Source organism: Eschrichtius robustus, chromosome 6 (assembly GCF_028021215.1).
Source record: "Eschrichtius robustus isolate mEscRob2 chromosome 6, mEscRob2.pri, whole genome shotgun sequence".
In the NCBI taxonomy this organism is placed as follows: domain Eukaryota; kingdom Metazoa; phylum Chordata; class Mammalia; order Artiodactyla; family Eschrichtiidae; genus Eschrichtius; species Eschrichtius robustus.
This window is the reverse complement of record NC_090829.1, coordinates 20,051,147-20,103,725: the sequence shown is the minus strand read 5'-3', so window position 1 is coordinate 20,103,725 and position 52,579 is coordinate 20,051,147. Positions and strand designations below refer to the sequence as shown.

The following is a 52,579-nucleotide window of genomic DNA, read 5'->3' as shown; positions in this document are numbered from 1 at the left end:
CATTCATGCGAGTCCTAAGTCAGTGAAAATTCACCACTGAGGTTCTGATAATTTGTTAGGCACAAATATGCCGCTTGTTTATGGATTTAAACAATTAAATCCAATCAAGAAAGAGTAGTTCTTGCTTCTACATGTGTTTACCTCTTCCTAATACTATCCAGTCATGCAGTTACATTGCACACAAGAATGTGTGTGTGTGTGTGTGTGTGTGTGTGTGTATATGTATGTATGTATTTTTTTTAAATGGCTGCTCTGATTTAAGTTACAAAATATACATATGTACACATTTAAAAAATAAAGATGTTGTTGTTCATCATCAACTTCTGGGCTGGCCATCTGGAGTCAGCTCATACCTGTAAGATAGTTGGGTTTGGACTTGTGTTAGTATTGAGAGTGTGCTGTGGCAACATCAGGACAGGTGGCCTAATCTACCCTACCTGGGCCTCTGTGGGACCAGCAGAACTCATCTCAGTAGGTTGGCTGGCCAGGGTTAAGACGAGAGCTTACAGAGGTCCTTTAGGTAAGTGAAATCTGTAGGCAGTAAAGCCTTAATAAGTAAAGGTGATAATGTCTCCTTGATAAACAAAGGAGCTGATATGTACTGAAAAGGGAAGAACTTTGGAGAGAGAATATGGGCAACTGTCTGAGACAATGTCTTGAGTAGCAGATTTAATGTGATAAAATGAAAGGGCTCACTTACCACTGTGAGAAGCCCTTATTCAGATCTTCTTTTGATAAGTCAATCAGTACCTAAACAAACACAAACAATCAGTTCCCTTCCCCAAAACTGCATTAAATGGAAACATATTGGGATAAATGAAATTGATCATAAAAAGGGCCTCCTTGAGTTTTGAGCAGGAGCTCTTTTTCCTTTGGCTTTCAATATGGAACCTTTCCAGAAGGACAGTACTGACACTGACCGCAGTGTCCTGGGAAAAGGTGAATTGCTGTTTGCAGTTGTACCTCAGAAATTTATTTATGAATGTGTTAGAGAGAACAGCTTGCCTTTACTCATGAACTGATCCAGAATTTTAAGCAAGACACCATAGTTTCCTCAGTAGTAAAAATGGGGATATCATCACGTACTTCACAGAAGTGGGCTTTTAAAAATGAGTATAAGAGGTGTTTATTAAAATACAACAACTACAGAGTGTACAAATATCATTCTTTTTTGTCTCTCCTTGGCATCTTCCTGAGGATTATATTTCCTTTACTTCTAACTTTAAGTAAAATCCCATTCACCACAAAAATCTTGACATAATGAGACCAAGCTTCACACAATGCTGTATTTATCAAAACAATACTTAATACCATAGTAGAAGTTCAAATACTTGTGTAGTGATGAACTTGGATATTCAAGTTTGTTAAAATAGGGTTTATTATATTAATTTATATACTTCAGTTTCAAGAGTATTTTTTAAAAAGACACAAAACAAAAAGCCTTCTGCAAGGGTGTGTTCCACCAGTGAACTCCAGTTAGCTACCAGGAGGGAAAGAATACCAAAAGTCCCTTTTGTACTTACTTTTCCTAGCTCCTTCCTTCTGTGTGAGCCAAGTGGCCTACTGTTTTTCACTGCGACGTCTAGTGACCTCTTCTTTACTTCATCCAAGGGAACAAAAAATTCAAATCTTTAAGGAGCAAAAAGTTAGGAAATGAGATTTATATATTTTAATCATTTTCACTGAAAAATCTCAAGTGTTCATCCATTTTCCTACCTTTAAAACAGAAGATATAGACTATTGAGAAGAGCATCTAGAACAGTACTGGGTTACAGCAGATACTCAATGCATCATTGTTATAGATAATCACTGTCCTGTGTTATATTCACAAACCCTGGAAGTGTCAAGAGGCTGTTTGCTTCTCTGAGAAGTTCCTTGAACTGTCGTGCTTTGGGGTTTGCTTCCTTCCTTCTCTGACTCTACTCTGGTTGTCACTCTTTCGGCTGCCCCTTCTCTCTCTGAACAGTGCCAGCTAAGGGCTAGGATGCTGAATAATTAGGTTTGCTGGAATTGCATGGAAAACAGTGGCCTTTTCCCACTTACGCCTGTGGAGTAAGGCAGAGGAATCTTAGTATACAAGCTTTGTCGTGGACTCATAAGATGCCTCTGGACTCCTTACTTGTCTGGTTTTTAAAAAAAAAAAAAATCTTCAAATTTTTTTAATTGAGTGAAAGATTCTTTAGATTCTATAGTGCTTCACACTTTTGAAAAGTTTGACACACATGATTCAATATAATCCCATAATATCTTTTAATTTTTTAAATTGAGATATAAGTGAAATGGCATTATTAGTTTCATGTTTACCATAATGATGTGATTTGGATATGTTGTGAAATGATCAGTCTAATTAACATCCATCACCATACATAGTTACAAAAAAAATTTTTTCTTGTGATGAGAACTTTAAAGATCCACTCTCCTAGCTACTTTCAAGTATGTAATACAGTATTATTAACTATAGTCACCATGCTGTACATTATAACCCCATGAATATTAATTTTATAAGTGGAAATTTGTACCTTTTGACCCATCATCTATTTCACACACACCCCAACCGCCACCTCTGGCAACCACCAATATGTTCTCTATATCCATAAGCTCGGGTTTTTTTGTTTGGTTGGTTTTTGGCACTTTTAGATTCCACATATAAGTGAGATCATAAGTAATTATCTTTTTCTGCCTTATTTAACTTAGCATAATGCCCTCAAGGTCTATCCATGTTGTTTCAAATGGCAAGATTTCATTCTTTTTCATGACTGAATAATATTCTATGGTATATATATATATATATATATATATATATATATATATATATATACCACATTTTAAAAAATCCATTCATCCATCAGTGGACATTTAGGTTGTTTCCATGTCTTGGCTATTGTAAATAATGCCACAGTGAACATGGGGGTACATATATCATTTTGAATTAGTGTTGTTTTATTTTGATAAATACCCAGAAATGGAATTGCTGGATTGTATGGTAGTTCTATATTTGATTTTTTGAGGAACCTCCATGTTGTTTTCCATAGCAGCTGCCCCAATTTATGTTCCCACCAGCTGTGCCCAAGGGTTCCCTTTTCTCCACATCCTCACCAACACTTGTTATTTCTTTTTGATAATAGCCATTCTGACAGGTGTGAGGTGATATTTCATCATGGTTTTGATTTGCATTTCCCTGATGATTAATGATGTTGAGCATCTTTTCATGTACCTACTGACCATCTGTATGTCTTCTTTGGAAAAATGTCTATTCAGAGCCTCTGCCCATTTTTTAATCAGATGGTTTGATTTTTTTGCTGTTGAGTTCTATGAGTTCTTTATAGATTTTGGATATTAACCACTTTTCCAATATATTATCTGAAAGTATGTTCTCCCATTCGGTAGGTTGTCTTTTCATTTTGTTGATGGTTTCCTTTGCTGTGCAGAAGCCTGTTAGTTTAATGTAGTCTCATGTAGTCTCACTTGTTTATTTTTGCTTTAGTCGCCTTTGGTTTTGGTGTCAAATCCAAAAAACCATTGCCAAGACTGATGTCAATGAGCTTAACCCACCTATGTTCACTTCTAAGAGTTGCAGAGTTTCAGCTCTTACTTTCAAGTCTTTAGTCCATTTTGAGTTAATTTTTGTGTCTAGTGTAAGATAGTGGTTGAATTTTATTCTGTTGCATGTGGCTGTCCAATTTTCCTAACACCACTTATTGAAGAGACTGTGCTTTCCCCCATTATACATTCTTGGCTCCTTTGCCATAAGTTAATCAGCTATACATGTGTGGACAAACGCAATCTACAGATTCAGTGCAATCAAAATTCCAATGGCATTTGTCACAGAAATAGAACAAACAATCCTAAGATTTGCGTGGCACCACAAAAGAGCCAAAGTAATCTTGAGAAAGATGAACAAAGCTGGAGGCATCATGCTCCCTGATGCCTCCAGGCATCAAACTATATTACAAAGTTATAATAATCAAAACAGTATGGTTCTGGCATAAAAAGAGACAGATCAATGGGACCGAATAGACAGCTCAGAAATAATAATGTTTAACATTATTAATTCTTCCAATTCATGAGCATGATACATCGTTCCATCTGTTTGTGTTGTCTTCGATTTGTTTCATCAGCGTCTTATAGTTTTCAGAGTACAGGTCTCTTACCTCCTTAGTTAGATTTACTCCTAGATATTTTATTCCTTTTGATGCAATTGTAAATGGATTTTCTTAATTTCTCTGATAGTTTGTTGTCAGCGTATAGAAATGCAACAGATTTCTGTATATTAATTTTGTATCCTGCAATGTTACTGAATTCATTTGTTAGTTCTAATAGGCTTTTGGTGACATCTTCAGGATTTTCTTTATAAAGCATCACGTCATCTTTAAACAGTGACAGTTTTACTTCTCCCTTTGGATTCCTTTTTTTTTTTTTTTTTCCTTGTCTGATTGCTGTGGCTAGTACTTCCAATAATATGTTTAAACCTGGTAAGAGTGGGCATCCTTGTCTGAGGGTAGTGCTTGTCTTGTAAAATGAGTTTTGCAAGTGTTTCCTTTTCTGTATTTTGGAAGAGTTTGGGGATGACTGGTGTTAATTCTTCTTTGAATATTTGGTGGAATTCACTAGTGAAGCTGTGTGGCCCTGGACCTGTTTGTTGGGAGATTTTTGATTACTGATTCAAACTTCTTACTAGTAATCAGTCTGTTCAGATTTTCTGTTTCTTCATTATTCAGTCTTGGTAGGTTGTATCTTTCTAGGAATTTATCCTTTTCTTCTAGGTTATCTAATTTGTTGGCGTATAACTATTCATAGTAGTCTCTTACCCTTTGTATTTCTGTGGTATCGATTTTTACAGTTCCTCTTTTCTCTTTTATATCCTCTTTTTTTCTTGGCGAGTCTAGCTAAAGGTTTATCAATTTTGTTTATCTTTTCAAAGAACCAGCTCTAAGTTTCATTGATTTTTTTTTTTCTATTGTCTTTTTAGTCTCTATTTCCACTCTATTTGAACTTTATTTCCTTCCTTCTGCTGACTTTGGACTTTATTCTTCTTTTTCTTATTCCTTGAGGCGTAAAGTTAGGTTGTTTATTTGAGATTTTTCTTATTTCTTACTTATTTTTCTTGTTTATGATATATGCATTTATTGCTATGAAATTCCTTCTTAGAACTGCTTTTGCTGCATCCCATAAATTTTATGTTACATTTCCATTTTCTTTGTCTGAAGGTATTTTTTGATTTCTTGATATAATTTCAATCTCCTTAAATTTATTAAGACTTGTGGCAGCCTATTATATGATCTATCCTGGAGAATGTTCTATATGCACTTGAGAAGAATGTGTATTCTGCTGCTTTTGGATGGACTGTTCTTTGTATATGTTAAGTTCATCTGGTATAACATGTCATATACAGCTTATGTTTCCTTATTGAATTTGTCTGGATGATTTATCCTTTGATGAAAGTAGGGTATTAAAGTACCCTACTATTATTATTTTATTGCTATCTATGTCTCCCTTTAGGTCTGTGAATATTTGCTTTATGTATTTAGGTGCTCTTAGGTTGGGTACATAAATATTTACAAATACTATATCCTCTTGTTGGACTGACCCCTTTATCATTATGTAATGCCCTTGTCTTTTATTACAGTCTTTGTTTTAAAGTCTGTTTTGTCTAATGTAAGTATAGCAACACCTTGGCTTTCTTTCAGTTTTTATTTGCATGGAATATCTTTTTCCATCCTTCACTTTCTGTCTGTGTGCATCTTTAGATCTGAAGTGAGTCTCTTGTAGGCAGCATATAGATGGGTCTTGTTTTTTTTTTAATCCACTTAGCCACTCTCTTTTGATTGGAGAATTTAGTCCATTTCCATTTAAAGTAATTATTGATAGGTATGTACTTATTGCTATTTTATTAATTTTTTACTGGCTGTTTTGTAGATCCTCTGTTCCTTTTTTCTTCTCTTGCTCTCTTCCTTTGTGGTTTGATGACTTTAGTGGTATGCTTAGATTCCTTTTTCTTTATCATTTGTGTACCTACTATAGGTTTTTGCTTTGTGCTTACCATTAGGCTTACATATGACAACTTACAACAGTCTATTTTAAGTTGATAACTTAAGTGTGAATGCATTTTAGGGGCTTCCCTGGTGGCGCAGTGGTTAAGAACCCTCTTGCCAATGCAGGGGACACAGGTTTGAGCCCTGGTCCAGGAAGATCCCACATGCTGCAGAGCAACTAAGCCCATGCGCCACAACTACTAAACCCACGCACCTAGAGCCTGTGCTCCACAACAAGAGAAGCTTAAAGAAATCACTCGTAAGCTGGTTTAGTGATGGTGAACTCCTTTAGCTTTTGCTTGTCTGGAAAGCTCTCCTTCAATTCTGAATGATAACTTTCCCTGGTAGAGTATTTTTGGTTGGAAGTGTTTTCCTTTCAGCACTTTGAATATTGTGCCACTCCATTCTGGCCTGCAAAGTTTCTGCTAATAGTCTTATAGGGGGGCTCCCTGTAATGTAACTACTTGTTTTTCTCTTGCTGTTTTTAAGATTCTCTCCTTGTCTTTAACTTTAGAGATTTTAATTATAATGTATGTGGTATGAGTCATGTACTCAACAAGAGACCTCTGAACTCCTTACTTCTAGGTTTACATTTAAGAGGGAGGTTGCCAAGTCTGCCTCGTAGATAATCCAGGCATATCTTGCAGTTACAATTTTGAGAGAGAATTACTAACAGATTAGGTTTGTCACAAAAATCAACCTCCTGTGTTCCCACACGGCAATTTTGACATCCTTTTACAATTGTGTCAGAGCTCTCTGAAGGCAACATCTTTCACCTGTGTGGCTGTAGAATATAGGATGGTGCCTGGTTTGTAGAGTGTTCAATAAATACTGAATGAATGTATTCTCTCTCCCCCACACTCTTTCATGATATCGATGAACTCAAAATGTAGCTTTTGAAGGAATATATTAGTCATTAGACATGGCCCAAAAAGGACTCAGTACAACTCTTTTCAAAATGAGTAGTTATTGACCAAGATAAGAGGAAACCAACATTATTAGATGTATCTTCCTAGGCTGGCTAGCAATGTCTTCTCTTAGGATCCCACAGCAAAAAGAAGCAATGATGAGATTCTGACTTCCACACCTTGTGATCAACTTGAAATCAAGAATTAGAATATTACGGTTAAGACTTGCCACCACAGACCCATCACAAGCAAGAAATGTGATTAGACTCTGTCTGCTGGTTTGTCCCCAAGGACATGGGTGGACACGTGAAGGGAGGGTATCTGTTCTACCTGCCACCTGTGCTTTGTTGCGGGTGGGAAGACAGGCCAAAGAGCTTGGAGCTTTGGAGGAAATTTTAGGTCCTTAGGTTCAAGGTATGTTTACTTTTGATTGAAAGAAAACATATTTGACCAGATTCAAATCCTTTTACTGCCAAAGAGGCTTCATTTAAAGAGAAAGAGTATGGAACATTTCATAATCAGGAGCACTTTAGTACCTATGGACAAGAAAAGTGGGTAGCTGTTTTGCTAAACTTCCCTGGCAGTCCTTTTCTCTCACTAAAGTATAGAAGCTTTATGAAAGCATAGACTGTGTAGTCCTGTTCAACCCCAGCCCTTCCCAGCATCTGGCAGCTGCCAGGTACATGGGAGGTGCTCAGCAAATACTCGAGCGGCTGAGGCACTCTAGGCAGGCCACCTGGGCCACTTACGTCTCATCAAACAGGGGATCCAGGGTCTTCCGCTTCACTGAGGTCTTCTTACGACTCACCCACCTCCTTTCTGGCAACAAGTAGACACGGACGTAGGGATCAGCTCCACTGCTGGAACAGGGCATCAGGTTTCTGATTTGGTTTCAAAGACATTAAAGAAAAAAGACCCCTGGTTTTGAAATACTGAAAATACTCATTTAGAGAAAGCTGTACTATCCATACAGCTTTAGATGGCCTTGAGGATAAAAATGCCCTGCAGTCTAGACCAAAAAAAGCAAAAGTCTGCAGAATTCAGAGGACATCAGATGCATGGTTTTGTAAACATGCATTTTGTAAAGTTGGGTGTAGAGCCAAGTACCATTCCATCTGAAGGAAGTTGAAGATTCTCACTTGAGAAAATGTCCTGGCTCCAAACCACCCCAGACAATTTTGCAGTGGTTGTGTCTGAGCAAAGCCCTTGGCTCTGGAGCCCATCAGCACCATTGAGGATCTGTTACAGCATGCACAGCATGCAGGCCTTCAAACCTCATTCCTTCCAAATGTCTACCTTGTCTACCTTGGGGCCGCCTGCCCCTGCCACTGCTCCAAGTGCCCCCACTCTGATTTTGGTCACCTGATGCTCCCAAATAACCTTTCCTGGCCCTAGCATCCCTTTACCTGCAGCCGTTGATTAGCACGCTGAGACAGTGCTGCAGACACACATAGCGCACCGTGAGCTGGATCTCACCCAGCCCCTGATGCCTGAGATCCTCGTCTCTGTAAAGAAAGGCCTTGTCATTTCTCTTGCCATTACAAGTGCTGGCCTCTCCCCGCACCCCCAAGAAGCATGTAAGTTAATAAAATAATTCTCAGTAAGGTTCCTTTTAGTTGGAAGTCAGTTCTATCCAGCATTCATGTAAAATTATCCTACTTCACAGTAGGAAAAGCATGGCACAGTAGGAAGAACCCTGGAGAGCAGCATCTGCTTTTATACTATGATTTCTTGTGGAACCTTGGGTGAGTTATTCGACCTTTATGATAGTAAGTTCTATCTTGTAGGGTTATTGTGAAGATCAAATTAAATAACATGCTAAGCCCGGAGTCAACATTTAATAAATGTAAGCCACTGATTATATAATTCCACATTCTAAGCTTTCCATACCATCCCAGTATAAATAACTCTTTAGAATTCAGTGTATGTTTCTGCTGTAAGGAACCTTAACAACTGAAGTCCAACATCTATTTTATAGTTGGTGTGTAGCTAGAGCCACATGAGGCTTTTTGGCATGTGCACACGTGCTTTCTCTCTCCCCAGCCTGTGTTCTTTCTATCTCACCATGCTGCCTCTCATGAAGCCATTTTGTGAAAAACCAGAACTTGCACAGAAAAGTAAGTTCATATCTACTTTTCCATCCAGGGAGGTATTTTTCATGCAGGTTATTTTAGAAAAGATTAAGCAGAGAGGTGCATACTCAGTGTTGAGGCTGACATCTGTCAGGTCAAAGCAGGAAGAGGCCAGGGAGTTGAGCGAGGACATGCTGGAAGCCAGCCTCTTGGGTGGCCATGCGAATAGGGAGGCAGGGCATTTCATGGGTCTGGGTGACTTGACGGGCCCCGGACAGTGGGGGCCTGGGACAGCCAGGAAGATGGTGGACACACTCTTCTTCTCCCCCATGGGTGCACAGAACCCTCTGGCTCTGTCCTTGCCTTTGGGCTCTGGGCCCATCTCTTGAAGTGTGGGCTTGGTGGCACTGGTGGTGGCTGTGGTGCTTTTGGAGGCTTGCTTGATATCAGAAGCAGGGTCTGGAGGGCATGGCAAATCTGCAGGGCCCTCTCCCTGCGGTGGGGCTCTGGGGCCCTGGTTGGTGGCAGCCTTCTTAATGAGCAGAGGGCCTTTCTTCAGGGCTTCAGGTCCTGTGTATGGGCTTCCCAGCTCTCGTTCTTCCAAGTGCAGGAACTGTAAGCAGATGACAGGGTGGTTTATGGGCTGGGCACACCACTACCACTCTCTCCCCCTCTGCTCTCACCTTAACCTCTGGGAAGTGGTTCCTTTTTTCTGGAAGGAACAGTTTTCTCAAAACTCAGTTCCTTCCTGACTCCCCAAATCCAATGGATTTTTACCCCCAGACCGTATCTTTTTACCCCTAGACCATATCTTCCTTAACCTCTCTGCCCCTGGCTCACTCTGACCAGACCTTCTGTCTTTTCCCTTCCTCCTGCCTCACCAGTCTTCATGAAGACTTGGTTCTGATCCCCTTTTCTCTATCCACTGGTACTGGATGCTGGAGACCTGGCCAATTCTCACAGCATGCACTTCCCCTCGGCGCAGAGGACTCCCAGATCTACACCTCCAGTCTTGCCCTCACCTTAACCTTCATATAGATCACCAGCTGCCTTCTGGATATGGTCATTTCTAGCTGTCACCTTATTTACCATTGCTTTCCCTAAAATGTGTTTCCTATCCAGACACACCCCTGTGCTCGTAGCACCAGAGTTTCAAACCTCAGCCATTGTGTCTCTCCTTCCCCTTTTCCCATCAGTCATTAAGACTCTTCCTAGGAACCTCCATTTCCAGCAATAAGGCGATCAAAATATTCTGAAAAACCTCTTGTTAGGAATGCTCAATAAAAATGAAACAAACATACTTTTAAATGCATAGCCAAATTCACAAGAAAGTAAGGAAAATCCTTAGGTTAAAAAAAAAGAGAGAGAAAACTGAAAAATAAAGGTTAACTTTCCCGGGGTCATTTATCAACCATGGACTCCAAGGGGTTTGGAGAAGAGAACTAGGGTCAGAGTAGGACCCATGAAGGTGGGATATCTTTAGTGAAAAAGTAGTCTAGGATAAATAAACATTTCACCCACCAGCAAAGATTGATGACAAGAATATATCTATCTCAGCCTGTACTCTGGTTGGGGGAAATAGTCTTTCATGAGAATCTGGCACCTTATAGCCTGTCTCCTTTAAATTTTGGGTTCATATTTATACCACCCATGGGGTTTTGAAACCGAAAGTTTGAAAATTAACATAAAAGTGGACTCAGGTGTGTAATGTTCCTGAGGTGCTTGGTTGCAGCCAAAGCAGAACTTCCTTGGATGTGAACAACCTCAATCCAGGTCACAAAGGTAACACTGAACATATGTCTGCAACCCAAGTTACCAAACGTAGAAATGAATCACCATGAAAAAGCATCAGCAGACATAACAGACATCAAAATTTAACTACCAAGATCTTCAGATAATAGAATTAACATACATTTTAAGTATTTTCAAATGATTAAAGATGGGATAGAATCATGAGAAGATAATAAAACACAAAAAAGAAAAGACATTGTAGATATGGAAAAGATAAAGTGAAGGATGAAGAATAGCCTTTGAAACAAAAACTGGGAACAGGTTAAACAGCAGCTTAGGCATAGCCAAAGAAAGAATTAGTGGTCTGGAAGACAGGTCTGAGGAAATTAGAATGTAGCGCCCAGAGATAAAGAGATGGAAAATATGAAGGTGAGATCAGGTTAAGCCATGGAGACGATGATAAGGTCCAACATAATAGAAGGAATTGTAGAAGGAGGGATTAAAAGATTAGGAGAGGCAATATTTGAAGAGAAAATGGCTGACAATATTCTGAAATTGATAAAAAATATGAATCCATCTCCTAGCTTCTTCCCAACACAGTGCAGATACTTAGTGCTGGGGCAGACCACCCCCTGCCTACCCTGGGGGAAAAGGGGAGAGGTTTACCCGAAGCACCAGCCTCATGGAGATAAGGCTGTCCAGGCCTGAGTGGTCCAGCTGGAAGCGCTGCTCGAGGGTAAGGTCTGCACAGGGGAGAATCTGGCACAGGGGGAACTCCAGCACTCCTAGGGCACGTTCTTGGTCATCATCAAGCACCTGGGCAGTGGGCCAGTCACAAAACAAGAGGATAACCAAGTCCCACCCTCACCAGCCTACTCTCTGGGCTCCAGCCAAGACTGAGTTCACTTCAGTAAGTATGTTCTGTGTTTCTTTTGGCCTCTGGTCCTGTTCTGAAAACTGGAAATGGGACCAGGCCTGGTCCCTGCCTTCAGTCAGGGCAAGAGAGTGACTCAGGGTAGAGGCAACTATGATCTGTATGAGGCAAGCCTGTCAAATGCCGGGGCCATCAGGGCTTTAGGGACTGATGAGCTGTGCTGCTCTATGATGGGACTTCCAGACAGGGCTGAGGGTCCCCAAAGACCCCAGTTCTACTACTTGTTGGTCATGAGATCTTGGACAAGTCATCATTTGAGCCTCTATTTGCTCAGGTGTAAAGAAGATCTCTCTCTTCCACAGATCTTTTTTTAAAGAAGTACATCATCATTAATGTCCTGAGTAGATTCCAACCCAGGCCACGCTGGGTGCTAGGTAACAACTGGAGAGACTCTGGCAGGGAGCACCAAGGGACCTGAGGGTTTGTCCTTCCACAACCTCCTACCCAGTGACCTTGGTCACCAGGCTCACGAATATGTGGGCCCCCAGTATCCTCTCCTGACTTTACTGCCGGGGGAGCCTGCTCAAGCCCCCTACCCCTCCTAGCTTAGATGCCTCTTAGCTCTGTTCCAAGAGCCCAACTTCAAGCAAACCTTCAGATGCAGCTGTTCAGTGGCCACGTTGTGCACAAAGAAGGAGAACACCTGGCTCCACACAGGGTCCTTGCTGTGGGGACAGGTCTGGGGACAGGAGAGGGAGAGATCACTGAAGGGTCAAGTTGGGCAGGGCAGGATACCAGCACCCTCTGCTCTCATTCTGGCCCCCTGGTGCCATTGGGAGCCTTCTCTGTGTCCGCCCAGGGATAGACCCAAGCACACTACAGCTCGTGGGAGGCACTAGGGCAGGGCAGTCAGGCTCAAAGGCAAGGAGAGTTTGCCAGGAAATCTCACAGGGGCTGAAATCCTACCAGCATTAGAGCTCACTTCCAGGGGGACTTTTGCTGCTGGGGGTGGGGGAAAGGACATAGGCGTAGAGCCGTGCCTAAGCTTGAACTCTAGTTCTTCTGCTTTCTAGCCCTTAGGTGAGTCCCTGATCTCTGCCTCCAGATTCTTGAACTGTGAAACTATCTTGTGAGGTTATTTTGAAGACAGAGTAATATAAAGTGCCTATCGTGTGCCGGCACCTACTAGGCATGCAGTGTAAGCGAATTCCCTTTTGCTCCTCTCCCTGAAGTGTTGGGGCACCTGCCCATTTCCTTAGTCCTCGGCTACACGCCAAGCTGTCTTACCTTGCTCAGGTGTGTCTTCTTGCTTACAGATAGCTTGACATAGGAAGAAGGGTCTCTGCTGACTTTATTCTGTGAGGGGACAAATCCACAAAATGGAGGTGGCACCCACAGTGCCAACTTGAGACCCTGCCTCTCAACCCTCAGGAGCATTGGTGGGACCTGAGGCCACCCAACCACTTCCCTTTGAGAGAAGGCTCCCCTGGTGCTCCCAGGAGCCCCGGGCTACCATCACTGTGCCAGCACCTAGACAGGGTTGACCCCAGGGGGAGCTTCCGAGTTAAAGATGGGAGGCCTGGCTGGGCACAGGCCCTTGTTCCCTAGAGCTGTGGAGACAGACAGGGTGCAGTTGAGTTCCGGCTCCCCCTTAGCTGTGTGACACAAGCACTTAGCTTTCGGGTCCTATTTTTAAAATAGCAATAAAAATGGACACACGGCCACCATGGGGCTCAAGCATAGCAGATGTGGGGATGAGCTGCCTAGCCCGGTGCCCGGCTCACTGTAGGCTCATTGAACGGCGGCACTCATTGGCCCCGGGCTGTGTGTGCACGGCGTCGCCCAGCAGACGTGGGGCTGTGGTTACTCTGGGGAAAAGGAGCTGTGACTTGCTTTCACACCCACACTTACCCTGGCAAATCTGGAGAGCTTTTTGGCTCGATATTCACCATTTAGGTAGTCAAAAGGGTTTCTCTGCAGCACGAGAAGAACAGGGTGAATGAGCAACACGTGGACATTTGAAAGTGACGGGCACAAGGCAGGGTGTGTGTGACACTCTGGCTGTGTCACCACTCACCGGCAGGTTGCAGGCGCTCTCCAAGAAGACCACGAGAATGGCAGTGGAAAAACTACCATGGTCCTACAAGCAGACACAGACCCTCACTAGGTGCCCCCAGCAGCAGGAGACACAGACTGGTTTAGGAGAAGCCTCTTCATGCCTGAAGAGCCAGCCCTTGCCCTCCAGACTGGCCATACCTTCCCTCACAACCTAGCTCTTTGCTGAGGCTGAAAATACAACTGCAGCATGACAGACTCAAGTCAGAACCGGTGGACTTCCCTATGAACTGGGCTGACGGGCACTAACAGAGCGTTTAAGGATCCCATCCGCCCTGTGTGGAGATGAGGGCTGAGGGACGTGCTCCCCAGAAGGTGGGGCTGGCTGGAGGACTCTGTGGGCAAGATCTGTGGCTTCAGCTCGCTAGCCCCCTCCCTGCCTTCCCACACAGCTCTCACATGGACCAGAACTGCCGCAAGTTCCCCCCTCCACCCTTCTGCCAGGGAGCCCGACAGCCCGCACTCACCTCCATCACAGCTTCCGGGTCTGTGATCAGTGAAAGCCACTCCAGCCTCAGGTGCAGCTGCCCGCTCCTTGTGTCCTTCAGGGCAAACCACTGCAGGGGGAGGGGGAGGAGGGCTTGGGGAAGGGGCCAGTGGGACGCTACTGACTCTCTTCAGGCAGCTCAGTTCTGGGACCCAGCAGGGCCCTAATAGGGGCTTCAGGGAAGAGGTGAACCAGCCCAGACAGGGTAGGCTCTGGACTAGGAGAGGTGGTTATGGAAGGACAGAAGTATTACACTTCGGGATGGAAATGATGCTGTCCACAAGGAGGGGTTTGCAGGCACCAACTCTACCTCATCCACCACTCTGTTGGTCATGACGTCCCCGAGGCAGATCTGCAGGCTGGAATACACAGGGAGCGGAAAGTCAGCTCAGCCCAGAGGCAGGACAAGCAGCGGGCGTGGAGGCCCACTCTGAAATCTATTTTGAAATATCTGAGTGGGACCCTCAAGACAGAGGACCTTATTCATCCCAAGAATGAATGGGAGACCACTTGGAGCTCAAGCAAAGGAAGGACTGTCTGACCATCGGGGCTGCTCCCACTGGGCATGCTGCCCGGGCAGGCAGGCGGCTCTGCTCCCAGAGGGGAATAAGCAGACACTGCTGGACACACTGGCTCTGGATTGCTCAATGAGGGTGCTATTGGCATTTGGGCTGGGATGAGTCTTCACTGTGCAGAACTGCCCATGCATTGCAGGAATTTAGCCTCCCTGTCCTGTGTCCTCTAAATGCCAGTGGCACCACCTCCCGCAGTCATTGTAATAACCCAAAATGCCCCTCCATTTCCAAAACTGGCCCAGATGCCCTCCGGGGCTACGTATAGTTGGCATGTGTGTGAGAGGCGGTAATACATTCACGGCGTGCCTTCCGCCTCGCCCGACCCAAGCCCAACTGGAGGGTCCTGAGAGCCAGAGGGGAAATTAATTCCATGTATCTGTTAGAAATGTGCTTGAGCTCAAAACACACTTGAAATCAGTTACCTAAAACACGAACCACAAGACACACTTCTAATCTGCAACATTACAAAAATCACAACTCCTTTCTCACAACTCCTTTCATTAAGAGGAAAAATTAAAAATGATAAGTAACGTGGTGAGCTATTTCTCAGGTGGTCAGATTGTTCCCCTCCCATTTTGTTTTGTTTCTATTTTTTAAAATCACCTGTTCACGGAAACAAGCTAAAAAATTTAGGAGTAAGAAGATTTGGGTAAAACTCTCTTTTCTGCTGCCTCCTAACCCCGGCCTCTAAGATGAGCAGCGGTGTGGCATCCACACAAGCACATGCGAACACACATACATGTCCATCCTCCCTGGAAAGATGTATCAACTGCTCAGGTCACTCCCAACTGCTTCCCTTACTTCCCTAGATAGAAATGAATATCCTCGAGGTCAACATACATAGATCCTACTCATCATTTTTAAAAGCTGCGGGATATTCTGTAGTTTGGCAGTGACAAATTTGTTGAAACACTCAGGCAATGTCCTCTGACTCTGGACATTCACGTTTCCAGCTTTTTTGGTTTGTCACCACAGATCGGTCTGCAATAAACATTTCAGGTATAATGCTTTTATAGGAGATTCCTGGAATTGGGATGGCTGGACCAAAACACATGTAAATTTAGAGTTTTGATAGCCAGCCCCCACGCCGGTCATTTCAATCCTCTCACAGCCCTGAGGCTCTGTGTTCCTATGAACTGGAAGGAGAGAGAGGTGCCTTGACCTGCAGGCCACAACGGCTGATGAAGCAGACCTCAAGCATGACCCCAGGGGAGCCAAGTTCCAGCTCAGAGTGAACAGACGGTTCCCGGGTACCGGGGGCCTGGCCATCCATGCCAGCCTTGGCCCTGCCCACTGCTCCAAACGGGGACTCTGGGTGCATTATGAGGAGCACAGAAAGCAGAGCCCACGGTACACAAACGTCGGGGCCCTCCCTATACCCCAGAGGGCTGGGGCTCAGGGCTGGGCACTCGGGAGGCATCTGGGGGGAGGTTTGTGGCAGCGGTGCAAAATGATGGGACTGGTTGCCTGGTACAGTCACCACGTCAGAGTGCAGCGAGGGTTGCAGGGCCCTGGGCGGTGGAAGCAGGGGTACCTGTGCCTCAAGGCCTAGAGCCCTGCGCCCCCAGGCGCAGCTCGGCCCTCCTCCTCACCTGCCCAAGAAGTCATCCTTGTCAGGATCCTCATCGTACAGGTCCACCTCCAGGTCCTGCCCAGGGACTTCATACACTGTGAACTGGAAGGAAAGAGAGGTGCCTTGACCTGCAGGCCACAACGCCTGATGAAGCAGACCTCAAGCATGACCCCAGGGGAGCCAAGTTCCAGCTCTGCCACCTGCCAGCTAGAAGCCCCGGGCAGGTTCCTGCCCTTCTCAGTGCCTGGAGAACCCCACCTGTAAGAAGGGAGTGATGCCCTCTCTTGCAGGGTGCGGAGGATTAGAGGCAGCTTGTGCAAGCCTGTGGGCAGGGTGGGTGCTCGGGATGCTGGCTGCTGTGTTTTCTGCCCGGGGCTTGCAGCTTCCGAACTGCAACACTCAAACAGCCTGTGGGCCTGCCCTTCACACGATAAGGATTGTGGTTGAACTTAAGGCAGAACTTCAGGCTCCCGGTGTCTGGCTCTGGGAGGGGAGGCTGAGAGGACTGGGGCAGAACTGCCCCTGAGCTTCTTTGATTTGATTTGAAAACTTCCAACAAAGCCAGCTCTGGTTGGGAAGGGACGTAGGAATCTGTCTATAGGCTGGCCCTCCATCAGGGGCCAGAGCGGCCCACCTCTGGAAGCCTGTCCCCAAGGGCCACGCCTGTGGCCCAGTGTTGCCCGTGGGGGTGTGAGGACCATGAAGGCAGGGCCCTCCCTTGTTTGGGACAGAATCACCCAGAGTGGAGCCCTGGAGGGCATGGAGAGCAGCCGGGAGCCGCTAAGGAGACCCTCACCTCAAACACCTCGTTCCAGGTGGGGTTCAGGTTCTTATGGATGGTCCTGCTCTGGAAATGCTGCAGGCCGATTCTCACCTTGGCGTAGGGGTCTGACTTGCCTTGGTGTCCTAGGAAGTTGTCCTTCTGGGCCAGCTTTTCTGCCTCCAGCAAGTGGACTCTGATGACTCCCTGGAAGATGCCCCAGCCCGGGCTTCACAGCTGTTTCTAAGGCCCTCAAAGCCCCCGACATCGGAGCCCCAGCCCCACCTTACCCTCCCCGTGTCTGGACAGGGAGACAGAAGCCAGAGACGACAGCCTCTTGGCCAGGGCCACGCAGCAAGGGACGGCAGGGCCCAGGGCTGTGTCCACTGCATCACGATGCCCGGCCACATCCCCGGCCCTCCCGCCCCTCCGTGCCTCCAGCCTGCCCCGTGAAGGGCCCGTTCCACTGCGGCCACTTCCTCGTCCTGTGCCAACTGCCACGCCACCCGAGCGGCTTTCCTCCTGCGTTCCAGCCCCTCTCTAGCCTACACGTAGACTCAGGCCCGGGGTCATTTCTTCCCACTACCCAGGTGTACACACCCCTGTGGCCGCTGCCTGCTGCTGGCAGGGGGTCCCTGGGCTCGTAAAGGCCCCAGCACTGAGTCACCCCACTCCCAACGCCCTAGGCTATGTCACAAGTCAGAACAGAGCACAAGAACCAGGAAAAACACAGCTCAGGGGGCCAGTAGGCCTCTGGCCTAGAACTATTTCTTTTAAATATCAGTAAATACATATGCATTTGCCCTTTGACCCAGCAATCCCACGTCTAGAAATCTATCCTAAAGACGTACTGGCAAACATATGAAAAGATATGGACAAGGCTCTTCATGACAGCGCTATTGGAAATATCAGAAGACCAGACACAGCTCAGCCGTCCATCAGTAGAGAACTGGTGGAATAGATGCGGTACATTCACGTGGTGGAGTACCACGTACCACACTATCATGGGGTGACCCTCATGACACATGCATGATAACAGCAAGGTGAGGAGAGCTGTGGCCTGCTGCCACCCATCCAAGAAAGGGGGACTATGCGTGTAATCAGATGCGTACCCACAGCCGTCAACGCGTGTATGTGCTCATATCAGAAAACAATGAAAAATACTGGAGGAGGAGGGACTAGGTGGTAGAAGCTAGACTCCTTAAAGTACAATTTGTTTTTCACACTGGCCTTTAGAAGTGTGCAAATATTTTACATGATTGTAAAAGGAAGTTAAGGTAAAAATTAAACTCTAGAAACAGAAAATGGAAGGAAACAAATCAATGTAAATATTCATGGCCAGTTGTTGTCACAGACACACAGAGAGGAACTATTCCAAGTGAGTTTAAATTGTAGCCACTTGACAGTACATCTCTAGTGGGATATGCCCTAAGGACAGAATGTCTGCAGTAGCTATGAGGTAGGTGACGGTGCTGTACTGAGACTGCTAAACACGCAGTGTGGGGTAAGGGCCATGCGTCACCCCTGCGTGGCCTGAGTAGCCTGATGCCTCACACCTGGCTCTGATGGTAAAAATAGGCACTCTCCCGTCTCCTGAGGCCCTGACTCCCAGCCCCACGGCCAGGCACCTTCTGCGGGGAGGCCGTGTGGCTGTCCTCCTGAGGGCAGCCCTGAGGGCCGGCCCCCTCCTCAGGGGCCTCCTGAGCTCCCAGGACGGTTGGGGTCAGTGGGGCTGGGCACCCAAGGAAGCCCCACGTCCTGGCTCCTTCCCAGAAGACGTAAGCATTCTTCCTGCCACCAAAGGATGGAATGGGAGCCTCCTGTCCCTGAAGGGAGAATGGGAGGCTCCTAGAGTTTCCCAGGAGTGAGTGTGACTGCCCACAGTCCCCAACACAGGCCACATAGGGGGACCAGGATCCAGGAAGGAATGCTCCCTGGGCTTTTTCCCTCCCAAGACGGGTGACTTTGGGCAAGTCATTCAACCTTCCTGAGACTCAGTCTTCGCGCCATAAAATAGGATGCCAGGCCCTCACAGGGCGGAAATGAGCATCGCCATCTGAGGGTGCATCTCCCTGGCCCGTCTGTCCCTCAGCTCTGGGCCCAGTGCTCTGCGGCCAGTGCGGGTACTCACGCAGGGCAGAGGGAAGCGCAGGTTGGTCAGGTCCAGCCCCTTCTTCACGGGCACAGTCACACGGTTGGGCAGCACCAGGTGGGCAGCGATGAGGTCCTCCAGCAGGCTGTCTGACATCTCACTGGGGACAGTGGGCACGCACAGCTGTGGAGGGTGGCACCACCTCCCCCAGGCCACCTGCCCGTCTGCCCATCCCTGGAGCTGGAACCAGGAGCAGAGCTTGGGGGCAGGTGGGCCCATCTCGGGACAGAGCAGCCCTGACCCCAGCCTGCCTGGATGGGGGGTAAGGGGGAGGATGTAGGGTGTACATTTTGACCACCCCTGAGCCCCCCCACCCCAATCCTGCTTTGTTCTCTGAGGCATCACAGTATTGTAGCCAAGAGCGAGGACATGGATCCTGGGTTAGAATCTTGGCTCCATCAACCACAAGCTGCGTGACCTTGGAAAGTCGCTGATGTCTCCAGACCTTAGTTTCCTCATCTCTAAAATGGGGATAATTATGCCTACTTCCTGGGGTTGTTATGAGGATGAGTTAATACGTGTAAAGTGCTGAGAACAGTGCTTAGTGCCCAGTAAATGCCAGGTATGTGTTCACTGTTGTAGCCCTTCTACTCTCTGACATCACCTTGAAATCCTCCTTCTTTATTGCCTGACTCTATCTCGCCAGTAGAGGGAGACAGGGGCAGTGCCCAGAACAGGGCTGGCACGCAGTAGGTGCTCAGGAAATATCTTCTAAGTGAAAGAATGCATGACTGGATTCTCTGTGCCCAGGGGGTGAAGATCAGTGGGAATGTCCCCAGTGAGGGAGTGAGTGATCCTCCCCGCAGGTGGGGACAGCTGCTGGGCCTGGCGAGCCAGCCAGGGGCTACCCTGGATGGTCCACTGTCCCTCCCTCCTGGGAGGTGTGTCCACACGGGGCTGGAGCCCTTCCCTGCTTCTCTCAGGGGCCTGAGGCTCTGAGCGCAGCACCACACCAGCCCCAGGAAGGTGGGTTGCCCAGACCAGCTCCTCCTCACTGGCCTCTGCTGTGACAGCTGCCCCCTCCCATGCCAGTGTCTGTGTCTGGGCGGAAGCCACTTGGGCTTCTCACACACACTTGGGGAGAGAGTGGATGTGAACAAGGAGGACACTCGTGTGTATCCACACCCACTGTGCCAGCACTGCACATACCTGACTGTTCTCTCAGGGGCCTCAAGACAGAGGAACCAGGCTCCCCATTTACTGAGGAAGAGCCCAGAGAGGTGAAGTAACTTGTCCAAAGGCACACAGTGGCTGAGGGGGGGCCAGGAGCCTGGTCTGGCTGGCCTGGTTCCAGAGCCTGCGCTCGCCCCTCATTAGCCCACGTGGCCTCCTCTAGGACATCTCACCTGATGGCGTCACTCCAAATACACCAACGCTATCCCTCTGGAGGGGGCAGCTGCCAACCCCTCTCCTCGTGCAGAGAGGGAGAGGGAGGGCACAGCCACGGTGTGGCTCCCGTCACTGGCTGCACGGCCCGGAGGGCCCCACCTCGGGCTGGCCTGGCGGTTCGCACAGGCACTTACTTGATTCCTGGCGCATCCAGCAGGTTGGTCAGGCCTGTCCAGTTGATCTGCAGGTGCTGCAGGGGCAGAGGGAGGCCGTTAGGCTGGAAGGAACCAGAAGCCCAGGCTGAGAACCCTCTGCCAAGGGCCCCACCCCCGCCCCCGCCCCCACGGAGAATTCAGCCAACGGGGGGGGGGGGCGCCCTCTGCGGGGGGGCGAGGCGGGTGAGGCCGCCTCCCAGTCCTGCTCGGGACCAGGGCTGTCAGGCGGGCTGCTTCCGCCGGGACCACAGGAGCGGCCCGAGGGCACGGCCACAGGCCAGCCTGGCATCCGAGGGCTCTGAGTTACAGCCTCCTCTCTGTGACCTCAGCCACTTCTCCAGGCTGTTTCCTGGGCTCGGGGGAAGCAGAGTCGAGCACCTCAGGCCGCCTTAGGGAGCACATGACATGAGGGGTCCAGGTGGGCTTCGGCAGCGTCTGTTCTTGGGCTCAAACCCAGTGTCTGGACCCAGTGGGCGAGCGCCGGCCCACAGGGAGCGGCAAGCCCGCCTCGTCCTGGGACTCACCGGCTTTTGAAGGAAGAACATGGTCACAGCTCCCACGAAGGGCTTGTCCACCAGGAGGGGCTCCAGGATGACCCGCAGCGTGCCCTGCAGCTGGACAGCACAGAGGGCCGGGAGGGACCTCAGCCGCCCTTCTTTCCGCACCTGCTCTGCTCATTCATGCCCGAGCCATCCCCAGATGTCAGGGCCACCTGCCATCACAGCAGGGACCACACTCGGGGAAAAGAAGCCAGCGTGCAGCTGCCACCCCTTTGCCGGTTCCCAAGGGCCACAAGCTGGCCCCCACTGCCTTGCTGCCGGGGGGTTGTAGCCTTGACCATGGCCGGGACCCAGGAGTGCTTTCCAGCTCCAGCTCAGCTCCTCTACTCCTACCATAAAATAGCTCTATCTCCTCCATCCACCTCAGTTTCTCAGCACCGGCTCTGCATCGCTTCATAAAGAGAGCCTCTCACTTCCCAGGGCAGTCGAAGCCTCTCTGGCAGGGGGATTTGATGAACAGAGGCAGGCGTGGGGCTGTCCTGAGCAGCGGGGTGGTGAAGCCCAGCCACCACTTCCTGGCCCTGTGATCTCGGGCCTGGAGTCCCTTGATTGGTACCAGCCTCTGTGCTTGGTGTCAACACCCCCACTGCAGCCTCCTCCAGCATAAGCCCGCTTCCCCTGCCCTGACCCCCAACCTGGAGGCAGTCACGCCGGGCTCCACCCACCTGGATCCCGTTCACACCAGCCTGTATCTTCTGCAGCTCCACGCTGATCTCACAGTCCCCGATGTAGCTGAAAGTGGGGAGGGAGAAGGAAGGTGGAGAGGAGGGGCAGGTCCACGACTCAAGAGAGGTTGGGAGACTCGCCCAGTGCAGCCCAGCCCAAGCCCAGGAGCACGAGGGCTCACCAGATCTGCAGGTCCAGGACCACCTGTCTCCGGTTGCACTGGTTAGTGTGCACCTTGATGCCGTTGATCCTGGGGTACTGGAAGAGATGCCAGAGGACTGGGTCAGCAGGGGTCTTGCAGGCGGGGGGGCAGGGGGCGGGGTGCTGCTGGCTCCCTGCCCAGAGCTGCGCTTCGTCCACAACAACCAACGTGACCACTGCACTCCCGGGATGAGGCATGAAAGCAGAAATCCACCCTGCAGTCCCTGCCCATCCTTGGCACCCTGATACCTCCCTCTCCAAACAAACAAAAATTTTTCATAATAAAATGTTGGAGAAAAAAATTCAATCAACCACACTAGAGGAAAGATTCTATTATCCTTCTATTCTCTCCATGGAAAGTGATGCTTACAAATGCATTGTCACATGAAAAGGTTATCAAAGAGTATGGAGCCAAAAATACAGGAAAAAAAGTATTACAGGGATATGTTGAACAGTTCATGTAAATGATTATGTAACTTTTCCCAGAGTTTGTGATACGTGTGATATGTCAGCTTTTTTAAAAGGACAACTTGTTGTGATTTATTTTCTCATACGTTCTCATATTTATTCAACATTCATTTTTGTCCTGGTTTTACACTTCAAGTTTAAAATTCTTTTTCTTTAAGAGGGTCCCCAGAATTGTAGAAGCTTCAGGCCACACAGCACCTGGCTTGATGTAGAAGACCCAGAAAAACCAGCAGAAGCCTCGGGAGGAGGAAGGGGCCTGTCACTGACCTGCCCCAGCCTGAAGTCTGCTCCTGGGCTGGGGGCTGGTTTGCAGGCACCTGTGGAAGCTCAGCCAGCCCCAAGATCCCCATCTGCAGAGACCAGCCCTGGAGAAGGCTGCCTAGCTGGAGGCCCCGCCGCAGAGAGGTGGGATAACCACTGTGAGCACCTCCTCTGTGCCAGGCAGGGCGGCCCTGGCTCAGGGCTCACAGTGAGTGTGGGGCACCAGGCTGGTCAGGTGCCCCACGTGGAGCACTGCTCACCCACCCACGCAGAGTGGCCCTGACGCCAGGCCTGTTAGTCACGCTTCACAACCACCCTTAGAAGTGAGTCCTTTCCTTTTACAGATGAGGAAACTGGAGCTCAGAGAGGTTAAGTCACTGGCCCAAGGTCATCACAGCAGTGAGCAGAGTTGGGCATGGACGTGGGAATCAGAGGAAGCAGGAAACACTCATGGGCGTGAAGGGAGTGGGTGTAGTGAGCGCACTGAGCCTGGCCAAGCCCAGGAAGGTCACGTGAGGAAGTCCTCTGTGATGCCCCCCCCCCCTTCCTCCACAGTGGAGAGGAGAGGGATGGGAGAGCTAAGAAGGGTGGGAGGAGCCAGGACACGAAGGGCTTTGAATCCAGGACCAGGAGCCAGCTATTTCTCCTGCAGGGCTGGGGCATCTGGTCAACTTGCAGGTCCCCCCCCAGCCCCGCCAGGTTTTCGTGACAGGGTGAAAATCATCTCTCAGGATCAGCCACTCCTAGTGAGATGGGAGATGGATGGGCCCCTGGCTGGACAGCTGGTGTTTGTCAAGCGGAGTAAATTTGAAGCTTTGTTTTTCCCCAGACACTCCAAGGACAAAGTTAGTGGCAAGAGCTGAGTTCTGCTGAAGTAAAGAGATAAGATGACTAGTCCTGAGGTCAAGGAAAACTTCTCTGTCTGCACATGCGCAGGAAGGCTCCTTGGGGGTCAAAAAGGGAGGGGGAGCCCCCCCATAATAAGTGTGGACATGCACCCACAGTCCTCTGCGGTGGAATCCATCTTAGCAAAAAGTTGCGCACGCATCTTGGGGAGGGTCCTAGGACCAGTCAGATGTGGGAAAAGAAATGAGACCATTGGCCAAATGTAAACAAAGACCAGGAAGAACTGCCCTACATAAAAAGATTTAACCGCCTCTTTACCGCACTCCTCCTCATTAGGGAGGATGCCCACCCCCTTTCTCTCTGGGTGTGTATTTCTGCCTTGATTCTGCCTTAAACAAACAATTTCTCCGTGTGCTCTCTCACATGTTATGCTGTGTCTCTGATAATAAACTTTGTACCTGTTTTTACAATTTTTGCCTCCTTGAAACATTCTTGCTTTCAAATGGGGGCAAGAGTGAGGGCCACTGCTTCTAGCCTCTAGCCCCCAGTGGTCTAGCGGTTAGGATTCCTGGTTTTCATCCAGGCTCCCCAGGTCCAATTCCTGGCCAGGGAACTAAGATCTCGCTTCAGGACCGCTCACTGCGGTCTCTCTGAGATCACTAGGCCTGCCTGCTTCTGCCACCAGCAAGGGACCACTGTCCCACAGGCATCACCACCCAACAAGCAGCCTGGCCAGGCAGGCTCTGCTATAAACACAGCGGTCCGCAAGCTTCCTGATCCTTTGTCTGCTGAGTTCTTCAAACGCCAACTCAGACACCACCCCTCCCAGAAGTCCTCCCTGACTACCACACTCCCACGTCCCTCCACTCCTGAAGCCACGCGTTCCTCCACGTCGTGCATGCATTGCCATGTCGGTGTCCATCACCCACCAGTTTATACGTCTGTCTCCACGACAGGACAGGGACCTTCCTGAAGGCAGGGGCACAGCCACACCATCTCTTTCTACACTGCCTTGCACATAGCCGTGCTCAGGAAGTCATACGTGAGTGAAACAGGGAAAGAACAAATGAGCCAACAGATGCTGGGACAAGCGAGTCCTGGCAGAGTCTGAGTGGCTTCAGCCAGAACCTCCAGTGCTCAGGTAAGGCTGATCCGCCCCCACTCGGGAGGCTAGGGGGGCACACACCCTGGGGCTGGCAGACAGCTCTCATCAGGCTGGCCTGCCCTCTACATCTGCTTGTTCTGGAGCTGACCAGATGCCAGTGCCTCTGATTTACGGGGTGATGGAGCTCACAGCGGCTCTGCCTGGGGTATGCATATTCTGATGATCAAAATAAGATTTTTACATCAGTGGGGCACTGAGAGGCAGAAAGAGTGGGGCAAGAGGCTGGAATAGGAAATGCAGCCTAGAATAGGGACATGACATTAGGTGTGTTCAACACACACACTTTTATCCTGGGTCACCAAGTATCGTCACAGAACTAGCCTGGGCTTATAACACGGATAGCCAGCATCAACCAATTGGTAGAGAATCAGTCACTGCTTTGAGGCACTGACTATCCCACTCCACGATGGTGAGTTCTCCCCAGCTGATGCTGAGTTTAGGAAGCGTGACTCGTACGTCTTTGTGTCAGGCTGGCTTCCACCACATGGCATGTTCTCCAAATTTTGCTTAAGAAGAGTGGAATTATTTCCCACCTCTCCTTTTCCTTTTCTCTGAGCCAGGCTTCCCCAGAACCTGTAGAGATGGTGGTGATGGGACTAGGGGCTGAGGGGTTTATCCTGAGGCCGAGAGGCTGGGAAATACAGGTGGGGAATGGGTCCCCTGTGAGTGACCCCTGGCAGGGGCTGGGGAAGAGCCTGCATCGTAGGTCCGGCTGCCCTGCCTGAGACAGCTCTGACCTTCTGTCCGAAGTAGAGCTTGGTGAAGGTGAAGGTCCTCAGGTGCACGTTCTTCTCCTGGATCTTGGGCTCGAGTTTCTCCCGGAACTTGTTTTCCATGATCACGCTTAGGTAGGGCCAGATCTGGGAGATGATCTGGGAGGACAGGAAGAGGCCTTTGGTGGTCAGGTCTGTGCCCCCTGCCCCAGACCCATGGCTGCCCAGGGGTGGCCCTTATGCTGCAGCACCCATCTGCCTGCCTGACCCCCTATCCCATCTACCCACCTATCCGTCCATCTGTCCATCAGACATCAGATAACTACAGCCGTGGTTCTCACTCTTACAGATAGATCCCAAGATTTGCTGCCGTTTTGCAGCCCACCATGAAATAGTCACTCACTAAACTTAATATGATGAGGCCCTTTAGTTCTGCGCTAAAACATAAGCTACCTGAACAACACTGTGGTGTAAACAAGAAGTAGCAGGTGCCAGAGGTTTAAGAAGAAAAGAAAAGAAAAGAAAAAAAGCCACAGAAGAGAAATTTAAATTGTTTCCTGTGGATTTAATTTTTTTTCTAGCAATTGGGAAAGCCTGCCTGTAGCTGATTTCTGCAGCAGGATGACTCACGGTGCTGGGAACCAAGTGTAGGACCTGGGGAGAGGGAAGGTGGTGGAGAGATGGAACCTGGCGGCAGAAGATGGTGAACAGAGAGTGGTAAGGAGCGGGGAGGGGGAGTGGGTGGCGGGAGAGCAGCCCATATGTTCTGTTTGGGGCAAAGGCCTCTTCCATCTCTGTGACTTGGGCCTTAGTTTAAAGAGGCAGCTCCCCCTTTACAAACCCTAATCAGAGGAGCCTAAAGGAAGTGCAGTTTCAGGGTTTAACGCCCCTATCCCTCTCAGGCCTCGATGAGCCAGGCATTGTGGTGTTTTAATTACCTCATTAATACTCACAACAACCCCATGAGGCAGGGACCATCATTATTCCCATCGCATAAAGGAGGGAACCAGCTCTGAGACATTAGGCAACATGCTCGAGGTTGCACAGCCAGTGCTGCCAGATCCGGGCTGGGAACCAGGCGAAACCCTGGTTCCCTAATCACCAGGGTGCTTGGGTGATTAGGAGCTGCTGTCAAATCCCGAATCACTGCCTTCCTCTCCCCAGGATGCGCTGATCTCGGCCTGGTGGGCCACTGGAGGCCTGCATTTTGCTCTGTGCTTCTCTGTACTTTTAAGTTTTCTGCTGTGGCCAGGCATTAATTTCACAATAAAAAATATTTTCTTTTTAGAAAAGAAAGTCATTGGTGATGAGAAGAACCCGGAGGGTGGGAAGAGCAAGCGACAGGCAGAAGGCCCCCACCCCAGCGACTAAGGGCCACCTCTGCTCCTCCCCGGGCGGGGCTCCCACCAGGACCGCCTCGTCCACGCGCTGCCCGCCCCGTCCAGGCTTCGGGTGACTCAGCCAGGGCTGCGGGGGAGGACGAAGCCTGGAGTGAGGCCGCTGCCCCCAGGCCCTGGCCTTACCTTGTTGGCCCACTCGACCCGCTCCACATCCGGGAAGTGGATCTAGGGAACAGAAGCCCCGAGGGGAAGTTAGACTTGAGACCGGCCCGCCCTGCGGGACCAGCTGGGTTCCCACTCCCCAGCACAGAGCTGCACCGACCTACCCTGGGAACTGGAAGCCGGCCCGCCCTCAGGAGGGGTGCAGCAGGCGGCCAGGCGGGGGGCAGCCAGCCCGAAGGCGCCCACGTGCGCCCTGACACTGACCTGGCCTCAGCCGCCAGCTCCTGGCTCAGAAAGCACAGAGGGGCAGTTCTGCGGCTACCCTCCGCCCTCCCCTCGCCCCTAGCCCGCCTTCCCAGTGGAAGTGCAGAACCCCAACCCGGGCCTTCCCCAGGGTGACGCCCGAGTTTGCTTCTTGCAGATTCTGTCCCCCTTACTCTCTTTAATGACACAAGTAATCATAGCCCCTGTAGAAAAAATTAGAAAATACAGCTAAACGAAAGGGAAAATATTTTATGAGAGAATGCCGCCCGGTGATAACTGTCATTACCAGGTTGATGCGTTTCCTTCCAGTCTTTTCCAGAAACAAGTATGTGTAGTTTTCACAGAAATTGAGGTCACAGTGCTTTTCTGCAGGCTGCTTTTTTTCACTTAATATATTGTGATTGTGCTGACTCCAGAGGTAACTGGTGCCAATATAAAAGGCCAAAAAGGGCACCGTGTTGTTTCCAGGGGCAACTGGGGAGTGGACGTGCCCCTCCTCGGCTCTCAGGGGCCCCCCCAAGCCCCACCCCACCCCCCCACCCCCGTCCCCGGCAGGGAGGCCCCTGGGCCAGATCCTATGGTCACAGCACAGCTCCCTCCAGGGCCTGCTGGGTGAGTCCCGCCACATCCCTTGGGCGGTGGGGGGCGGGGGGAGGTGGGGGAGGTCCCTGAGGGGAATTGACAATCCTGTCGCCTAACCGTCGCGTAACCTGATTCTGAGGGTGCTGAACCCCTCCCCACAAGTCTCAGTCTCGGAATATGTCTACTGAGTGCACTACCCAGCCCCGACGAGGGCCCCCTGCACCACCACCAGGGTTTCTGGGATGGACAGAGTAAGAGTGTATGGGTGCCTGGCACAGAGCACGGGTCAGTAAAACGGAAGGGGCGGCCATCACTGTCACCCTGCCGCAAGTCCCCGGAGGAAGACGAGGCCGACTCCGGATCAGATTTCACGGTGGGCCTGGGACCTCCGAAGGTGGAGAAAGGGCCTGCCCTTCCCACCTGGGGGCTCGGAAGGCGCGCTGTCCAGGGACTGAGTAAACGCGTCCATGCAGTTCACACACCTGGTGCAGCCCTGCCAAGTGCCAGGCCCTGAGCTAGTTCCGGGGATGCCCCGAGGGCCCAAACGCAGACCTAGGCCTAGGCCGCTCGCCCAGGAGGAGACGGAGAGAGATTTCATTCTCTCAGGAGCAGTTTTTAACAGCCTTGACAGTTCAGAGGAGCTCAGCGTTTCTGAGACTCCTGGGACATCACGCCATTCTCCCAGCCTCAGTTTCCCCACCTCTGGGCAGTGGCCCATACCAACTTGGAGAAGCGTCTAATATTCCCAGGTGCTGCCAGAAAATTACTGCCTGGTTCCCAGAAGGGGAGCCAGCCCAGCCCAGGAACAGAAGGGAATCGTGGGGGGAGTAGGGGGGCAGGAGCCAGGGTCAGCCCGGCCAGCTCACCACACATGCCGTGCAGCCACCCTGGGTCAGGTCGCATGCTGGGAACCAGCCAAGTGTAGCGTGAGACCCTTCCATTGCTCCGTTACACTCACTGCCCAGCACTAAAGTAAAAGCTCCTGCACGTGGGTCTGAAACAGACCTCTTTCTTCCCCGTTGATTGCTCCATTCACCGCCCTCTTAGACGTCCCTTCTTCCAAGCAGCCTTTCCAGATCGCTCAGGCTGGGGCTAGGTGTCCCTAGCGTGTGTTGCTGCTTCTCCATCACAGCTTTCAACACACCTATTAGAGCCGCTGGGGCTTCCACCTGCCTCCTTACCAGACCCCAAGCTCTGGTGGCTGACTCAGCCGTGCTTCCTGTTAGCGCCTGTCCCTGGCGTATGAATGTCTTAATAACTATTTGTGGAATGAATGAATGCAGGAATGAACGAATGCAAGGTTCTTGTCCTCAAGGAGCTCTCAGGCTGGTGAAGGAAGCATGCAATTAACAGGCTATTCCAGTACAGGATCAGCACCAAGGCAGGGGGAGGGGGACCCCCACAAAGGGGAGAGTTTGGTTACAGTGGGGCTGTCACTGGTGCCTCCGCTCCTCTTGTGCCCAAGCCTACTGGCTGGACCCCTCACACCCTTCCTTCCGTCCTAACACTGCACTTCCCATCCCGTCCCCGCACACCCTATGTGCATACCCCTTCCAACATTCTGCACCCCCGTCCAGGTGATTCTCACCCCTGGAAGCTGAGAAGCTCTGATCTGCTGAACCCTGGAAAGGTGATCCAGCTTGGTGGGTCCAACCTTTGCCCACACTTGGGATCTAGTCAGACGAAGATTCCTGCACTGCCTCACGTCTACTGAATCAGGGTGTACCTGGGCGAGGCCTTCCAATTTATTTTTAACAAGTTCCTGGTGTGATCCTGAAGTTCAGTCAGGGTTGATGTGAGGTACCAATGACCTGCCCAACCCTGCATTAGAGTGACCCACACTCACCCTGACATTGAGGACAGCAATGGAATGCCCAGGGCCCACTCTGAGGACGGTGTCATGGTCTCTCCTGGCCACCCATGCCTGTATTTGAGGCTCCTGTCTAAGAGATTCCCCCAGAGAGTGAGTCTGAACCCCTGACCAGAGCAGCGATTCAGACAAAGAAAATAAGAGACCATCAAGACACCTTATTCTGCCTCAGGCACCTGTAGGGCCTCCCTGGGTCCGAATCTCAGCCATGTCATCCCTCCCCAGGGAGCCAACACAAGAGCCGGGCCACCTCCTTTGTGACTGCCCCTGAGTAAGCTCTGGACCAGGGAAGGAAATGAGACAGGCTGCCATTCACGGAGCAACTGCTCACACCCAGTGCTTCCTCAATTCCATGAAGACAGATGAGTCTGTTCGCCCATTATAATCCGGACCTTTCCCTACTCCAAATTCTCAGAGTTATTCTATGTTTTTATCTACTGGCTTTGTGTTTTAGCTTTTGCATTTAAAATCTGTCTGGAATTTTTTTATAGCAGGTGAGATAGGCGTATAATTTCTCTCCACACTCTCACTAAGGCAATTTTTTTTTTAACATCTTTATCGGAGTATAATTGCTTTACAATTTTGTGTTAGTTTCTGCTGTATAACAAAGTGAATCAGCTATATGTATACATATATCCCCATATCCCCTCCCTCTTGCGTCTCCCTCCCACCCTCCCTATCCCACCCCTCTAGGTGGTCACAAAGGACCGAGCTGATCTCCCTGTGCTATGCGGCTGCTTCCCACTAGCTATTTTACATTTGGTACTGTATATATGTCCATGCCACTCTCTCACTTTGTCCCAGCTTACCCTTCCCCCTCCCCATGGCCTCAAGTCCATTCTCTATGTCTGCGTCTTTATTCCTGTCCTGCCCCTAGGTTCTTCAGAACCTTTTTTTTTTTTTTTAGATTCCATATATATATGTGTTAGCATACGGTATTTGTTTTTCTCTTTCTGACTTACTTCACTCTGTATGACAGACTCTAGGTCCATCCACCTCACTACAAATAACTCAATTTCGTTTCTTTTTATGGCTGAGTAATATTCCATTGTATATATGTGCCACATCTTCTTTATCCATTCATCTGTCGATGGACACTTAGGTTGCTTCCATGTCCTGGCTATTGTAAACAGAGCTGCAATGAACATTGTGGTACATGACTCTTTTTGAATTTTGATTTTCTCAGGGTATATGCCCAGTAGTGGGATTGCTGGGTCGTATGGTAGTTCTATTTTCACTAAGGCAATTTTATAATGACATACAAAAAAGGAAGGAAGGGAGGGAGGGAGGGAGGAAAAGATAGAAGCCCATGTTTCCTCCTAACTAGTGAAGCTACTTCCCTCACACAACAGCTTCCCATGTGTACTTTGGTGTGTTTCAGGACTTGGCATTGACCTCCATGGTCTGTTTGCCTGTTTCTGCATCAGTACCACACTGTTTTAATCTCTATGGCTTCACAATATGATCTGGGTAGGGTGATTCCCCTCTTTTTGCTTTTTCAAACTGATTTAGATAATAGTAGGTATTTATACTTCCATATGAATTTTAGAATCATCTTGTCAGTCTGTCTCCCCGCCAAAATCCTCCTGAGATTTTGATTGTTGTATTCCTGAATATATAGATTAATTTGTGGGAGGACTGATCTCTTTACTACATTTTGCATCCATGAACAGAATATTTCCCTTTATTTATTCACATTTGATTGTATTCACATTTAGGATCATAACCTTTTTTCTACCAAAGTCCTGTACATTTTTTGTTAGATTACTTTGTGGGTTTTATAGTTATTAAAAATGGTATTTCATTTTCTGGGCAATTTTTGTTGAAATTTGTTACTAGTTCTAATTGTTTGTTAATTCTCATAGGTAACTTACATACATTTATAATCTCCAAATAATAACAGTTTTTTCTTTCCGCTCCCCATCCTTATCCTTACTTGTTTCTCTTGGCCAGTCCTCTGGTACTATGCAGGCACACTGGTGATAGCAAGCTGCTCTGTCTGGTGCCTGACCACAAAAGAAAGTTTCTCCATTAAGCACAAATTTTGCTATAGATTTTGGAGGACAGCCTCTATCAGACTGAGGAAGTTCTTTTCAATTCCTAAATTTCCAAGAGCTCTCATAAATGGGTATTGAACTATATTCAATACTTTCTCATATCTATTGAGATAATCATGTTATTTTTTTTTCCTTTCATCCATTAATGTGGTCAACTTAACTGATATTTCTTTCTAAAACAGAACCGTCTCTAGTTCCTGGGATAAACCCTACTTGAAATATTTAGCTGGCCTGATATTTCATTTAGGCTTTATACACTAATGATCCAAAGTGATACCTACAGCTTTTGTTCTTGTACAATTCCTATCTGGTTTTGGTATAAAGATTTTATGATAAATTGTAAAATGAGTGGGACAGCTATCCTTATCCTCCTATTTTCTGAAACAACTTGTAAATATAGGAATTATCTGATCGATGGAATTTAGTCTATCTTACCTCTGAAACCATCTTAGCCTGAGACTTTTGGGGGTGGTAAATTACCATGTCTCTCTTTAGAGGTTAATGGTGTATTCAAGGTCTACTGATCTTAGTCTGGTAATCTTGGCATTTGTATTTTTCTAGAAATGTATCTAGCTCATCCAGGTTTCCAAATGTCTTGATATATAGTCATTTACAATATTTTATTATTTTAATCTGTTATATCTGTAGTTATTTCTACCTTTTTTCATTCTATATTTTATTTTCATCTTTTTCTATTTTTTTCATGATCAAGCTTGACAAAGTTTTGCCTATTATATTAATCTTTTGAGAGAATGAACTTCAGTTGTTAATAATTTTCTTTCCCCTTTACCTTTATTTGAAAATTTTTTTGTTCATTTTTATCCCTATATTTATCATTTCCTTCCTTCCTTCTTATTTCTTTGATCTAAATCTGTTGTTCTTTTATGTTCTTAGGGTCAACTCTATGAGTTTTAGAGTTGAATCATTTATTTTCAGTTTTTCTTGTTTCATGATAAATTCAAAGTTATAAATTCCCTTACAATTTTTAACAGTTTTTCCATCATTATTCAGCTCTCAGTTTTTGTAATTTCCATTATGACTTCCTCTTAAACAATGATTTTTTACAATAGTAATATTTTAAAATATCTAGATGCACGAGATATCTATACCTATTTTTGTTTCCTAATTTAATTTCTTTATGATCTGAACAATCTGTAGGATGGCAATTCACTGGAATATAGTGATAATTCCTTGGTGGCCTGGTACATGATTAATTTCTATGGTTGTTCCATGTATGATCAAGTTATTAATCATTTCCTTTTAATAGTCTTTCTCCTTGCTTACTTTTTGTCTACTTGATTTTCCATGTTCAAAGAGGAATATATGAAAAATTTCAAGCCAAACTGCTGATTTATCTACTTCTCTATGCAGTTCTATTAGCTGTTGGTTTGTATTTCAGGTTTATATTATGCAGTACATATATGGCCATGATGATTATTTCTTAATTATGGCTCCTTTAATGAGCATATAACATCTTTCTTTGTCTTAAAGATATATCCGAGTTACAGTCTATCTTGTCTAAGATGAAAATTGCTACTACAGCTATCTTTTGCTTCAAAGTTACCCAGTTGTATTTTTTTCATCCTACTTTCAGCCTTTTTGAGTTCATGTTATCTCATGTTGTTTAATACTCATCTTAATCCCTTATTAGACCCATTTTCCAGATAAGGAAACTAAGGCTGAGAGGTTACTTAGAATCACCAGCTGTGGAGTGCTACAGCTGTGACCCAGATCTAGGTCTGTCTGTGCTTTTCCACTCCACCACTCACTCCTCTTAAGAAAACATTACATACCACTGTTTTCCTCTCTTACAGAAAGTCTAATTGGACAGAGGACTGCCCTCATGGGACCTGAGCCTTCACCAGCACGCCATGCTTTCTAGCTAAGGGTTCCACAGACACTTTCATTTGATCCTCCTCATGCTGTATAAAGTGAACAGCAAAGATGCAATTATCCCCGTTTTACATATGAGGAGAGGCTCAGAGACTAGCACTTGCCAAGATCAATCAGGCGACCAGAACTCAGATTTTCTCACCTGAGCCCAGCCTTCAAATCTTTTTCTCATCTGTTTCCCCTCCCTAAGCTTAAGCCATCTGAAATGTCAACATTTGAAGTCCATTTCTCAGTGTTTTTCTAACCTATCCCTTTTGCATTTAAAATTCCATCGCTTTAAACCTCAGTTTTCTCAACCACAAGATGGGTACAATACTACCAACTTCACAGAGTTCCTGAGAAAACTAAATAAAACAATGCACGTAAGGTGCTCAGTACCCTTCCTGACTCAGAGTAAATGCTCCAGAAATGGTGATTCTTGATGGAAGTTGTACAGACGTCAGAGGTACTAACACTGACACTTCTGACCTCAGGTACATGCCAAGAACAAGATCACGTGGGCTGTGTGTCCATTTCTGACCCAAAGCCCGGCAAATCCCCTGGGTCTCCTAGTGCCTGCTGCTCTGCACTTTGGGAGACCACTGAGAAGGCGGAACGGAAGATGAGAAGAGGATAACACAGCGAAAGTGGTTGAGGTGGAGGGGGAAGGACCCCGTAGATTCTTGTTTCTCTGGCCTCCGCTGATTGGCTGAGAGATCTGTGCCCCCAGATAATGAGCCACAGATAGGCTGGGCCCAATGCCCGTGAGGCACCACGGGAAACTCTGCCCAATGCAGGAGCTCCACAGTGAGGTGGGGCAAAGCGGCCCAGTCAGAGCCTCTGTCTGTGGCTTTCCCTTGCCAGGTAAACAAAGGGAAGGCAGAAAAAGAAGCCACATGGCTCACTCTCAGACTGAGTCCTAAAGTCACTTTTGTACCAATTCCCATGAGGCTGGGGGTAGCCGGGTGTCTTTGGGACCAGCTAGGAAGAGAGACGCTCACACCACCAGGCAGTGCAAAGGGCTAGACTCTGAGTTTGAGCGATTCTCAAACTTTTCTGTATAAAAACACCACCTGGAGAGCTGGTGAAAATGTGGATTCCTGGTTGGGGCCTGGAAACTTGCATCTTTCACAAGCTCGCCAGCTCGTCCTGATCCTGGCAGTGGAGGATGTGGAAGCACGAGCACACAGGGCCCCCCAGGCCAGAGGACCTGTTCCAGCCCTGGAACTAGGTGGCTTTTCTGCTCCCTGGGGTTCCTGACCAGGGCTAGAGAGTCACAGCCTGTGTTTCCAGCTGTCACTCCTAGGAGAACATCAAATTCCTACCAGCAGCCTATGGCCCTCAATTCTTTGACAAATCTTTTGGACCACAAAGAGCAAAGGGAGGCAAAAGCTAACAGGTGAAAAACACAATATCACAATTCTGCCTAGCTTGAGGCAATGCCCTTGCCCCTAGGTGTCCTCACTCCCTTCCTGCAGCCTCAGGTTTCTCCGGACTGAGAGGAATGAAGCTGCTCATTCCTGTGATGCCCATAGCATCTACAATCACGGAGATAATGGACAAAAATCTACTTCTAAATGGAGACAGAGCTCTTGAAGTTTCGTCTCCATAGAAACATGAACACTCTTCTGACTGACGTAGTACAGGTATGAGCATTTCCCCAAAGCAGGCCTGGAAAATTCGAAAGTTGTCGGGCCGTGGTCAAATCACCAGGATCTCAGATGCTTGCTATTCCTCCTGCAGGAGCCCTCGGGGAAGTTTCAACAAGCAGGGGCCTCAGCCCGCATCTAAGGCCTCCCTAAACTAACACAGTCATGCTGCTTTTAGTGCCCTTGGGTCAAAGCCTTCCAGGCAAAGTGGGCTAATAATTTAATGACGGCGTTTTTAGACATTGTCAAGAGAGTGGTGGTAATGACAGCTTAGAGAGGAGAGAAAGACTGGAAATCAAACCGAGTCTAAGAATTCCAGACTAGCAGAGACCACCAAAATGGCCCACATCGGTGCTTCCCTTTAGGTGGTCACGTGCTTTATTTCTTTAACTCTTTAGGAAAAATGATCCCACAGCAGTTGAGGAAATGGAGCCAGAGTGACAGCTGCATCCCTTTGGGGGGTGGGGTCCACAGATGGGCTGGGGTGTGAGAGGCCTGGACAGGAGCTTCTGGCCACCAGACCCTCTCAGCAGGCAGGGGGATTGGAGAGCTTCACTTACAGAGCTTGCCTGTCACTAGGTGAATCCTGCTCGCTCCCTCGCACAGGGACGGTGGCTCCTCCCGTGGAAGCAGGTGTGTACGGACACAGAGAGACACACAGACATACAGAGGTGGGTGCACACACACATGCAGACAGACACAACAAGATATACACAGACACACAAAGACACATGTACACACAGACACACACACACGCACAACTACAGACCCATCCACAGAATCACATGTACACATGTACAAAGACCCAGGTACACACCCTCTTTGCTAGGAAAAAAAAAAAGAAAGCCTCACGCCTCTGTTCCAAAGGACTTTTTTTTTTTAAAGATTTTTTTTGATGTGGACCATTTTTGAAGTCTTTACTGAATTTGTTACAATACTGCTTCTGTTTTATGTTTTGGTTTTTTAACCATGAGGCATGTGGGATCTTAGCTCCCCGACCTGGGATCGAACCCGCACCTCCTGCACTGGAAGCGCGGAGTCTTAACCACTGGACCACCAGGGAAGTCCCCCAAAGGGCATTCTTTCTTTTTTTTTCTCATTAAACTTTTTTAATGGGTCTCAAATTCTGTGACAGATTTTTGGTCAAGTTGTTTCCATTAAAAAGTACTGATTTTAGGGGCTTCCCTGGTGGAACAGTGGTTGAGACTCTGCCTGCCAATGCAGGGGACACGGGTTCGAGCCCTGGTCTGGGAAGATCCCACATGCCGCGGAGCAACTGGGCCCGTGAGCCACAATTGCTGAGCCTGCGCGTCTGGAGCCTGTGCTCCGCAACAAGAGAGGCCGCGATAGTGAGAGGCCCGCGCACCGCGATGAAGAGTGGCCCCCGCTTGCCGCAACTGGAGAAAGCCCTCGCACAGAAACGAAGACCCAACACAGCCATAAATAAATAAATAAATAAATAAATAAATAAATAATTTAAAAAAAAAAGTACTGATTTTAAAAACTAATAACTTAAAACTGCCACACACAAAACAAATGGTCCACAAAACATTCTCCTTTCCTTCTGAAGGTTTTACGATGCATTGTTATCATTAACCAGTCTTTTGCTATTAAACTTAAATGGCCAATTGGGACAACAGTTCTGGGGCCGTTCTTCCACCTCTGATTAAGACTGGGGTGGCAGGTGTTGGGGATAACATTCATTTAGCCTTCTGAGCTTTCTGGACAGACTTGGTGACCTTGCCAGCTCCAGCTGCCGCCTTGTCCACTGCTTTGATGACACCCACAGCAGCCGTCTGTCTCATGTCACGAACAGCAAAAAGGCCCAGAGGAGGATAGTCAGAGAAGCTCTCAACACACATGGGTTTGCCAGGAACCACATCAACGACGGCAGCATCACCAGATTTCAAGAATTTGGGACCATCATCTTCCAGCTTTTTCCCAGAATGACGATCAATCTTCTCCTTCAGCTCAGCAAACTTGCAAGCAATGTGAGCTGTGTGACAATCCAGACAGGTGCATATCCAGCACTGATTTGGCCTGGATGGTTCAAGATAATCACCTGAGCTGTGAAGCCAGCTGCTTCCATTGGTGGGTCATTTTTGCTGTCATCAGCCACATTGCCACGATGAACATCTTTGACAGACACGCTCTTGACATTGAAGCCCACATTGTCCCCAGGAAGGGCTTCACTCAAAGCTTCATGGTGCATTTCAACAGACTTCACTTCAGTTGTCACGTTGACTGGAGCAAAGGTGACCACCAGGCCAGGTTTGAGAACACCAGTCTCCAGTCGACCCACAGGGACAGTGCCAATACCACCAATTTTGTAGACATCCTGGAGGGGCAAACGCAAGGGCTTGTCAGTTGGGCGAGTTGGTAGGAGGATGCAATCCAGAGCTTCAAGCAGTGTGGTTCCACTGGTATTGCCATCTTTACGGGTGACTTTCCATCCCTTGAACCACGGCATGTTAGCACTTGGCTCCAGCATGTTGTCACCAGTCCAGCCAGAAATTGGCACAAATGCTACTGTGTCAGGGTTATAGCCAAGTTTCTGAATGGAGGTGCTGACTTCCTTAACAATTTCCTCATATCTCTTCCGGCTGTAGGGTGGCCCAGTGGAATCCATTTTGTTAACTCCAACAATGAGTTGTTTCACACCTAGAATGTAGGACAGAAGGGCAGGCTCACGGGTCTGCCCATTCTTGGAAATACCTGCTTCAAATTCACCAGCACCAGCAGCAACAATCAGGACAGCACAGTCAGCCTGGGATGTGCCTGTAATCATGTTTTTGATGAAGTCTCTGTGTCCTGGGGCATCCGTGATGGTCACATAGTACTTGCTGGTCTCGAATTTCCATAGGGAGATATCAATGGTGATACCACGCTCGCGTTCAGCTTTCAGTTTGTCCAAGACCCAGGCATACTTGAAGCAGCCCTTTCCCATCTCAGCAGCCTCCTTCTCGAACTTTTCAATGGTTCTCTTGTCGATGCCACCACGTTTGTAGATCAGATGGCCAGTAGTGGTAGACTTCTCTGAATCTACGTGTCCAGTGACAACGATGTTGATGTGGGTCTTCTCCTTTCCCATTTTTGCTTAGGTTTAGCGGTGGTTTTCACGACACCTGTGTCTTGGCGGCAAACCCGTTGCAAAAAAGCCCAACGGGCATTCTTACACACGCACTCCTGCTGACTCCACTGATGTTGTCGACCCCCTCCCCACCCGCAAAGAAGAGAGGAGACCCTTTTCCGGGTGTCCTGCAGGGATGGGGATGGGACACAAGGAGGCCACGCTGGGCTGTCGTCCTCCTGAGAAAGGCCCTGCTCTGCGGGTGCCTCTGCAGTGGTTTCTCCTCTACCAGAAAACGGCCCCTCGTTTCATTCGCTTTTCTCCTGATGAAGCACTGACTTTCATCCCTTTTTTTCTCTGTTCTTGGGAGGTAAACATTTTACCATGAAAACTGCTTTTAAATCTGCCCAACTCTTCTGCTTAACATCACCCTGCTAAAAGTGCCTTAAGGGAAACAACTGCTTTGCCAGCTTGGAATTCTGTCTAGCACTGTTCTAGAATCCATAGATTCCTTAACAGCACACCCAGCCTGCGAACTGGCCTAAGTCGGCTGGACCCAGCAGGATGACAGAGCAGATAAAACTCCAAAGAGAGTCATCGGTGAGGAGAATGCGGGTGCCAGGAGCCTGTCACCCTTGCTGAGGAATACGGGCTCGGAGCAGAGACGGACTGCCCTGAGCTACCTGCAGAGTTGTTTCGAGGGGACCTGAGTGTAATCCTAAGTCGTCAGAGAGTTCAGTGATCCAGTTAGGTCTGGTACAGCCTGGAGGGTAAAAAATTTATCCTCTTACTTATAAAACTAGTAAAAGGCCAACCATCCTCCTCCTCCTCCTCCTCTTCCTCCTCCTCCTCCTCCAGGCTGATAAGGCCAAGGTGAGGTGGGAATGAGGATCTTTAAAGTCCTTAAGTTTTGACAGGTCGGTTTAATGTGTAATCTGTGTAAAGAACTGGAGAAATAGGGACTGAGATTTACATTGCAGACGTTCACTGCGGCATTCATGCCACAGATTTTTTTTTTTATAAATTTATTTTATTTTTATTTATTTATTATTTTTGGCTGTGTTGGGTCTTCGTTGCTGCGTGCGGGCTTTCTCTAGTTGTGGCGAGCAGGGGCTACTCTACGTTGCGGTGCACGGGCTTCTCATTGTGGTGGCTTCCCTTGTTGCAGAGCACGGGCTCTAGGCACACAGGCTTCAGTAGATGCGGTGCGTGGGCTCAGTAGTTGTGGCTCGTGGGCTCTAGAGCGCAGGCTCAGTAGTCGTGGCGCACGGGCTTAGTTGCTCCACGGCATGTGGGATCTTCCTGGACCAGGGCTCAAACCCGTGTCCCCCGCATTGTCAGGCGGATTCTTAACTACTGCGCCACCAGGGAAGCCCCACAGATTTTTATTGAATGCCTATATGAACTGGGCACTGAGCGAGGAGCTGAGTGTACAGAGGAACAAGAAACACACCTGAAAAGAACATTCGATCTGGAGGAAAAGTTGGACATAAAAATAGGTAAGTGCAAATCAACACAGGACGTGGAGTGGGTGTGAGAGAAGGGTCCCAGTGCGGGTGCCTGAGCTTAGACTTGAAGGAGGAGTCAAGGGAGTCAGACTGACAGATCAAGGGAGAAATTCCAGACAGACAGAGGAAACACCACCCACCTCGGCCCGCCACAGAAACAGGGCAAACTGGGACATAACCAAAATAGTGATGTTAGAGAAATGGTCAGGCAACTTCTGGTCCATTCGTATTAAGGATATCATAATCCTTAAGAATGTTTTTGAAGAATGTTTGTAAGACAATGTTAAGGACATCATAAAAACAAAAAATTTTTCAAAGGTACAAGTTTTCAAAAAACTTTTCATAGACCTTTCATACAAAGGAAGTGCACCCAAACATAGGGTGTATCTCCAGATGGCAGGAATGTAAATGCTTACTCTAATATTTACTTGTAGACCATTTCCAAATTTTCTAACATGGGAATATTTGCACTTTTATAACCGGAAAAATGAGATCTTTAACCAGTTACCTTAAAAAGTAAACACAGTATGGGCAAAAGAATGGAGTGGGTGAATCTGGGGTCTTGAAACACCCCATGTCCTGGAGGAGTTCCTTGGCTTTTCACTGTGAGCATTTCAAGGACTAGTGACCCCGGGCACACTGCAATGGGACTTCTCGGTCCCACTTGGCATCCTACAGAGAGAGGGTACACCGGAGCTGAGCCCTGACTCCCAGTGTGGCCCGAGGGACTCAAGTCTCATCCCCTTGACTTGAAGTGACAGGGTGTGTAAAGAGAACGGGGCTTTGTCCCTTTAATAGTTCCCACTGGGGCAGAAAACATCTTAACTGTCTCTTCGCTATTTGCCATAGAGGAGGGGGAGTGGGGAAGCACTTTCCTCCAGCACATGGGGACACTTCTGGGCTATGAGCTCTAGGTTTCCTGAGATTTAAAAATCCTTGGGACTCCGCCAGGAGAAGTAACTCTGAATGGCGGGGTGGGAGGAGCAGGCACAAGGGAAGGCAAGGCCCCAGTCCCCTGCTCCTCTGTGTAGCTGGGTGGTGGCCTTCACGGGTCATCGGGGTGCAGCTCACACCTCCCAGTGGCTCCCCCGAAGTCACTGGGGACATTCCCACAGAGGGGCCAGCTCTGCCTGCTGTCTCGGGCTCGACGAGCAACCCATAAACATGGGGCAGGGAAGGGCAGATCGTGCACAGATCCAGGAGAGCCTTCGGAGCTCCAGCCAGGGCCCAGGCCTCGGGGGGGGAGGCATCAAGCAGCAAAAGTTACCCCAGGAAGGGTCTTGAGGAGCCCAGAGCATGAAGGACTGACTCTGAAGACCAGACGGGAAGTTTCTGGAGCACTAGAGCTGGAATTCCATGAACGGAACCCCAGGAAGGGCTGAGGGCCAGGCTGGAGTCACTGACGGGCGCTGCTCCCGGCAGCCGTCCATCCCTGGAGCCACGTTTGCTGCTGGACCACTTGGTAATGAGTTTCATATTAGAAAAAGGGAGAGTTAGGAGGCCTGGGAAACTGAGGAGGATACAGTGACAGCCCCCCTGAGCACGTACTCGTGCCAGGATTCGAACAAGCAGCTTTTCAGACTCAACTCATCGCAAACGCGTGTAGAAACTGAGCCTTCGAGGCCGACAGCTAGGTGAGTGGTGGAGCTGGGGTGTCACCAGCTCTGTGGGATCAAGGGCTCCAGTTTTGTCACTGTGCTGTCCACGGCCCCCAGCCCTGGCAAGGTGGGCTGATCGAAGAGGCTCCTTATTTCTTGAAAAATATGTCTAAAAACTGAGTGGTGGGGCTTCCCTGGTGGCGCAGTGGTTGAGAATCTGCCTGCCAATGCAGGGGACACGGGTTCAAGCCCTGGTCTGGGAAGATCCCACATGCCGCGGGGCAACTGGGCCCATGAGCCACAACTACTGAGCCTGCGCATCTGGAGCCTGTGCTCCGCAACAAGAGACGCCGCGATAGTGAGGCCCGCGCACCGCGATGAAGAGTGGCCCCCACTCACCGTAACTAGAGAAAGCCCACGCACAGAAACGAAGACCCAACACAGCCAAATAAATAAATAAATAAATTAATTAAAAAAAAAAAAGGAAATAGCAGAGAACTTGTTCTTTAAAAAAAAAAAAAACTGAGTGGGAGGAGCATTCACATGTAAACAGCAGGCAGCAGCCGCTCCCCTGTTCAGAAGATGAACTGCCTTCTCTCCATGTGGCCGGGCCACGTCCACAAGCCAAGGGGCTCCCCAGCATCTGCACCCGTGACCCCTTCTAAAGCAGAAGAATCCTTTCCTGAGTTGTGTGTTCCATGGAAGGGAACCAGAGGCGGAGCAGGTCCCTCTGATGTTGGACCAGAGACAACCTCCTTTAACAGGTTTTTACAGGTGGGGACAATGAGACCCAGTGAGAGAAAGCATCCTCTCTGATCACCTGGAGGCAGCAGCTTGGAGTGAAGTGTTGAGAAGGAGTCTAATGGGGCTGGAAAGAACAGCTCCATTGAGAACGGACCGCCGTGGCCTGGCAGGGGAGAGCAATGGCCTCTGGGCTCTGGCTCAGCCTGGCCTTGGCCTCCGTCCCCTCACAGGGACTTGGTGCAAATTAGAGCAAGATGCGCACACAGCCGGGCAAGCAGCAGGGGGGCTGGGATCCACCCTCACTCACTGGGTGCTGGGTGATGACTTGCATGGCTGCGAGGCCCTCAAGACCTTTTCTTCAACCCCCTGACTACTGGTTTGCCGTCTGTTAATTAGTAAAAATACTTCTCAAAGGAGATCAGACGCCATCAATCCCCATTCATGCATGAACACCAGTTCTCAAAACAGGAAGAAGGTGTGCTGAAAGGTCCACATGTAAGATAGAGACACTGTGCTCTGAAATTGTGGACAAGGGTCACTCTGTCCCTACCACACGGGAGCCACGTCTCTCTGTCTTCATAAACAGTGTGTGTCCTCAGGAGGCAGGGAGAGGCCAGAAGAAGGATATTCAAACAAGTAGGTTCCAGATTTTCCACATCATCCTTGGGCTTGGAAACCTTCACGAGGCGGGTCCAAAAGCCCACACTTACATCTATGTGTGTGGTCTTCACAGGTGTTCACACAGACAACCAACTTCCCCAGACCTGCTTCACATTCTGGATTCCCAGTCCCAAGAATGGGCACCCAGCTCTCCAAATCAGAAAGCAGAAGACCCTGATCCCTCCCTCACTGCACTCTAGAGGCTGCCAAGCACCTGGAGTCCCACTCCGCACAGCTCTCACCCTCAGCTCTTAGTCTCCACTATGACCATCTTGGCTCAAATCACTTTCTCAACTGGTCTCTTTCCTCCAGCTTCACTCCTCCCTGCATGCTGCTTGTTCCAGGGCCTTTCCAAAACCTTGCCCAGACTCCTTTCAGCCTTCAGAATCAGCCCCAGCCTCCATCAGACCTGCCTCAATTTGGCCCCGTCCCTCAGCCTACACCGCACACGCCTGCCAGGCCAAACCACACAGTACCCCGCCAGATACCGGTCACACGGCGCCTCCGTGCTGCGCTCGCAAGCTGCCACCTGCTTGGACTGCCCTTTGCGGTACCACTGCCTCAATCCAAAAGGTTATCCAGGCCCTGGCCCTGCAAACGGGCCAGCCAAGCCTGCCAGAAGGGTCTGGAGAACATAGGCGGAGGCCAGGCCCTTCCCAGGACCCTGCCAAGGAGGCAGGAGGCTGTGGTCTGGGGACAATCTGATGTGGAAACCAGGTAGGGTATCCTTCCCTCCAGGCCTTTGACCCTGGACTGGACCCTGTTCAGACTCCTGTTTCCAGCTTCCCTGAGACCTCTATGGCAACTACCTGTTACGCATCTGCCTCCCGCCCCAGACTGCCCTCTTGGGAGGTGAGACACCATCGCCTTCCTCTGTGTGTCCCTGCACCCAGCTGGGTCAGGCCTGGGGTGTGGTTTATGGGGTGAGAACCAGGAGATACTGTCTTGTGTTGTGTCTCATCCATCAGTCTGAGCTCCCTGTTGGCTATGTCCACGTAGTTCTGGGGACCCCTCCCCCAAGAGGAGCCACAACGGTTTCTATGGCATTTGTGGGTGGAGGGTGTTGGGGGTGTCAAGGCTCTTACAGGATCTGATTCTTACCCCAATTTCAGAAACGTTGCCTTTGCATACAGCTAAGTGTCTGGAGGCCTCCCTAACACTGGGAGGGGCAGAAAGAAAGGGCTGTCACTTGGTATCACGGGCCCACCCTCGTGGGCTGAGGCTGCCATGGGGTCATGACACAGGTCTGACAGGCAGCCTGGGCTCCCTCAACAGTGAACAAGGAGTGTGAACAGGTCCAAGCCTGCTCTCTGGGTCCACATTTTCCACGATCACATGCCATCAATCCCCTTTCATGCAAGAAAACCAAGGTCTGGGCGAGACAGGCCCCAAACACCGTCTCCATGGCTGCTACCCAATATATATGTAAACCTATTTACAAAGCTTTACTGTCAATCCATATATTAGTATTATGGGCTAAATTGTGTTTCCCAAAATTTATATGTTGAAGTCCTAACCCCTAGTCCCTTAGAATGTGACTGTATTTAGAAATAGGGTCTTTATAGAGGTGATTAAGTTAAAATGAGGCCATTAGGGTGGGCCCTAATCTAACCTGACTGATGACCTTATAAGAAGAGGCAATTTAGACAGAGGTAAGTACAGAGGGAAGACCATGTGAAGACACAGGGGAAGAAAGCCAACTACAAGCCAAGGAGAGGCCTCAGAAGAAACCAACCCTGCTGACACCTTGATCTTGATAAATTTCTGTTAAGCCACCCACTCCATAGTACTTTATGGCAACCCTGGAAAACTAATGCAATAAGGCTTAATTTCTCTTTTAACATAAAATAAATATAAATAGGCCTTTCTAATATCTTCTCAACCCACTTCAGATGCTACTGTCTTGGGCAAGTGTGAGGAACCTATAGCCTGGCTGGATTTTAGAGTACAGGCCTCAAGCCAGAGGAAATGAGGGGTCTGGTGGCCTCTGGACACCTCTCCCTGTGTGCCTGAATGTTTCTGGAAGAAATCAGAGACAACCAACACCAGTTCATCACCCAGAGAAGGGGGTCTGCTGCAGACCAAGTCTTAGACTGAATGCCCCTCTTGCAGTTGTTTCCCAAACTCATAAGACTCACTGAGGTTCCTTAGTCCCACCTGGGGGATGTGAGGTGAGGCCTAAAACTTGCTTTTATTAAGTGGGCCAGGCGATTCTCAGGACCCAGAAGCCTTTGAGAAGCCATAGTCCAGGCCATTCCACACCAGGAGATGGTTTTGTAGCTGTAGAGTGTGAGTGTGTGTGTGGGTGTGTCTCGGTGCGTCTGAACATCTCTACCAGGCGAGGGAGCGGGAGAAGCCCGTGAGCCAGCGCGGCGGCCGCCGGCCTCTCCCCTCCCGCCTGGCAGCCCCATCCAGGCACTCCCATCTCTAGCCCCTCCCTCTGACCGGGCCTCTACCAAAGGCAACCAGTCTGCAGTTTCTGTCACAGCTGTATTTGTCAGTGCTGTGCCCTGCGTTTCTTCTTTCAGTCAACAGGCGGGTGGAAGAAGTGTCTTCTGCTTCCCTCACGAGTTAACTTTACAGAGTCCCAGACGCCCTTGTTTTTCTCCTGGGTGTGGCCCACCCGTGATTTTTCTCCCAGGCTCTGGGCCCTCAGGTGAAACCCAGGTTCCCGCTGCCAGCACAGCCGGATCAGAAGTGGCAATGACGCCGAGGGGCGCCGCGGCGAGGGACATGGCCACCGCCCCCAGGGTCTGTGCGCCGCGATCCGCGGGGGACCAGGTGTGCGGGTCTCCAGGCTCCCTCCCTCCCTCGGGTCTGCGCGCCCCAGCTCCCCGGAAGACCGCAGGTTCCTTCCGAACCTTCAAGGGCATCCGCCCCACCTCCGACCCCCGCCCGGCTCGGCCCGGCTCACCCAGGCGGGCAGGTGCTGGCCCCGCAGCTCGCGGCTGATGAACTGGCGTTCGTTGTTTAGGAATTCGAAGGCGGCCGCCAGGCGCCCGAGCTTCCCGCGGCGGTTCCTGCGCCACCACATCCACCCCAGGGCGCCGAGCAGCAGCCAGGGGAAGCTGATCCCCAGGTAGCCGGCTAGATAGACGGGCGCCAGGTAGAACAGCACGAGCGCCGCGAAGGTGTAGAGCTCGGGCAGCAGCTGGCTGGACAGGCACGGCTCGGGGCCCGGCGCGCACTCGGTCCCCCGGGCACCAGGGGCGCCGGGGGCGCAGGGCTCCTCCGCTGGCATCTCTTCGTCTCCGTCCGCCCTTTCCGAGAGCTTCACCTGAGGTCAGGTCCGCGAGCCGCGACGCCCAGGCACATCTGTCCTCCAAGGGGGAGGACCGGACCGCCGCACCTGCCCTGGCTGACTCGCCCGCGCAGTTTCCGCGCCCCGAACTCCCGAGTTCTAAACTGGGAATGCGCTGCGCCGCCGCGGCGCTCCCCTCCTCGCCCAGCCCGCAGGTCCGGATGTCTCCGCCCCCGGGGGCGGGCCCAGGCGGAAGGGGGCGGGCCCAGGCTGCTCAGCTGGCGCCGCGGAGGTGTAAAAAGAAACCTGGGGTTGAGGCAGCCTTCAGACACAATGTCCCGCGCAGGCGTCCGAAGAGGTTGCAGCTGCCACACCCAGGTCCTACCCCAGGCAGTTGATGACTCACAGAGGCATGTGGACAAATGGCTTGTCATGGATAAACATCACCTGAAACCTGTTTCCTACACCCAGTCTGCAATATGCAGACGAGTGTAGTTGGCTCTTACTTGGGCATTCGAGGGCCTCCCAGCCCAGGGTGGGCCCGGCCCTGTGTCTGAGCTCCCTGGGTGGACCTTAGAGCCCTGTATCGCTGCTCTTGCACCTATAAAGCTTAGGCCTAGCACCCCGCCCCACCTGGTCGAGATCAGGGTCCTTCCTCTGCCCCACAGCACTCTCTTCCCTGCACTCCCACCCTCTGTGCTGGGTGTCAGTTTGGAACATCATTCTCTGCATCAATCAGATCGGGAGTTTCCTGGGCCAGGCCAGTCCTCCTCATTTGGGGGCGCCCAGTACGGCAAGCGATGGTGACTAACAAGAGAAATAATGAGCAAGCCCTGGGGTGCTTGGCGGCCAGTTGTGAAGCCCAAGGTTTCTACCTAATCCTTTCTGAATGATCAGAGCAGGTGAAGGTCTTGTGGATGACATACATTTTAGGCGGCTCACCTGAGTGGGCACGTCGATTACTGGAATGTGATTTTGGAGTTGACAAATGATTTGGAATTATTCTACACTCTTTCAGTAGTTTTATTGAAGGACCAGACCCAATGGACAGCAAGCACGATGTAACTGAATTCTCTTTTCCTCTGTCCTTCGGGTATCTCTCTATCTGTCTGTCTTTCTGGCTTTTTCCTTCCTCTTTCCTGGATAAAATTACTGGCTGTGATGAGTTTTTTCAGCAACACGTGTGTTCCTAGTGGTCAGAATAGCTGGACCCTCCTCTGTTGTTCTTGGTCTTCCAGGACTGGCCAAAACAGAAGCTGAAACCTCCCAGCTTAACATCCTGTTACACTACATTTCCCAGCGTAACCTAGGAAGTCAATGTAGGAAATGCATCTCACTCGAGTTCCTTTCTGGAGAGTTCCTTTTTGAATGTACCTAATCCTATTAAAGGCTCTGAGAAGTCCTGCAGATAAAAAGCTGTTATATTTGATTTAACCCACTGTTTCCCAAATTATTTGACCACAGAACTCCGTTCTCAAAACACTGCTCTAGTGGTTGACCCAGGTCAGCTTGAGCTAAAGGAATGAGAAAGTATGATAGGGATTCTAGGGAAGGCCCCTGGAACCTGCGGCAGGAATGCAGCTGACTCCCATGATGGATGGACCCGGAAGTTAACTGGCTGGACTCGGCTCAGCATCCCTGCTGCTCTCCTCGCTGACCTGCCTCCTTTGCCTTTGGCTGAAGTGGAGAACACAGCACTTTCCTCACAGCTTCCAGGGTCACAGAGCTTCACAGAGAGACTGCTTGACCCTTATCCTTCCCAATTCCAAATGCCTTGGAGAGAGGACCCAACTGTATCTATTACCCCCTTCCCTCTTAACACACACCAGGTCTACACCACAGCCCCCTCCTGGGTTAGTGTGTTTGGGGAGGATTACCAGAGAAGGAAGGTTGTTGATTTGGGAGCTGGTGTCCAGAATGAGACCTGGAACACCCGGCGGGACGTGGCTACCCCAGCTGCACTGTCTTCTCTGCTCCTTGAACACACCAAGCTCATTTATGCCTCAAGGCTTGTGTACTTGCTGTTCCCTCTAACCGCAATGATCCCCACATAAATTTCCTTTAAGGTACATTAGGGAAGTGGGATTATGGTTGATTTTCTTTTCTCTCTTTTCTAAATTTATAATGTCATTACGTTACTCTCATAAATTAAATATATAAGAACATTGAGAATATGGCATCTAAAACTCGATATCCCACCTGAGGTCAAATCTGTGCCTAGAACATTGAAGCCATTATTTTCCTTGACCTGGACATGCTACTTTGGTTACTACAGCCAGCAAAAGACATTTTATGTTCTGTTTGATCATAGCAAAACCTGGGGGAAATGATGCCTTCCAGACCCTTTGCCTGAACCCATTTGAGAATTCATCATATTATACCACTTTTCCAGAGAACGCTAGCTCATTTGTTCAGTATATTTACTGACTGCTATTGTGGGTTGAATTGTGTCCCCCCCCACCCCCGCAAAAAAAAAATATGTTGAAGTCCTAACCCCTGGTACCTGTGAATGGGATCTTATTTGGAAATAGAGTCTCGGTAGATGTAATCAAGTTAAGATGCGATCATTCTGGCTTAGGGTGGGTCCTACATCCAACGACTGGTGTCCTGATAAAGAGAGAGATTTGGCAACAGAGACACAGAGGAGATATACAAAGGGAGGAAGGCCATGTGAAGAAAGAAGCAGAAACTGGAGTGATGCAGTGCAAAACCAAGGGCCAAAGATTGCAGGCAACCACCAGTGCTAGGAAGAGACAAGGAAGGATTCTTCCCGAGAGCCTTTGGAGAGAGCTTGGTCATGCCAACACCTTGATTTCGGACTGCTAGTCTCCAGGACAGTGAAAGAATAAATTTCTGTTGTTTTAAGCCACCCAGTTTGTGGTACTTTGATATGGCAGCCCTTGGAAACTAATACAGCCACTGACTAAGAGCCAGGCACTGTTCTAGCCACAGGAGATTCAGTGTAAACAGAATGGACAAGATCCCTGCTCTCACAGAGCTGCCATTCTAGTGGGGAACACAGACAGCAAACAAGCGAATAAAGAACAGAAAATAGCAGGTAAGGGAAAATGCTGTGAGGAAAGGCAGTCAGTTGTATGAGAGAGAGTGACTGGCAAGGGGCAGAGGGCTGTTTTAACCCAAGTAATTTGGAAAGGGCTCTCTGAGGAGGTGCCATTTGAGTTGAGACCCAACTTTTAAAAAAGACAAAAAGTCTACATACAACTTCATCTTTTTAAAAAAATTTATCTGTTTATTTATTTTTGGTTGCATTGGGTCTTCACTGCTGCGCGTGGGTTTTCTCTAGCTGTGGTGAGCGGGGGCTACTCTTTGTTGCAGCGAGTGGGCTTCTCATGGTGGTGGCTTCTCTTGTTGCAGAGCACGGGCTCTAGGCGTGCGGGCATCAGTAGTTGTGGCACGTGGGCTCAGTAGTTGCGGCTTATGGGGCTCTAGAGCGCAGGCTCAGTAGTTGTGGCACACGAGCTTAGTTGCTCCACCGCATGTGGGATCTTCCCGGACCAAGGCTTGAACCTGTGTCCCCTGCATTGGCAGGTGGGTTCTTAACCACTGCACCACCAGGGAAGCCCATACAACTTCATCTTTAAAAGAAATAATATCTAGTAAAAGCATCTCTTTTGGAACAGAAAGATAGAGAGCCTCTGCTCTGTAGATGTCATTAGTTTAACTGTTACATTTGCACGTAGGGCTGGAGTAATTTTGTCTACCCTCTCCATCAGCCTGAGAATTCCATGAGGGCAGCGGCTGTGTCCAATAGATCTTATGTCCTCAGTGCCCAGCCAGAGTTTGACACAAAGAGAGAGGCAAGAGCACAGTCTGTAATTCGTTTGCCTGAGTTTAATCTAGACTGGAGGACTTTCTGACTCCAGGGAAGGTCCTTCACTTCTCTGCAGGGCAGTTTCTTCATCTGTAAAATGGAGATCGTAGTAATACTTAAATCATGGGCTGGTGATGAGGATTAAGTAAGACCCAATGTGTTTAAAGCTGTGTATCCGGATAGGAAAGTTGTCAAGAAAGACTTTAGTTTTGTCTGTATTGTTTGACTTATTATAGCAAGAATGTTTTTGTGTATTATCTGTATAATTTTTTTTCTCTTCTTTTTTTTTTTTCTGGGCCGAGCTACATGCGGAATTTGGGATCTTAGTTCCACAACCAGGGATTGAACCCGTGCCCCCTGCAGTGGAAGCACGGAGTCTTAACCACTGGACCACCAGGGAAGTCCCTGTATAATTAAGAAAAATTTTATTGTGATAAAATACACATGATATTTAATGTCTTAGCCATTTTGAGTGTGCAGTTCAGTGGTATTAAGTACATTCACATCATTATGCAACTATCACACCATCCCTTTCCATAACTTTTTCATCATCCCAAACTGAAACTCTGTGCCCATTAAACAATAACTCCCTGTTCTCCCCTACCTCCAGCCTCTGGCACCCACCATTTTATTTTTTGTCTCTATGAACTTGACTGTTCTTCATACCTCATATAAGTGGAATATTTATCTTTTTATGACCGACTTATTTCCCTTAACACAATGTCTTCAAGGTTCATTCATGTTGTATCATGTGTCAGAATTTCCTTCCTTTTTAAGGCTGAATAACATTCCACTGTATGTATATACCACATTTTGTTTATCCTCTCCTCCATTGATAGACACTTGGGTTGTTTCCACCTTTTGCTTTTTATGAATAATGCTGGTATGAACTTTGGTGTACAAATATCTGTTTGAGGCCCTGATTTCAATTCTTTGGGGTACATACCCAGAAGTGGAATTGCTGAATCATGTGGTATTTCCATGTTTAATTTTTTTAGGAAACACCATAATGTTTCTCATTTGTTTGTCAAATTTAGTTTATTCACGTTCAGGAAATTATAAAAGTAATTCATGCTTGCTTTAACAAATAATACAAAGGTATATAAAGAAGCTTAAAATCATGCACTCCATGTGGGATCAATGCTTCTGTTTAGTTTATATCTTTCCTCACTTCTTTTTCTCTATTTGTACAAAGACATATAAGCAGAGTTAGTTTTGATTGTGGTTCTTTTTTTTCTTTCTTTCCTCCAAAATGAGGATAATATAAACTCAAAAGCTCTCCAGTATCACTCCCACAAAATCTCTATGAGGTCTGTATTAAATATGGAAATTATTTTATAGTTGGTTATAAAACAAAGAGATCAAAATAACATCCATATGCTCATTAAAGTGGTAGCAGTAGGTGGGGGAGGAAACAACCACTAGAATTGTTGGAGCCAGACAAGGCCAAAAAAAAAAAAAAAAATCAGAAAAAAATCGGAAAAAAAAGTCAGAATGCAAAATAGTTTTCCAGGTAGCTCATCATTCAGAGTATGTTACTCTGCAGATGGTAAATGCATTTTAAATGAGGCCAGCAGAAAACAAAGTTCTCAGGTTTTTTTCTGCAAAAGTAAAAGTAGACATGAGATCTGCCACTCAAATTATGAGATGAAAAATGCCAGGAAATGTGAGAATAGGACTTACTTTTAGCAAAAGAAGTATGGTACAGTGACCACTGCAGTGAGACTTTCTTGATCTCTTGTTTGAATTCACCAGCATCCAGCCTATTGTGTGGATGGCCTCTTCCCATCTCCAGGAAGAGTGTCCAAGACCCCCAGCCCCTTATTCTATTCACACTTGTCTCCCACTTCTACTTCCCACTAACAGCACCTGACTGAAATAAATCCATGAATGTTGTCACGTGCGGAATAAGTTTTTCTGATTACAAAAAAGTTTTATCTTTCCAGAAGCGTATATACATATTTTAGAATTATTAGATCTGCCTTAAGTGTGTTGGTAATGTTTCTTTAGGCCCTACTATTATGAAGGAAACCTGCAACTATCATTCCTCAATTGAAAAGATTAGGCTGCTGGTATATATTAGTTGTTTATACCTGTTGTGGTAGATAATCATTTAATATCTGTCAATAATTCAAATTCTGACTATACTTATAATCCATTAGTGGATTTTTTTAGTGTGGAAACATGATCTGAAAGCTTTGATATTAGTATTTTTATTTGATTTTTGCCCAATATCCTTTCCTTTATCTTGTAACCTGTGAAAAATTGATTTCCTCTCATTTTCCAAAAACAGGCCTAGATCCTCCAATCTGGTGTTTAATTCTACCTTCATCTTTGGCTCTTTCATTCACTCATTCAGTAAGTATTCACTGAGGGTCTTCTAAGTGTCAGACGTTGCATAGAACACAGGAGATAAAGCAATGAATA

At 48.5% G+C, this 52,579-nt stretch overlaps 1 protein-coding gene and 1 pseudogene across 1 annotated transcript; both read right to left on the bottom strand.

The window, feature by feature from the left end:
* Positions 1 to 214: 214 nt before the first annotated feature.
* On the bottom strand, positions 215 to 46,320 carry ESYT3 (extended synaptotagmin 3). The gene is made up of 23 exons (XM_068547330.1): positions 45,994 to 46,320; positions 27,227 to 27,268; positions 25,728 to 25,862; positions 22,231 to 22,307; positions 22,049 to 22,115; positions 21,348 to 21,437; positions 20,803 to 20,858; positions 19,259 to 19,379; positions 17,164 to 17,334; positions 16,387 to 16,469; positions 14,530 to 14,578; positions 14,200 to 14,289; positions 13,695 to 13,757; positions 13,529 to 13,591; positions 12,905 to 12,973; positions 12,270 to 12,356; positions 11,410 to 11,559; positions 9,141 to 9,625; positions 8,347 to 8,445; positions 7,690 to 7,821; positions 1,524 to 1,629; positions 701 to 750; positions 215 to 353 (listed from the first exon to the last, which is right to left on the bottom strand). The coding sequence occupies exons 1-23, from the start codon at positions 46,318 to 46,320 to the stop codon at positions 317 to 319; spliced, it is 2,649 nt and encodes an 882-aa protein (XP_068403431.1). The 3' UTR covers positions 215 to 316.
* Positions 37,200 to 38,626, bottom strand: LOC137766738 (elongation factor 1-alpha 1 pseudogene; annotated as a pseudogene).
* Positions 46,321 to 52,579: the final 6,259 nt, after the last annotated feature.

What these genes read in the sequence shown, in the direction of transcription:
- ESYT3 (XM_068547330.1), bottom strand. Translation starts at nt 46,320, where the DNA reads ATGCCAGCGGAGGAGCCCTGCGCCCCCGGCGCCCCTGGTGCCCGGGGG. An exon ending in TGTTCTTCCTTCAAAAGCCG is followed by an intron (nt 20,859 to 21,347) that starts GTGAGTCCCAGG and finishes CTGCCCCTGCAG; the next exon opens with CACCTGCAGATCAACTGGAC. An exon ending in ACCCGGAAGCTGTGATGGAG is followed by an intron (nt 13,758 to 14,199) that starts GTGAGTGCGGGC and finishes GTCTGCTTGTAG; the next exon opens with GACCATGGTAGTTTTTCCAC.